At 51.7% G+C, this 70474-nt stretch overlaps 1 protein-coding gene across 1 annotated transcript; it reads right to left on the bottom strand.

Moving 5' to 3' along the window:
• Positions 1–38153: 38153 nt before the first annotated feature.
• Positions 38154–49610, bottom strand: LOC135311340 (E3 ubiquitin-protein ligase RBBP6-like). Its single transcript, XM_064440464.1, has 12 exons — positions 49445–49610; positions 47927–48026; positions 47140–47176; positions 45450–45494; positions 43521–43609; positions 43305–43401; positions 42676–42815; positions 41585–41757; positions 40732–40835; positions 40112–40288; positions 39849–39856; positions 38154–39276 (listed from the first exon to the last, which is right to left on the bottom strand). Exons 1-12 carry the CDS (start codon positions 49608–49610, stop codon positions 38154–38156), a joined length of 2259 nt encoding a protein of 752 aa, XP_064296534.1.
• Positions 49611–70474: the final 20864 nt, after the last annotated feature.

Below are 70474 nucleotides of genomic sequence, written 5' to 3'. Positions count from 1 at the left end.
CTCTCAGCAGTGCCCGGTGTCTTTTCAGGGTAACATGTGAGTGTGATTATTCTCTGTGTCAGAAAGGCACGAGCTCAGGGCAATCGGGAAAAAGGCAGAGGGACAGAAAATGTCCCCTCTCTCTGCGCTAAGCCACAGGCAATCCTCTTGCCTTGCAGGACTCGCTCTGTAAAACACCCCCTCTCTCTCACTTTTGTGAGTGTGGTTTCTTAGCACAGGGAGTGCAGGTACTGACAAGCCCGTTTCCATTAGGAGCGCTTTTATCTGACATATTTGAACACCAGGACTGAACTCTGCCCCCACAGTTCCCATGAACCCACTGCTGCAGTGCAGGGCTGACTCCTTGGGAGCCAGCGGGCTGAGGTCCCGCTCCTCACGGCACACTGAGCCAGCACCAACCAGAGCTCCAGCCGCAGAGCTGGACAGAGGTCGCATAGAAATAGAGAAGGGGTGGGGAGTGTGTAGTATGAGAAATGGCTTGGATTTCACTCGGAGAATTCTGCCCTAACTTGTCCTGTCCTCCTCGTTCAGTGCTCCACACCCAGAGGCAGCAGATGCCCAATGGCAGCTCCATCACTAAATTCCTCCTCCTGGCACTTGCAGACACGTGGGAGCTGCAGCTCCTGCACTTCTGGCTCTTCCTGGCCATCTACCTGGCTGCCCTCCTAGTTGAAGATGCCCGTGCTCGCTGCAGGGGGGTTGGACTAGATGACCATTAAAGGTCCCTTCCAACCCAAACTATTCTATGATTCTACAATACGCACATCTGGCCAGCGGGCATACGCGCGCGCGCACGCACAGAGCGGGCACACACACACAAAACGCACACACAGAGGCAGTGCATGCATGCCCTACAGCACGCCTGCCTGCGGAGTGCACCCACCCCCACACACCGCATGCACGCACGGAGTGTGCACCCACCCGTCTGCCCACACGCACACTCACAGCGTACACCCAGTGATGCAGGCGCACATAGAACGCCCCTCAGATCCGTTCCCTTCTTCCAGCCGCCAGGGGCTTCACCTGACTGCCTTGACTTTTCAGCTATCATGGAGAGTAGCTTGGCAGCTACAGCAGCCAGTTCCTCAGGCCTCTGGGATGCATCTGGCCAGGTCCCTCAGACTTATGGGTGTTCAGGTTCTTCAGGTGGTCGCGAACTCGAGCTTCTCTTCCAGTGGGAGGGACTTTGCTTGCCCAGTCCCTGTCTTGCGGTGCATGCACTCTAGAGGTGTGGGAAGAGAGGTTGCCAGTGAAGAATGAGGCAACAAAGTGGTTGAGTACCTCAGCCTTCTCCTCGCCTGTTGTTGCCCGTTGCCAGCCTTGTTGATCAAGGGGGGTACGCTTTCTTTGACATCCACTGGCTGCAGCGTGTGGTCATCCACAGTGCATGGGGGGCTGCTCTGGGAAAGAAGGGGTCTGATGGTGATTTGGTTAACAAATCATTCAAGGCACACCTTCCCTGAAAGGCCATACGCTGCTGCCGTATGCTGCTGTGGGTGCGCCGGGAACGTTGTCTTAACTAGGGTCTGCCTCTGTCAGGAAGGCTGCGTGTGTGCTCTGCACTGAGACACTCAGCGCCTGCGCCCCTCTGTCCAGGTACGCCAAGCAAGTGTAAAAAAGAGCGTAATTTCAGACAGAACGGACTTGAGGAACTTTTGCTAGCTTAGCCACGTTAGACAGGGACTGCAACTCCTGAATGCAAGAATAGTCGCGTTGGAGAATAACCCTAGGAGGTAGCTGGGTAAAGCGGCTCTAGTGTCAAATGCTGATGCGTGTTGGTCTTGTCTGTTTTTCATGTAAAGGGTAATGAAATCTATGGTGTGCATCAGATACTACATTTAATATCTTCTTTCTGAGACTCCGTGAAGAAAGCAGTGCTATTTGAACAAGGTAATTAAATCTGCCCTGATGAGTGCTCTTGAGTACAAGCATGCTTGGTCTGTTGCTTTCATGTTGCTTCCTATCATTTTGCTGTTCTGAGATGAGTTAGAGCAGCACAGACAGGGCACAGGTATTGCTCGTTGGGCTGTTAACTTCCAAGTGGTGAGTGGGAGTAAGGGTAAGCAAACTCAGGTAGATAAATCTGGCACTTGGCCACTGCCCATATGTTTTGAATTTATTCTGTAACTCCTCCTTCCACATTTATACATTACCTAATATAGGTTTTTAATCTGCCTGAGCGTTTCTCTGATTTTCACACTGATTCTTTTTAAAAGTAAAATGCAGATCGAATCTTAACTCCACTCTGCAGTTTTTGTCACTCCTGTTTTAAGGCTTTAATGAGCACCTTAATTTCTGGACTGTTTTCCATGTGGGTCTGTTGTCTGTGGGCAACTAAGTTGTACAGGTGTCGTGGTTTAGCCGGCAGCTCAACCCCACACAGTCGCTCGCTCCCTCCCCCACCGGTAGATGGGGGAGAGAATCAGAGGGGTAACGCTCGTGGGGCGGGATAAGAACAGTTTAATAATTAAAATTAAAAGAAACAACAACAGAAATGCAATGTAAAGGAGAACAACGAGAGGCGCAAAGCCCCGGGGGAGGGGGGAAGGGAGGGGAGAGGGGGAACGAACCGCCGAAATGAACCGCACGTCCTGCAGCCGCCCGCCGACCCGACGCCGCGCTGCTCCCGCGCTGCCGCTGCCCCCCCTCAATATACTGGTCATGGTGTCACGTGGTATGGAATGAACCTGCCATTGGCCAGTCGGGGTCAGCCGCCCCCACCACGGCCCCGACCCTCCCAGCCCCCCCCCCCCCCCACGTGGCAGAGCGCGGGAAGCTGGAAAGGTAGGCGACCCCCACAGTGAGGAGAATTAACCCCTTCTCAGCCAAAACCAGCACAACAGGTTAGGACTGACTTAGAGGAACTCTGGTGCAAGGTGTCAAGCCGTTGGTGGATTAATACAGGGTATTTATCATGGCTGTCTGACTGCCTTTTAGTGTACAAGTAGATGCGTAGTCATTCAGAGAGTAAAGGAATGAGATTAAAAATGCCAAATTCAGGCTTAGAAAGAATTGGGGGGCCGGGATTTTGTTGTTCTTCTTGGTTTGTGGTTTTTTTTTTTGGTGGAAGCATCTCTGATTGCCCTCTGGATATGCATGTGACACGCAGCAGGAAACTGAAACTGTTAATGGAGTATCATTTGTAATGGATTCTTGTAAAAGCAAATCTGAATTGAAAACATTAATGGTATTAAATTGGTTTATAATGGATGGTTGCATGTTTCAGAACTCTGGAACGGTATTTTCACGGACCTTCCTGGTTTGTATGAGGCAGAAGGGTAGCATTCCGATTCAGTGAGCTGAGACAGGTTTCCTGTGTTCATTCCCAGAATGAGTGGGCAGTGGCCTAGGAGAATACGCAAAGCCAGTGCCGAGCGTCGTGGGAAAATAGGCGGTTTCAGGAGCTTCTACAGGGAAAACTGAAGCATGAAAACCAGGAAACCTTTTTGGAAGATGGTATGCAAAAATGGAAAAGGTTGATTTGGAGCCAGTTGTACAACAAAAAGTAAATCTTAAAAGGAAGTTTGAGCAACACTTGAACTGTGGCTAATTCTGCAGCATGGTATGGGCAGTATTTCTGCTTTCCTCGTAAGGGTCATCCAGACTTGGAGCAGCAAGAATTTGAATAATCAAAACGCTTTTGGTAGCACTTTGAGTAGCAGAGAAGGTTGGAAATTTAATTTGATTTCCAGGCAGTCGGAAACAATATAAAGTTGTCTAGGTTACTGTGGGCACTTCTAAGATGAGAGCTCCTGTAGCCAAGAGGAAAGGTAAATTCTGTAGTAGACTGCCAGGCAGCGCAGTCACAGCAAGTGCTTGATATGGGAGAGGAGAAAACTTTGGGGCTTAGGGGTTTGGGTATTTTCCCCACCTCTGGGGGGAAAAAAACAACGTAGGAAAAAAGGGATACCTTGTGATGCTCCCTTCTCTGTTTTATTGTTGTGTAAAACTTTGTTGTTGCTGTAAAGCTCCCTGTTGTCACTGTGTTGCATTTTGCACGGAGGCTGAAGGACAGCCTGTGTTCTTTTGTTGTAGAGCTTTAGTACAGGCGTCCCCATGTGCCTGTACCTCTGCCCTCGCAGTCGGGGTTGTCCTGGGAGGGGTTGCAGGTGCTGAAAGGTCTGTCTTGCTAAAGACCTTGTAATAAAGCTGCACGCAGACGGCTTTGCGTGTTCCAGAGCAGCGTGCGCTTCTCCTCAGCAGGAGTTAGTTTTTTGTCGAACAGGCTGCTGTTGTTTTCGGGTGGCTTTTAAAATTTGTGTTCGCATTCACGGAAGTGCTGGTGTGCATTTAAAACTTTTTTGCTCTCCCTGGTTGCTATTTTGATTCTAAATGAGGACTGGTGACTTTTACTTTTACTTTTACTAAGCTAGTATCTCCCTTCAACACTTTCTAAAAGCCTGTCCCACTGCTGATGGGCTGTGAGCAGTGGGAGGACAAGACTGAGTTTTGTCTTTTGTACGTAAGTCCAGGAAGTTTCTTGCATATAACTGATTTTCTATGTTTTCTTTGAGTTAATGGCTTCTACATAGGAAATGGCAATTGGTACGCTGGAATATTAGAATGCACCATTGCAGTTGAAGTGAACTCAGGTCAATAACTGTAGGAAATACAATAAACGCAGTGGCTACAGATGTTGGTCATCTACTTCTGGTGGGCCTTTGTTTGGATGACCTACCTTGCAACCAGAGGGAAAATGAAGCATGGGGTAAGCTTGCAGGTTTTAAACTTGAATTGAAAAGTAAAAAAACTTGTGTCTTTTAAACAAACAATATGCATCCCACTTTGAAGATACTAGTGTGCAGAGATTTATGACTAGTGATTACAGATGGTGGTTTGACATCGTATAGTCCTGAAGAGATTAAAAATGGGAGTGGTTTAATACTCCTTCTAATGTCACAAATACCCCCCTCCCACCAGGATCCCTCTGTCACTGTGATTCTTGCTGGGGAGGTGTAGGAATTTTACCCTCTGGGTCAGTGCAGCAGCCTGAAAGGGAGATGTGATCGATGTGCCCTATTTCTTGGGAATGATCTCCTGCTTCCGTCAATTCTCTTGGGGCAAAGTTTAGGCTTGCCTTTTAAAGGAAATCTGACTTATCAATCCCCACATTTTTCCTAATCATTTTTGAGACATCTCTGTGAGCTCATGGTGAGACGCTAGTTAGAAATGTAACACAGACACGCCAGGGAACACGCGAGGCTAAAAGAGTGTTAACTTTATTGATGAACATGCCATTTGTGTTTATACAGGTGCGAGTAAACAAAGAGAACAATAGCCATGCAATTGCCCGTATTCCAGAAATGGCTCTAACTTGGCTGATAAGGCACTCCCCTTCTATCCTCCCCAACTAGCAACTACTCGCTGCAGGACAGCATCAAAACACCCTCATCCTTTCAAGAGGAAGGTGTTTTAACACTGCCTGACTTGGGCTAGTCCTCCTTTGCCTTTTTCGCAGGAGGTTCCAGTCGAGGAGATTTGTCACGACCCGTGTCCACCTTCTCGTTGGAACCTTCAGCTGGTTTTACTGTATTGTCCGTCTTAGGAGGAAGAGCCACTTCTACTTTCCGCTTGGCCTTGTCAGTCTTTGCTTTTGGCTTATCCTTCTCTTCTTCCTCCTTTTCAGACCCCAGTCTGAAAGCACTAGACTCTGTTTCCATAGGCTCATTTCTCACAGGGGTGGCATCGTCTCTGCTTGGGAGCCTGAAGACAGACTCCGCTGTAACACCTTCTGCTGCAGCTGCCTCTCTTGGTTTTCTCGCACCTTCCAACAACTCAGCATTTGGAAATCCTTCATTCCGGTGCTTTTTATCTTTATTGCCTTTCTTGTCTCCCAGTGGTTTTTCCACCTCTTTCTTTTTTGATGTTTCAGGATCTTTGATGCCACGGCTCTCCCTTCCACATGGTTTTTCAGGGCAATTTCCAGCTGTATGATGGTTTCTGTGCCTCTGCCCACCAGGATAATCCTGCCTACGTTCCTGAGCACATGGCAAATTCTCTCGTCTGGTGCCAGGTGGACCAAACCTACCTGGAGAAAAGTCCTCTCTGTTTTGTGGAGGTGGAGGTTGACAGCCAACAGCATAGCCCTTGTAAAACTTCTCACTCCGGTGCCTAGAGTTCCCTCGCCGTTCTCTGTATCTTTCCTTTTCAAATGGATCCCTCCAGTCACGGGATCTGCCCTCGTAAGCTTTCCTATCATATGGTGGAACCTCTCTGGACCTGTTAAAACACTCCCTTTCTCCTTCCCCTTGAGGTAGAGTCCGTTTAGTTGGAGACTGGCCCCTAAACACCGGAGACCTTGACCGTGAATGGTATCTTCTGTGCGGGGGTGACCTTAGCCTTGAATGGTGAGAGCCGCGTGACCTTGACCTGGAGCGATAGTTACGACTCTTCCCTTTGCCTCTTCTTGGATACGGCGGCGATCGCGGGGAGGAACGAGACTGGGAACGATTGAATGATCGAGAGTAGGAGTGAGTGGGGGAAGAACTGGATCTTGACTTGGTGTAGGTATACGAACTTCTACAGTAAGATGAAGCACTGCAGGGAGACTTGGACCTGAACAAAAACCACACAGAAAAAGAAAGAAAAAAGGGTCACACTCCCCAACTTTTTTCCTCTCAAATTTGGTTTGCTTTGTTTGGTTTGGTTTGTTTTTTTTTTATCCTCTCTCCATGTGTTTATGTAATGATGCTACTGCAAATTGAAGAACTTGTTAGCATGTAAAGTTTCTGCTTCCAAGCTTCTAGCCTGGCTTTCCACTTGATCCTATAATTATATTTAATTTTCGTATGTGATTACGGTTTCCCCAGAAAGTGTTGGTTTTTGGCAGTCCCCTTGTCAGTCCTGTGCTGATGTTTTATTTTAAATAATCTTAGTGCAAGCACAGATCCCTTTGTTAAAGGCAATTCAAAGTAAGCCATTTCAAAATTAATTACCGCTAGTGTTCCCCACAACTACCTGTGCGTACTTATTCATTGCAAATCAGCTGTTGCAGGAGTTACGTGTTACGGCCTCCTTTAACCAGGAGTAGTAGTACAGTTACCGGTAGTAATGCATTGAATTTCTGTGGGACACTTACAGTTCGCAGCCTGATCCGCCACCTGCTGAGCGAATTGTAGTGGCTCTCACTGGATGACCTGTTGCAGTGGGGAGGGAAAAAGAAAAAAATCCCATTCAGTTTGTCTGAAGGTAAGACTTTTAAAGGAATTCTAAAGTTAGCGTTACTTACCCGTTGTGGGTATTGATTGTCCTTGGGGGCCCAGACGACTCGGCAGTGCTGCTTGTCTTAGTAGCGGAACCTGACGGCCCTTGGCAAAAAACGGTTGGAAAGAGTTGGAAACGAAGCTCTGCTAAAAGACAAGGATCAGTGCCTATGCTGAAATCAAACTAACCTTCTCCTCCAACAACCCGCCGATTGGCTGAGAGGAAGGTTTAGAAAGGTTAGCGGCCGTCACCAGCGCGGCGGGAGGCCCGACAGTCAGGAGCGGTGGTGGAGGTGGTGGCGGTGGCGGCTGCTGCGGCTGCTGCTGCCGAGGGTAGCCAGTTCCATTTTGGAAGTTGTTCACAGCCTAGAGGCAGAAAAACACGGACAAAAAGGGGATAGGAAACTTCAGGAGGCACACAAACAAAAGGCTCCACAGAGGAACATCACTCGCCTATTCCTGTAAATGCTATCAATCCTAAAATAAATCAGCAGGCAGGGGTAGGAACACATCGCATTAAGCGCCGGCATTAATGACTGGTAACTCAGGGTGTCTGTATTTAAAGCACTTCAGTGTCAACACCGAATTTGAAAGGGAGGCAATCACGTTAAAACTGTGACCTGAATTTGCCAGACTGTCTCTAAGGAGTTGTAAGCTTCTGTAACAAGGGATCATGCACTGGAGGAGTAAATAAATGTAGCCTTGTCCAATTTAGCCCTGCTTCAGGAGCTGCCGATTCATGTTTTCTTCCCTTTCAGCTTTTCAGGAATAGACTTCTCTTACAAGCAGTTCACGGAAAAGCCATCACGTTACCTGGCGTAGGATCTTGTTGGCAGCTAAAGCATCAGGAGAAACATCGCTCTGATGACACGTTGGGCAGGTATGATCCTCAGAATCCAGTAACGCTGTTCTAATACCTGTGTGCAATTAGAGGCATCAAAATAGATTTTAGCCAAACTAAGGACGTTTTTGGGGTTCTCATCAGTTAGAAAACCATGTATATGATTAATGGGTGAAGATGATCTTGAATTGGGAACATGAAGCTCAAGTTCAGTAGCCTAATAATTTTCTAGTATGCAGCCAATAACGGTACAGCCCTGATGTTTCACTCCTGTAACATCTGGAGGTGTGGAGTAGGCGGTGTCTTGATGTCTTGACTCAGCTTTTTTCCACTCTCTAGTACAGTGAGAAGTCACCAACCTCAGGGCTAGTGAACAAAAGAGACCTCAAAAACCCGTTAGCAGGTGTGAGTTCTGAAGGTTTCAGCCAACTCTCCCGTGGAGGAGAATGTGCATTAAATGCCCAAGTACCCGATTGCTGCAGACCACAGGAAGTCACCAGCGTTGGCTCTGTAATTTTGTAGGAGGGAAAGGGCTGTGGACAAACGAAATGCATTCGCTATCTAATAGCGTCATCGCCTGTGCAGTTACGCCCTCTTCTCATACTCGTCCTTCCACGTGCGAAGGGGATTTAACGAGATACATAAAAAGGAGGAAAAAGCTTTCGGCCTTTCTTTTGCCCTTTATAGGAGAAGAGTCCTTTCCTATTCAGGCTGGGCTTAAGTACTACATAGAACCGGTGACACAGTAATTTCCTGATCTCCTGTTTCTGCTTTCAGAGGATCAGAGGTGATGTTTTGAATTAACAGCCATGGGGTCACACTTACATTCGTCACAATAACTGTTTCCACAGCAGGGAATAACAGCTGCGTCGGTCATTATATCTTTACAAAGGGGACACAGGAGCTCATCTGGAATAGGCTCATCGGAGGGGGAGGAGGAGGCCGGCTCTTCCGGTAGAAAGGGAGGCTTTTCCTTCTTTCCTCTGGCATAAGCTTCCCTGGAGCGGGGTGGGGAAGGAGAGAGCAAAAAGTTAAAGGTGGGTCAAGGAGAACTTTTCCAAGCTTTGGCTTTTCTCAGGGGAAGAGAACAGGTGGAATTCTTCTCACTCCACATTAGCCTTCTAAAACGTAGGCCGCTAGTTGAAACTCCTTTTCTACAGCCACAGGATGAGAAGAGGGAGGGGGAACAATTTTCCTGCTGCAGACCTCTCCCATTCATTGGGTCAATGGAGAAATCAGCTCAGACTAGGCAAATAATTTTTTGACAGCTAGAAATCGTGTGAAATGAATCCCACCTCTCCTCTGTTGCCAGAGGGTAAAAGTAAATGGCAGGCTGAGGATCAAGTCAGTCTCCGAGTAATGAAGTTTTGGAAATGGAAGAAGTCTATGTTAGAGCTTCTACAAAAGGAGGTCCATGGCAGAACACCAGAAGTGCCACCGAGTGCATTTTAGAGCAGCCGCTCTTGTCAGCACACAGTAGTATTTTCTTAGTTTATAGCAACAGGAAAACTGCAGCCTCTTTCACACAGGGGAGGTGATAAAAGTCAGAGGGGGAGGAAACCTCACTCCCACAGCAACTTGTTAACTTTTGCAAGGAGCCTTTGCAGCATCAGACAGAAGCAAAACGCGCTTTCAAAGAGAACGACTCCACTGCAAACACCTCGGAAACCTTTTGCAGAAATACTGATTCTTAGCACGCCACAAGTTTAAGCAGCTTCCAGGGGCATGAACAGGAGGAGCGTCCTATTTTAGGGCCTTGGGATTAGAAAGTATCACGGGTGTTAAGGTTAAGATGCAATGCCAGTGCTTCCTCCCCCGTAACTAGAGGTGCTGGCCCACTCGGCTGCATTGCCGCCCAGGCATTGACGCACGGTTCCTCTCCTTCGCTCCTGGGTCAGTCCCGTTAGTCCCATACTTACGCATTAATAATTGGTATGGCATATTTTCCCGTGCTGGTCAGCATAGCACCCTTTGTGTTGGGATCTTTCACCTCCACCATGAAACTCCTTGGAATGCCCGTGCTCCTCCTAATTCTGGGAACAGGCTCAAAACTCTTGTCCTGGTAGGAAAAGAAATGCAGGCGTATCTCAAGACCCACACTTAAAACGACATCTCCGTGATTGTTGTTAAATGGCAGGGACGCTCAGCCAGAGGCTTGTGTCATTACACCAGGCAGATATCCAATAGATGGGGCCAGCAGAAACATCCTGGTTTTGTATGAAATACTAAAAACTGTGAAGTGTCTTTAGAAAGGGTTCAAACCCAAAATAAATTTCCAGTCATATTGAAATACAGAAAAATATGCATGAAAGTTGACAGAGAAAGATCTCTGGCTATGTTTGTTGTGGTGGCCTGGAAAAAAGAAAATTTTGCCTTGATAATTGCAGGTGTCCCTTGAATTTTGAAGGGCTTTGCAACTTTGCCATGTAACCTCTCTATTTCACCCCAAGAGAAACACGTCTTAATATGCGTGTTCATGTGTCTGTTACCTCGCTGCCAAGGTAAAAAACAAAAACGAAGTAACACCAGAAGTCCCCCCCCAACCTTACCCCGTTTGTTGGGCAGTTCTTTATATAGTGGCCAGGTTTTCCACAACGAAAGCAAGTATATGATGGCGGAGGTAGACCCAGGCTGTTCTTCATGTAACTAGAAGGTTTTTGGGAGAAAAAGAAAAAGGGGTGCATGTATCTCTCTTGTTAAAACAACCATCTCTAGCATTCCTCCGTAATCGTTGGGGAACAGATCTGGCGTTATCAACACTTACTTGATTGGATCATATGCACGGCAAGACTGTATCATCATCGCTTTTATTTTGTCTTCTTCGGAAGCGCTGGCTTCAGCCAGACTGGCAGTCTGTGTAACAGGCCGTTAGTCGACACACACGTTAGAAACACTTTAGAGCCCCTGCTAACTTCTTCGTGTTAAGTGAGCTAACTACGGTAAGCAAAACCTGCAGGTTTCTCCAGCTGGCCGTGTCCTTTTACCATGCAAATTGTAATACAAGCCTTACGCAGAACTAGATCTTCATATGAAGGAAACCAGCTGATTTCTTGGTTTTTGAAGTACTATTTGTTCAAACGTTTTAATTACACACTAGTGCAGATACCAGCAGGGTCTAAGGGAGGGACTGTACATTCTTTGGACCGTCCAGCACCAAGCCTTCAGATCAGCCACTCCCGTCTTTGCTTTTAGATGCATTCCTTCGCAAGAGCAACCAACTACTTTCAGCATTTTATTAAATGGTTGTTTCCTATACACAGTTTTTCCTCAACTGTAACATAATGCAGATCGACACCTATGAAATCATTTCCATTAACCGTGACAGGAAACTTCACAGACACTTGACTGATTTGCTTGAACCCAAGAGATGTACAAGACACATCCAAAACCCACAAAACATTTCTAGGGATAGGCAAAAGTTCAAATATGGCATTTCGTACATAGCAGTAATAAACCAGAGGACTTTTTACAACACATTGACTCCCTGCTGAGCCAGTCTGCGCTAAAGAGGGTAGAGTAAGTCACAGTTTTGAGCTGCTCTGAGGTGTTGTTCCTGTATTGTTCTGAAATACTTCAATGTTCTCAAAAGCTTCAATGTGTGCACCTCTTGGACGGCTTCTCACATTTTAGAGTAAAACTTCACCTAAGTTTACAGAACCAAGGACACGTTTAGGGACAGCACTAATGCAGACCAGTTTCTTCTGGTGGCTACCTTCCAAATGAATTATTTTTTCCAATATTTTTGCCACATGTGCACAATTTCATGTCTGTGGTGAGAGAGGGAAGAAGTGGCTAGTGGGGAGAGGTTTCTCTGTCTTGGGAATGAACTCCAGCCTTTCTTTTCAGAAGAAAGAACAAGCTCCTCTGCATTAGGCCCTGCCTTCTCTGATCTTTGTAACTTTAAAGCCCAGGCACTGAATTGGCTAGCACTACGCCTTCTCACAAGGCGCAATGACTAGTGCTTTCCCAGCCAAAGTTACACATTCCCGGGCAAAAACCGCCAGCAGCTCCACAGCAAAACGCGGCGTGGCAGGAGTTCCAGAAGGTCACCTCCGCCAGCATGCCACACACAGGCGTGGGTGTGTTCCTAGACACGGTTAGGGACATAATCACAGCGTACACAGTCTGCGTTCAAGGAAATCAGATTGTGTTGCCCACTGTATCTATACGACAGCTGATGAAATTGTGCAGCGGTCAAAGAATGGATCTGCAGCTCTGAGGACTAGAAATTCAGAAATAGCCCTGCAATTGTCCGTGTTCCAGGCACGCCTCTAATTTGGCTGCTCCACACCCCCTGGAATGTCCGTCCCTTACAGCCAGTGACATGCTTCTGTAAAAATAGCGCTCCTCCCCAAAGCAGAACTAACGGAATGTATGAAAAAGGGCAAACAGCCTCTGAAGTGCTTCTCCTTTGTGTCTTGAAGATGAGCACTAGTGCAACGTGACGTTGGTGCTGGTAAGGTTCTCCCCTTCTATCTCCCCAAAGTGGCAACTGCTCTTTACAGGAGAGGATCAAAGCATACACACATTTTAAGGTTAACATAAATACTTGACATTATTAAGAATTAAAGTAAAGCATTGTTCGCATTACAACAGTTATACAGCTCTGGATCACAGTGCAAGATTTAAAAATATGAAGCAAACACTTTTTTTTTTTTTTTTGAAGTATTTGGTAAGAGTATAGATATACCTGAATAAGCTGGGACAGAGAAGCAGATGCAGAGGAGTCATCCATCTGTTCACAGAAAATTAAACACATATTCAAGTTGTACAGTCCAAACATAGCAATAGTTAACCTCTACCGTAGTCTGAAAGTCTGCACGATGCGCTCCGAGTGTGACTGCAAGAGGCATTTCCGACCTCGTGTCATTTGCATTAGCTCAAGGCAAAGTCCAAAGCTACGCCAGCTTAAGAGTGCCCGTGCGGTTAATGAGAAGAAACTAGACTAACCAGACCCGCTTGAGATCAGCTTGTTGCTCCAGAGTATCTCAGAGAGGGAACCTTGTCAAATGGGTCAGGAAGGGTAACTGATGTACTGTTCAGCACGTTTGCCCAACGGCCACCTTCCACGGCCCTCCAGCCCTGGGTCTTTTTTTGGTTCCTTTATATTTCTACTGAAGTATTTCCTGCCAGTCCCTCCAACCAGTCAGTTAGAACCAACATCTCCATGAAACTTGTTTGCCACCCTAAGGCAATACTGCAGAAGAACTGGGGAGGGGCGGGGACACGACTCGACAACCAACAACCCCCAACCCCAAATAATCCAAAATCCAGAATCGACAGTCAATGTATGAACTGCCATTTCAAACGGAAGACTAATCAGAAACTAAAGAGAACTAAAGAAACTGAACAGAAGACTAAATCAAAATCCAGACTATTACCAGTCAAGCATTTCCTTCTGTTACTTATTTATATTTCAGCAGCAGAAGGACAGTGTTTTCCAACCTGATGAAAAATGCCCCACAAAGGCCCCAGGCTCTAACCTTGCGCCAAAATTTGTACACTGGGTTTCAGGTATTTTCATTTGCAGACAAGCTATTAGATGAAGCTGCTGCATCAGAGAAAGCGGGAAGAGCAAATGCAGAACTTTAGAATACCACTTTGTGTAGCAACGATATTTACATTCAGGGCAATCTGTTAAAGACATTCATGTACTTGGAGGAGCCCAAACAATATCACTGCAATTAAACATTTAACAACAATGGTTTCTCGGTGTTTTTTATGAATGTTTTCAAAAACCGTTGGGCAAAGCAAGTAAAAAACAGAAGCTAAGTGATACAAGGTGAAAATGGCAAAAATACACTCCGGAGCATTTTCATTGCAAGAAACACAAAGCGCACAAGCAGCTACGCCAACAGACACGTTACTAGCTGTAGACAGACAGATGGAGAGCACGGCACCACGTCCAGTTGTGCAAACCTTGAACCTACATCGCCTATAACCAATCGTACCTTATCTGTACAACACAAAGCCATTCAGGAAATAGCCTCGCATATTCAGGATGAAATACAATGCGTGACTGGGCACAAATACCAATAGTCCCATTAGAACTGTGCAAATGATGGCATTACGCAGTTCTTACTATGCTGAATCAAATCCATTGTCTTTGCAGCATAGGCTATGTTTTACTGGAAGAAATTATATGAAGCTACTGTTTGGAAAATTTCATACAAGGCTACGTTGTTCAGAATTCAGTGCAGTGTGCAGAAAAAGGTGTGACCCTGTGCTTTTACATACTGCTTTTGGTGTTCCGCTCACTGGCTCCGTTCGACTTCTGGAAGGAGAAAGAAAGGAAGGTGATCAGAGCTTAAAATAGAGCACTTGTGCCCCACATCAAGCAGTGAAACAGGTTATAAAACCTGCCCATCAGGACATTGTTCGGATAATCTAGTGAATGTGGACATCTATTCATACACATAAACTGTTCTCATTCTCAAATTCTCACATTCAGTGCAACTGAAAAAAAACCCCAAATCCCAAAATGACCACAACAATCCTGTAGGCAGGATCACGTTTGAGTAGCTGTAATCTCAACCAATACACCCCAGATCTGGGGCCTCAGAGTACCTGCCATATCCTGCCTCCTCCCGCAAATGCAGGAAATAGCCAAACACTGACAATCGGGCTCCTCTGGGATGGGAACAAATTCTAAGCGTACACTACGGTGCGTATCTGTCTTTACTCTGAAAGCAATACAAGCAAGCCCATAGCATAAGGCATCTCTCCACCTGGAGGAAACAGCATCTACAGCTCGGGTCTCAGAACAATCAAGCCCAAGAACAAACCCAACAGAATCATCTTAGAAGTTACCGTTGTTGGAGCCTGAAGCCCATGTCCCAGCAGGCCTAAAAAGGTCAGTCTGCTTTGGGACAGGTCCATTGAAACCTACCCCAGGACAACAAAAACTAACAGCCGCTTTAACAAGGGAGATGCAGTTGGAACGCCACTGGTAAACTAATATCCATTAAACCAGTGACCTCACTGAACCCCCTAGCAAAGACTACACCGCTTTACGGATACTCACGTAACAGAGGTTCTGCTGGTAGCTTTAACTCCTCCAGCAGGGATCCTTCTGACAATTACCGAGGAGTTCCTCGGAATCAGGGCGTCATCATCTGTGTATTCTGAAAACAACATCAGTACAGAAAAAAGCAGTAGTCAGTTTGTAAGAACGTATATCAGTATGTCATTACACAGCACTTCAGAGAATCCCTTTACAGAGAGAAAAGCAACCTTTTATAGGTAACACCGACTTTTATCGTCTCAACACACTCAACAAATGCAGATCAAATTAAAAGGAGGCACAGGCTTTTTGAAGGGACTTCTGCCTTTGCAGAACATGACTCCATGGGCAGATATTCCACTGATATTTAAAATCCTGTTTTCTTTTCGCTTAGGTTAGCATTGCTTCTGTTACTAGATCTCCATTATGAAAAGTTACCGTGGGGATGGGAAACCCTCACCGGGATGAGAAATGAGCATTGCGGACAGGAAACCATCAGCAGGATGGGACGTCATTGAGACGGGCAGTTGCTGTGGCATGAGAAATGAAACCCTGGCAGGGCTGGCTGAGGCAGGTGCTGGTGGAATGATCGCCATGGGGACAGAACCCCAGAACACTCTTTGCCCCAGACAAACCCCACACTGACCCGCCGCCATGGCAGGTACAGCAGCAGGCTCCTGCTCCTCGTGGTGCTCCTGCCCTCCGGGTAACCCCCCAAGGGGCTCTGCCCACCAGTAGCTCACCCCACCACCCCTCTTTGCTTCCCCCAACAGAGAGGTTCCCTCTGCAGCTGCCGACGGCATCGGAGGTGTCCGACATGCGCTTCACCACCACGGCCATGCCGCCACCGGTCAGTGCCTGTGTGCTGCCCTCTGCCCCAGGGCTGCCGGTGTCCGGTGAGCCTGCCCGGCTCCACACCGTCACCTACCAGCGGGGCCAGCCCACCGTCTGGCAGGTGGTGCCAGGGCCCCTGGGGGCGCCGGGGCAGGTGGTGCAGGGCCCCTGCGGGTTGTCGCTTTCCGCAGTGGTGCAGGTCCCCGCTGGGGTGCAACTCCCTACTGGGGGGCTGCTCCCCCCTGCAATGCAGCTCCCCGCCGGGGTGCAGCTCCGCACTGGTCCCCGAGGCCCCGCGCCCGCCGCCCCCACGCACCTTCTTTGGTCTGGGCGTTGGAGATCTGCAGGTCGCTCCTGGTCGCCTTCAGCTTCTCGCGGCCCATGATCTGGCGCTTGAGGTCGCGCAGGGTGATGTGGAGGCCGCTGAAGGTGACCGTATCATAGTTCAGCCTGGAGAAGAACTTGTAGTGGACACAGGACATGGTCGGGGCCAGGCGGTGCCTGCTCTGGGATGGCGCCTACTGCAGCACGCGGTGTCATGGTCCTCTTATATGCTCAGCACATTATGAAGAAAGACCTGCATCATGTGGGTGTGGCAGCCCCGCCCTCGTTGCCCTAATGCCGAGTGGCCCTTAGGGGAGGGGGTTCCAGCAGCCTGCTGTCCTGTCACCCCCCAGGTCTGTCGCTGCCCGGTGTCCTGTCACACCCCGAGGTCTGCGCTGTCCCTCCCGCCACCCCCTGGGCCTTCGCCACCCAGCGTCACCTCCCATCAGCCCCGGGGCCCGCGCTGGCTCTCCCAACAGCCCTGGGCCCATCACCGCCCCATGTCCTCTCACCCCCACGCCTCTCACCGCCCGCTCTCCCTCCTGCCACCCCCCCAGGCTGACACCACCCACTGCTCCCTCCTGTCGGCAGAGAGACAGGGCAAGACAGCCTGGGGGAGAGGCAGCGGTTTGAGTGTATCTTGTTGCATTTATGGAAGGTTCCGCCAAAGAAGGCAATGACCATGTACGGTTATTGCCATAACCCAACGTAATTCCCCACAGTGGCACATCCGCACTTGCTTGAACTCTGGAGGGGAGGACAAGGAAGTAAGGAATGAACCCTTAGCCTTAGGAGGTGCCCCAGGACACTATTTCTTGCTTTCTCCACCACCACAGCTGCTGCTGCAACAGCCTCAGTCCATGAAATCAGGCCCTGAGTTACGAGGTCTAGTTCTCCTGAGGAACATGCTGCGCCTTGCTGACCTTTTGGGGCCAACCGGCTGTCCCTCCTGTTCAGGGAAATCTGATAGAAACTGATTGTTGTAGCCTGGCAGGGCTAACGCGGGAGCTTCCACGACTTCTTGCTCTAGATCTTTCAGTGCCTTCTGGGTTTCCAGAGCCAGGAAACCCTTCTGAGTTCAGGGCTGCCCTCTATATCCAAGGGATGGTTATTGTTGCTCTCGGTGTCTCTTTGCTTCTTCTGTTAATGGTGCGTGGGAAGCGTAGGTTTTAATACGGTAGCCTTGCTTATAAGCCTGTGGTGGAATAGGGATTATACATATTCAGCCCATAATCTGGCCATCGCCACAGGGCAAACTACAGCAGCAGGGGCAAACAAGCCCCACTGTTGGCTATGCACTCAAAGCCCACCCGCTACCTGAAACCAACTCTCCCGGGTGTCTGTCGTGTTGAATTCTCAGTGGTACAAGGACAGGCATCTACGTGATGAGTTTTCACTGAAGAAAGGAAGGATACCGCCCTTGCACCAAGAAGGGTTTGTCGCTAGTCTGAAGGGAGAGCCCTGCCTGTGCTTGGAGAGCAAAGCTGTTGACAAGCTTACTCACTCTGTAGGGGCTGGGAACTGGAAATGCCAATAGAGCCTTCAAATTAATAGGATGGATGGACGTGGACCATTCAGCCCTTAGGACCATACAGACAAAAAGGGGAGCCTTATGCCTGGAACGTTCCATAGATCTTTTCCTAGGCCTAAAGGCAGTGGGTATTCCTCCACAGATTCTTCCAAAGCCTTTCTATATACCACATCTGCTGAATGTGGAAGGGAGATTTTCCAGAAGACCTTACATAGGACCTACTCCAATAAGCCATCACGCTGTAGATTTCTTCCTGGATGGAGTCTATTGGGATCAGCAGACTCTGAGGCAATTCACAGATAGATTAACTTGATAGGCTGCAGGAAGGCATAATCAGACTAAAGCTAATGTTAAAAGTTTGGTTGCCACTATGGGCCTAGAACCTGTGTATCTGTTGCTTTAATAAACTGCACTATTCCTTAATCTAGCCGTGATCGTTCTCATTGAATGTGACTGGCCCTAGAACACGACATTGGGCATCTGCCAAATCAGTTACTAACAACAAATACTCTGATGAGCGGTTACTTCTACAACCCTTGGAAAATAAACCATTGACCAAGTTGGAGACTAAGCCTGGATTTAGCCAAACCTATATTCCTCTCGGAGAAGGAGTTTAGAAAGCAAGGGGGTCCTGTCTGAACCACGTGACCCAACGGTAGGATCTCCCCCTAGCCACTCCTCAGACTCTTACCTTTAACCCAATGCAGGGGCACCCCAAATGGGCCTTTACACAGGGTTCTTACACCCTTCAGCTGGTCAGGTGCAAGGTGACGTGACCAGTCACTAGCACCCACGCTACCGATTACTAATCATAGTCAAACTTTGCAGAGCAACCCCGATGTCCCTGCAGTCAGTCTTCCTCGACTTACTGATCTGTGCTGCCAGACAATGCTGGGAGGGTTTCAAAGATGTGTCAGAGGGGCTAGGACGCTGGCATTATCTTGGGTGACCTGGGGTATCCTTATCCTTCATGGACAGCTCTAAGCTGCCCAGATGCAAAGCCCTTCTTCCCAGGGCCAGGCTGTTTAGTTGGTTGGTTTTGGTTTGTTTGTTGTTTGTTGTGTTTTTTAATACTGGGCTCCCTTGATTTACTTCAGCGTCAAGAATAGCAAAGCGTCCAGGGAAACTCCACTCCCTCATCACAGTACAGCGTATCATGTGAACTCATCATATTGACATCTACAAAGCTAATAGACTTTCCTACAATAAAGACTGGTTGATTCACTAGTTACGGAAGGGAATTTTCATAACGTGCCCTATGGGTCCCACCAGCCAGGGCCCCATCAAGCCAGTGACAGGCTGACGGAGAGCCTGCAGGGATGCCATCGGGGGAGGACTGGTCTCCTTTAGTGGTGAGATTTGCTGCTGCAAATCAGAAATCCCCTGCAGCACTCGGGGCATGTCAGCGTCCCTGACACAACCGTCCGTGGCATTTAATTTCATTTGATCCCTGCCATTCCTGAGACTGACACGGCCACCTGGCAGCCCCCAGCCCCAGGACTACAGCCCCTGGCATGCTCTGCGGTGCTCCTGCCCTGCTGTCTGAACCTGCGGGGTCACCGTCCCCCAGCCCCGCTCTGCCCCACTGCCAGGCCCCATGGTCGCCTCTGTGGGGCTGCCCAGATCCTGGAGCCCCCGTGGAGCAGGGGGGAGGAGGAGGAGGAGGAGGAGAGAGGGACAGAGCAGCGGAGAGGGGTGGGACGGGGCAGTGGGGGGGCCAGAGAGGGATCGCAGATGGACAGAGGGATGAGGAGAACGAGGGAGGAGCTGGGCAGGGAGTGGAGAAAGGAAACCCCTGGTAAGGAGCAGGCACAGGGACAGGGAGAAGGGGCTGGAGGGGAAGGGGCAGGGGGCAGCCAGGACCATGGTGGTGAGCAGCGGGACGAGGGACAGAGAGAGCAGAGGAGGGCAGGAGGAAGGGCAGGAGGAAGGGACCAACACAGGCAGGGCGAAGGAGCGGGACAGAGGGTAAAAGGTGAGAGGAAAAAGGAAGGAGAGAGGGAAAGGGAGAGGCAGGGACCGAGAGCAGGACACAGAGAAAAGAAGCAAAACTCTGCAGTCAGTCCTATAATCTAGCAGCTAACTGCCTCTTCTCTGAAAAGATGCAAAAACTGCTTTCAGTGATGGCGCAAGCAGCTGCACAAAGCACTTGCCTTGTCCTGCCCTATCACCTACTCCACAATCCTGCCTCCCTTCTGCTGTTAAATCCTGTTCCTGCAAGAGAAGTGACAACCAGTTGGTGTCCCCTCTGTGGCATCTTACCTGCATCTTCCCGAGCTGGACAGCTGGTGGGAACTGCCACCCTCAGCCCCGGCTGAGCTTGAAGTCTTCTCCTGGCACAGGCACAGCTCTGGGTGTGCATGGTGCGTACCATGCTTCCTGAAGGAGAAGAGCAAGACTCAGACTTATTCCTGGGCAACGTCCAGCTGGGAAGACCCGATATGAAGGCAGGTTTGCCGCAGGTCCTGCGGCTGCTCCAGGGGTCCTCCCTGTCCCCAGCTCAGCCACAGCTCCCACATCTGGCTCTTTTCTAGCAGGATTTTGGAAAGCCCGTTCCCAGCTGTGAGCGCCAGGCCAAGGGCACAGGGCAGAAACAGCCCCCTCCCACGAAGGCCCCAGCCCCCAACTGGCCCCTGCCCCAAACTACTAAAACCTCCAAGCAGGCTCTCCCTGTAACTACACTATCTTCAGTTTTAAGAAAAGAAACCACACGCTGCCAGATCCAGCAGTCCAGCTAAGACTGTTAGAGGGTGATTGGGGATTCAGCTCCACAACAGAAGAATTTCCATAAGAGAGTCTCAGCCACCGTGATGGTCATCACTGACCCACAAAAGCTGCATTGTCAAAAATCTTACAGCTAATTAAAATTACTCTCTCCTCCCCAAGTCTTGCTTCTTCTCGTACCCTCAGACTACCACAATAATAATCATGTAATTATTCTGTAATTACCACCGATCTGAACCCCCTCCAAAGCATTATTCCCTGAACTGATTGACAGCACTGGTGGTAAGGGAGAATCATAGAACCATAGAATTGTTAAGGTTGGAAAAGACCCTTTGGACCGAGGCCAACCGCTAACCTATCACTGCCAAGTCCACCACTAAACCATGTCATCAAGCACCACGTCTACCTTTGTTTTGAATACCTCCAGGGATGGAGACTCAGCCACTTCCCTGGGCAGCCTGTTCCAATGTTTGACAACCCTTTTGGTGAAGAAGTTTTTTCTAATGTCCAACCTAAACTTCCCCTGGTGCAGCTTGAGGCCATTTCCTCTTGTCCTATTGCTTGTTACTAGGTAGAAGAGTCCAACCCCCACCTCGCTACAAGCTCCTTTCAGGTAGTTGTAGAGAGCAATAAGGTCTCCCCTCAGCCTCCTCTTCTCCAGCGTAAACAACCCCAGCTCCTTCACTCCAAATTCTGGCTCTGCCACAGATTACCTGATTACAGGCCCTGAGAGCAGCTTCCACCGACGGTCACCTGCTACGCACCAACAGGAACAGCACTGGCTTCTCCCCTGCCCACCTCCGTGCTCGCGAGGAGGTGTTCACACACGCCTGGCAGCTGGCCTTGCTGCCTGAAAACCCTTGCTGTGCTGCCTAAGGCCATGAAAACTGTCACGCTACAGCTGTACGCACACCACTGTTCCTCATCCCGAGTGACACTGCCCACTCCTGTGTACTCCCACCTGCCCACAGCCGTCTGTCGTTTTCAATCCTGTAAGCATTTTGGAAAAGCACACTTTTGTTTTTGTAATACCTGCTTTGAGCTCGCTACAGGACAGGCCCGGAGTCCATGGCTATGGCTGGTAAAGTCCGTAGCAATACAGAACTGCGCCGGGATGAAGAATACCCAGTAGTTGAGCTCATTTCAGTTGTTTAAGCCAAGGCTTTTGGCTAGAACGCAGTCAAGAATGCTTAAAACCAGAACTACCCTCCACTCCCTCCTTGACTGGCACCTCTCTCTTCGTCAGTTCTTTGCATTTCTTTAGTTCCTGGGCAGCACATATCAAGATTCTCCTGTTTAAAAGAAACAAGAAAGATCGGTCACAAATATGCAGAAAACCTGCCAATCACATACAGGGTACCCACAGAGTAGCGTTATCAAGGCCCTGCATACAGACAAAAGACTAAGTTAAGGCACTGGGGAGGAGAGAGCAGGAACAGCCCTCTGGCACCCACGTGGGGTAACAAGGGTGTCACTTAATCCCAGCTGCCACATACACTGTACCTGCTTCCATCGCCCCCCGCCCATGAATTGCTTTCCAGGCTCTTCCCTCTCAGCGCAGCTTGGATGTCTGCACTCTGGCTCAGGGCTGACTGGGTGACCTTCTCAGTGCTTTCCCTTTGCTTCAGGCTTGGTATGGGCACGAGGCCTCATCCCTTTGGCTTGGCCCCCCAGCAGCAGGTGGGCAAGTGGCAGGTTTGCGAGTGGTTTGATGGAACTGCGCTTGTACACCTAGCAGAGATTAACCACCAGCCAAAGAGAAAGCCCACAGAAACTGCCAGAGAGTAGCAGAAAGAAACATCAGGGCTGGTCACTGTTCGATACACAGGTTTTGGAACTTTGGAGACTGGAGCTCCCAACAGGCTCGGCTCTTTGAATGGAAACGTCCTTCAGCTTTTGATCCTGAAAGAAATAGTACAGACTGCCCCATCCCTCCTTTGCCAGTGCCTGAAGCCTCTGCCTGTCCATGCCCACTTCTCTTCCGTGCTTACAAAGTAGGTTTAAGCTGCAAACCAGTCAGTACTACAAACTGGCAGCCAAATGCCTGCGCTCTCACAGGTGTGGAAACTGCAGTTAAAGACAACTCAGGTACCATGACAAGCCTTCTGGTCTGGCTTAGGTTTTAAAACGCAAGGTCTTCTGACCCCCTCTCCTGCCATTGCGCTGACTGCAGCATTGCACATCCCCTGGCTTCTCAAGCTCTTCCCCAGCAGTCTCCTCCTGGCCACTCTGCTACACGCTGCTATATGGTCTCAGGGAACCAGATTCTCGATCTACTCTAGCATCTCCCAGTAATGAGAAAACAGACATGCTCTCCCAGCACACTGTGCTCCTCTCACCTGTTCTGCTCTCTCTGCATTGCCCTCTCCTCGTCTCCAGACACCAGTTTTGACCTTCAGCCAGATCTCCACTGCTTGTAAAATTCCCCCGTTTCAAGGAAATCAACAAGATGACCACCTCCTCCTGATCCTTGTCTCTCAAGGGAACTTTGCTCTGGCAACCAATACAGAGAACAGCAGAGCGATCACAAAAGCATCAAGGCTTGCCCCAGAGGTAGGTGGGATGAGGTTTGCTGCTCTTCTGCAGGGAAGCACAGCACAAAGAAAACCTTGTGAGGTTTAAGCATTAACAACCTCACTGGGCTTCCACTGCCTTCTGCAGGCCTCTCGCTGTTAACATGGCAAACTTCCCAGCCCCCTGGGTTTCCAGAAGGCTTATTTTGGCTTGGCCTAGACTATCCGCTAACACCTGCACTGCCAAACCCTTGTACACCTGAGTGTGCTCCTCACAGCTCCATCCCGCTGTACCCTGTGGGATGTGAGGCTCAGGGTGAGCAGGGCTGCACAGATACGTGCTGGAAGGCAGCACAACAGGAATATATATATATGAGGCTGGTGGAGGAAATGTTGAGTATCGACACTGGGAAATGTGATTGACGCCAGTTCAGTCTCTGCAGCAGGATCCAGGACGCCTCAGTACTGAGCAGCGACTCTCTTTGGAGACCATGAGGCAACAGGTACCCTCGCTCCCACAACCTGCTCTAGCTGACATCTCATTTCTCGCACCCCTGCCCTCTCCTTCCCCTCCAGCTTTCCAGACTGTGGCAGTCGTCCTCTGAGGGTAAGACAAGAGAAAGTGCCCTGTAGCTGTACGCTTCTACGGGAGAACTTATCTTGGGCCGCATACCTCAGGGACACAGGGCTCTACCCACCCTGGGGACAGTGATGCACAGACATCAACATGATGGATACAAAATGTCCGTTTATTTGGCTGCGTCACACGCTTATATAGCTCTTGCGGTTCCTGTTCCTGCCACTCCTATGGGGAGGAGTCTATCTTTCCGTCACATCCCGTAATCTTCCGGTCGCCGATCCCTGTCTATTCCCCTACATCTCCCCCTCCCCATGCTACTAAAATTCTGCAAAGCTACTTGCGTAAGCGGATACATATTGCGGTCAGGTCGATATTCATGTAACGCTCGCAGGCGCTCTTTGATTTGTCTTATAACACAGCATAACAATGGTAGCCCACAAGTAACCATGGTTACTACACACAACAAGATCCCCCCAGTTATTACTATCCAGTTCCAGTTTATATCTCTCTTTGCTGCCCTTTCCCAGTGTCGCTCTCGTTGCAATATTGCTCGCGATCTTGTCAAGGAGCTCATTTCTTTTCCCAAGGGTACGGCTAGCATGAGGATCCATGTCAGCAGACCCTGCAAAGAGACAACTCAGAAAGGGATTATTCACTGCACATCCTTGCACAGTTCTGCTTTCACACACTTTGCAGGCACCCATTCTATGCGCCCCTCATTCTCAACCGCGGCGTAGCCCCTCCCCAGGCATCTCAGTTTCCATCCTCTCTCCCATTGCTCACTGCCTGGGAACCTTACTCGTACCTGCGGATAGCGCTCGCCTGCTTGAGCTTTGCCAAAGTGCTTCTCCACTGCTGTAACTTGCTCCTGCCCGCGTATAAAATGATTAAGCGAATATAATGCACGCATTAAAATAGTTTGCTGAGCTGCTATGGGTATAGTTCCCTTATACCCCTCCCCCTCCCCAAGCTGTATTATTTTTGCTTTCAAGGTGCGATGAGCGCGTTCTACTATTGCCTGCCCTGTGCTATTGTAAGCAATGCCGTGTTTTAATACAATATTCCAAGCTTTACACCATTCTTGGGTATTTCGAGCCCGAAAGCATGGGCCATTATCTGTTTTTATCTCGGTAGGCTTTCCAAGCCACGCCATCACCGTGGTCCAATGCGTAGTCAAGTGCGTTGCGGTCTGCTTCCGATGTTGAGTAGCCATGATGACTCCACTATAAGTATCAATCGTAACTGCCAGGTGCCTTCCGGGGGCCAACTGTGGGCATTCAGTAAAGTCAGTCTGCCAGATGGAATTTGCTTCCAGTCCTCGAGGGTTGACTCCTGCCTCCCACAATGGCGAGTGCTGACAGTAAGGACAGGTGGCTACTACTTCTCTTGCTGCTCTTATTGAGATGCCACACTCCTTTGCCAAGGCTTTAGCACCCAGGTGCAGTTGTTCATGTAGTTTCTTAGCCTCCGCCAAGGTCCAGACTCCCGCGGCTGCCTCATCAGCCATGCGATTCCCCTCAATCAGTGGTCCAGGCCCTATCTGATGACTGCGAATGTGAATTACTGTCACCGTTGCTCCTCGCTGTGATAAAGCAATCTCTAGCATGAAGGCAATTTCCGTGTGTGGTACACCCTCTCGTTTCATGGACATGACTAACTTATACACATATAAGGAGTCTGTGCACACATTTATATGCCGATCTATATCCTTTCGCAGGGCCATCTCTAGCGCTTTCGCCTCCAGCCACTGCACACTTTTACCTTGCTCCTCATACGTCTGTCGCATCCAACTATTCTCTTCTTTCCACACTACCGCCGCTCTGTTTGTCTTTGAGGAAGCATCTGTGAAATATGTTGGTCCTGGGTGAGGGGTATCCAAAACCCTACTATCCACACTCAAATCTACCACTTTGGCTGTTTCGGCCCACCTCTGTACCGTGCCTGTGACTCTTTTCCCTGGGTATGAGTATACTGCCAATTGGATATCCTCTTCACTCTCTACCACCTTCTGCCATTTCTCCCCATTCCACGGCACTGTCAGCTTATCTGGCTCTTTCCCAAAAATTACCTTGCTTTCCCGTCGCAGCCGCCAAATCATTCCCCCGGCTACCTTAACTTTTGTGGAGAATGCATCCTTGGGAACCTTCTGATATACCCATCGCAGTGGTTTTTCTTCCCCTGCTCGTATTTGATATAGCAATCCTAACCCTCCACTGGCGGTCAGAACCCAACCCGCAATTAATTCCTCCTGGGGGTCCCACCGCCATACTCCTTCCTTTTGCATTCGACGTTCTATCACCTGCAACTGCTGAACTGCCTCAGCGTCTAAACTCCTGGGCTCCCATGGGTTGATCCCTTTCAGCAACGCATAGAAAGGTTGCATCTCCTCACCGGTGACGCGCACGAATGTCCGCAACCACTGCAGTGCTCCTACCAGCTTCTGGACATCGTGTAAATTTTTAACCTTAGGTGTAAGTTTAATAGGCTGAGCTCGTATGGAATCCCCTTCTATTCTAGCACCCAGAAATCCACACACTGGTCCTCGCTGTACTTTTGCCTCAGCTATCTTGAGGCCCTGTTCCGCAAGGCCCCTTTGGGTGTCTGAAAAGACTTGTTCACACAGCGCCTCGGTGGGCGCAGCTATGAGGACGTCATCCATGTAGTGGATCATATAGATTTGCTCCTGATACTGCTGCCTTACTTGCTGCAATGCAGAAGCCACATACCTCTGGCAGATCGCTGGAGAATTTTTCATCCCCTGCGGAAGTACTGTCCACTGCCATCTACTACCTGGTTCTGTGCGGTTCACTGCAGGCAGAGTAAAGGCAAATCTCTTTCTATCATCTGGATGTAGCGGAATGCTGAAGAAGCAGTCTTTGATATCTAAAACAATAACTTGCCATCCTCTTGGGACAGCACTCAGATCTGGTAGGCCAGGTTGGAGAGGCCCCATGTCCTCCATTTGCTGATTTACTGCTCTAAGATCATGCAGCATCCTCCATTGGTTTTTATCTTTCTTTCTTATAGCAAATATAGGGGTGTTCCACGGGCTCATCGAGGGCTCTAAGTGCCCTGCTTCGTGCTCTCATTTTACTATAGCTCTTACAGCCTCTGTTTTCTCTGTTGTCAGGGGCCACTGCTCCACCCAGACGGGCTGTTCGGTTTTCCACACTAACTTGTGCTGATGAAGCCTCTCTGAGGCAGTGGCCCTTATGATAAATTTTTCAACCCGATCCCCATCTGGGCAAGGGCGTCTCGCCCTAACAAGGGGCTTGCTACCCCATCTGCTACTAATATGGTCACTACGGCCGTGAGGAGCTTCCCTGCGTCCTCGTCCATGACTTCGAGTTTCACAGGGCAAATACTTGTTCTCGTCTGTTGTTCTCCTCCTACCCCTATTATACGTTTTCCCATGGCAAGGGGCCAAGTTGATGGCCACCGTTTGAGTGACATTATGGTGACATCTGCCCCGGTATCCACTAACATTCCCAGGCATATTCGTGCCGGGTAACTCGGTTCTTGCGGGGTAATCATCACTGCTGCCATGGGTCTCTCATCACAGCCTATGACCAAGGCCACGCGGGGGCTGTAACCTGCAAATCTTGCCCCCCTGCGTGACGGTTCACTCCCTCTTGGCTCGCTACGGTGGGCCAAGCTCCTGGCGTTGGCACCGTGATGGGGGTCATTTGACTCATAGGAGGCGCGAATCCCCCTCGCTTCGCCCTCCCTTGGCCGTTTCCCGGCCTCGTAGTTGGACAATCTCTTGCCAGGTGTCCTGGCTTCCCACACACCCAGCACCTCCCTACTGGGCGCGCTCCTCCTCCATTACGTCCTCCCCTTTCCGCTAGCGGGCACCCAGCTTTAAAGTGCCCTCGCCGGCCACACAAGTGACATATCGGCCCCACCCCGGCTGCTTGCACCATCACCCTTTCTTCACTTCCACAGTCAGTGTTCTGGCAGACGTGCGCTCCCGCATCGCCATGCTGGTTCAACGCCTCCTGGCGCAAGACATGCCTGATGGTTTGGCCCAATGGCGCCCCTACCGCCAGGGTGCGGAGGATATCTTGTGTTTGCGGATTTGCCTGACTTCGGAGGCAATCCATAAGGACTGCCTCCCTGGCTGCTGATGGCAAGTCTGATTCCATAATAGCTTTTTGCAACCTATCACAAAACGTTGTAAATGGCTCTGCTAGACCTTGCTGTATCTTTTGCCAAGGTTCTGCTTTTTTCTCATACCTGCCCACTTCACTATACACTTTGCGGGAACTCTCCGTTACCGCTTGTAGCTCCCTGCCCCTTAATTCTGCTGCTTGCAACTGCGAGGTTTCCAGCCCACGACTTCTGCCAGTGAGCCGGTCAAGGGTGGTCCCCCGCAGCGGGTGGCTCGGAATTGCCACCGCTTGCTGTACAAGGGCATGGCAAGCACTGTGCATTGCCTCCTTCCAAAGTATGTACATTGTGGGAGCTAATATTGCTTTCGCCAACTGCTTAGCATCAGAGGGGGTCAATGGCGCTGCATGCGCAGCGTCCAGCAGCAATCTTACTCCTTCATCTTTCAGCCCCTTTTCTTTAATTTCTTGCCATAAAGTTCGCACTAGTTTGGCATCTATCGGCGTCCACTCCACTCCTCCTCCTGGAGCTAATCGGACAGGGAAGATCCCGGGCATCTCTATCCTTACTCCATCGAGGCTACAATCTCTAGCTATCAGCCGCCAGTTAGGTAACTCAACTGACTGTCGCTGGGGCGCACCCTTCGTTAAAAGTCCTGTCTGCTGCCGAGCTACTTCCCCTAGTGCGCGCATAACCTGCCGCAGCTGCCGCAGCACTTCTTCCGGAGACCCCTCCGGAGCTGCAGCGCCCCGGACCTCCCCTGTTGACGGTCCCTCTCCTCCCTCCTTCTGACTGGTCCTCCGAGTCCCTGCTGTTTTGTGCGTCTTTTTTGCGCGCCGCAGGCAAGCTGCTCTCTCTTCCCACATATGGGCATCGGTTTCTCCCCCAATTTCTGATTCGCTGCTACTCGAAGTTGTTCGATACTCCCCCTGCCCTCCCCTCCAGGCACCCCAATCCCCCTCCTCGTCCGACTCCCATCTCAAGGGTTGCCCCGGGAGCCAGTCTCGAGGGTCGGGCAGAGGGCTGCGCCGCTGCCGGCGCTGCTTCCGGCGCCGGTCATCTTCCTCCTTCCGCTTCGTCACTCCCGCTGCGTCCTCTGCCACGTCACCCTCCCCGCGCGCGGCCTCCCGCGCCCGTACCAAATCATCCCAGGGGTATACGGGGGGGGGGACTCTAAAGGCCCCGCTGGCTCAACAGGGAACACCGCCGCTTCCCGATCCACCTCCTTGGGAGCCTCAGACTGAGTCGCTGGCCAGGCTACTCCGTCCGAACTCTCCCCTTCTTTCCCATCCCCCGCGATGCTTGCCCCTGTCTGTGTCCCCACCGCCCCTCCTGGGTCTCTTTCCGGGCTACTGTCGCCCGTAACACCGTGCAGGCACCGCCGCGCCTGCCGCCACGTCTCCTGATCATCCCGAGCTTTCAATAGTAATCCGTGTATTTTTCCCCAGACCTGTATGTAGTGGGGTTTCCCCATCATAGCCCTTTCGGCTAACTCCTCTTTAATCCTCACCCACTTATCCGTATCAAATATGTCTGCGGGACATCGTATGAGCCCCTGCGTAATCATCCATTGGATGGCCTTTGAGGTAGGCGTCTTCGATATCGAAGTACCATATTCCTTCCCCAATCCCTTCAGTACCTTTACGACTGAATCCATGGCGCGCCCGCCGACCTGCGGCTCCCCGTCCCGCCCCTGCGTGCCCCAAGCTCTCTTTCCCCCCGGCGAACCTGCCAAGCCTCCCCGCTAATCACGTCGGGGTCACCACTTGTAGCTGTACGCTTCTACGGGAGAACTTATCTTGGGCCGCATACCTCCGGGACACAGGGCTCTGCCCGCCCTGGGGACAGTGATGCACAGACATCAACATGATGGATACAAAATGTCCGTTTATTTGGCTGCGTCACACGCTTATATAGCTCTTGCGGTTCCTGTTCCTGCCACTCCTATGGGGAGGAGTCTATCTTTCCGTCACATCCCGTAATCTTCCGGTCGCCGATCCCTGTCTATTCCCCTACAGTGCCCCTTGCTGAAACAACACCATTTCCTCCACTGCAGCCACCCTAGGCCTGCACACATATGGCAGCGGCAGCACTTCACTCCCATTCTGCTCCCTACCTGCCCCCAGGATGACCTGAAGGAAGCCTGCTCCCAGCATCTTCCTCGTGCCCACAGCAGCCTCCCCAAAGAAGGCGACTATTGGCCGCTTCTGTTTGCGCAGGAGGTTATGCGGCGTGACAAGATCCTGGGGTGCACACAGAAGGGGGTGCCACCCTTCCCCCAGGGCCGGCGGCTCTCTGGTGATGAGCACGGGAAAGCTCAGAAAACACCCCGAGAGCGCCCTTACCCAGAGTCAATGTGCCAGGAGGTGTGACACCATCGGGGGTGAAGCAGCCTAACGCTCCAAAACTGTTCTTCTCTCTCCTCTTCCCTGTCTTCTCAGGGCTTCCCTCAGCAGGGTTTGCTCCTGACTTCTTGCAGATGCAAACAGAAACCCTTCTGTTACGGCCGAGGAACTGACTCACCCATGAGCTATTTTTCAGAAAGGGCTACGGTTACTTGTCTGACATAAGCAATGCCCAAACAGAGTTTCTGATGCACCTCCTGAGCACAGGGTTGCCAACAAGGGATTGCCAAGACTCAGAGTAACTCACATCACTTAACAACCCACAAAAGGCAATTGCATGTGAGAACAAACACAAAGAAAGGAGTCTTTTCAGAATCGCTATCCACTTCTTTTTCATGTCCATATTTTCCTCACCACGGGAAGGAAACACAGACTCTGCAGCCCCTGCAGCCAAACACAGTTCTGCGGGTAGGACAGGGGGAGAAGAAAGTAGACAGATCTGAAGAGGGAATTTTCAACTCTGTGAAGAGTCAAGTAGAAACAGGTGCAAAGCGCAGCATCAATTTACAGAAATTCAAACCTGATGGAGCTGAGGGGTAGAAGTGACTGTTACACAGAACTAGCGGGGAGCACTGCAGTCAAAAGGGGAAGGAAGACAGACAGCTCTAACCACACATTCTCACCTGGTTGCCTTAAACAAAACAGTCTTGAGATCCCGATTGTTCACTTCACCCTGGAATAGTGCCATTCCTCGCCTGAAAGCTATTGTGTGCCTGGCTGAGGACAGATGCAGTCCACACAAGGAGCAATCAGAGCTAAACACTGCGCTTTCCTTGGAGAAGTTTCCTTGGAAGTAATATATTAAAAAGAAAAACCCAAACAACTTGTTATTTCAAGAACCAGGAACAAAACCTCCCTGACAGGTTGACTGGAAGTTGCTGGCTGCGTGAAAACCATCCACCCTCCATCCCCCCATTTCCCAAAAGCCGGCGGCAGAGCTTGGGCAGGGGGAAAGGCACGTATCAGACCTTGGGGCCGAGAGACGAGCTCAAGCATCTGCCGAGGGAGCTGCATCCAACCAGGAGCGCTCCCCGCTTGCTTCTCTGACAACAAAGCCCCGGTGCGTGCTCTCAGCAGGAGGGAGGAACAACTTCCATGTCTGGAAATCCCCATGTCTGAAAGGCTGTCAACAGAGAGGAGCTTGTCCCTGAGCATGAGACCCACCTGAAGGCCTGTGCACAGCCAAGGCACCTGGCCTGTCCCCACCAGAGCATGCCTGCTCCAAAGCCTGGGGCCACCTTTTGGCAAGGAGGCTGCTCAAACTTCCCCTGCCCTGCGGGCATGAAACACTGACCTCCAGCTGTGCGGGCTGGGGCTGGCGACCCTCGGGGCAGCAGCAGGAACCGCTCTGCCCCTGGCTGTGGGGCCGTCCCTGGGGCTGAGCGCTCAGGCCCAGGGCTGGTGGCCTGGGCCACGGCAGGGCCCGTGGGCGAGGAGGTCTCCAGGTCCCTCCCCACAGACCCACCCGCACCCGCAGATCCCTGCTCCTGCAGCTCCCCCGGCACCCCCCTCAGCCCGGCTGCCCCCGGACCCCCTCACCCATTTCTCCTCAGGCCTCTCGGCCTCTGCCCCCTCCGGCCCCGCCCCAGCCCGGCTGGGACTGACTGGCCGCCTCCGGCCCCGCTGATTGGCTCAGCCGTGGCCAATGGTGTGGCTGTTGCCGGGCGGGCACAGGCAGCCGGGGCCTCTCCTCACAGGGCTGCCCTGCGCCCGCTGCCCCCGCAGCTCGCTCCTCAGCCCCCCGGGACACTGGGCTGTGCAGAGACGGCCTTCGGGAAGGGCCATGGCACCGGGCGCTGCTCTCTCAGCGGTATCGCGGTGTGCGCAGCTCTGCATCCCTCGGGCCGCTCGTGGGGGCTGGGCCTGCCAGGGAGGGAGGGCAGGGGGCAGGAGCGTCGGGGAGCTGCCCTGCCGCGAGGGGAGCTGCCCCGGGTGTGCTCTGCATCAGCAAGTCTTTCCCAAGATGCGGGTCGGTCTGTGCTCCAGCCACAGCCCTGGGCGGGAGGAGCCGCGTGACGGGAGCTGCTGGCATCGGCCAGGCCGGCACCTGGCAGGAGACAGGGCCCTGCCCCGGCTCCCAGTGCCCGTGCTGAGCCCAGCGCCCAGGGCCTTCCTCAGGCCTCGCCTTCCCCTGAGCGTGGCGGGGAGAGACGCCCTGTCCTGGCGTGGCCCAGGGCATCCTCCTGTGTCCAGAAGGAAGGATAGGACCCCCATCGCTCTCCCCACGTGGCCTGACTACTGTCCTTTGCGTCTGTCCCCAGGGCTCCCCAGCGCTGGCAGGCCCCGCGGGGCTTCAGGGCCAAGCAAATGCTGGGGCACCAGGGGCTCCTGGGGCTCAGGGCAGCTTCGGGCATCTCCAAAGCCAAGGCGCAGCTACCCCTTTGCTTCTGCAGATGCAATTGTTTGCTACCTGCTTCGTGGTCAAAAAGGTATCTCTTCATGGCACATGGCCTGGACAGAAGCCACTTCCCGGTTAGTCTGGGAGGACTTCAGGGAAACGAGGAAGTCACAGCATGCACACAGGTATGAGGACAGTGAAAAGGAGCCCTATCAAGGCTTTTGCCCTTTTTAGCTCTGAACTCTGACGTTCGTGTGCTTTCCAGCACCCAAGTCAGCTTTTTTTCCTCTGAGCTGCACAGCTTTACCCCAGCAAAATGAGTTGGGCTGAGCTGGCCTTCGAAATAACTTGGTTTCTTTCCAAGTTATTTCCAAAAAGCGGGATCTGCCTTTCCAGGCTAGATAGATATGGGCTATGGGTAGAGTTACTGTTTGCCAGTTATCATTTCTTTTGGGGTCCTGTGACAGTGATGGTCAGGTTGTCAGCCTGCAGCTCTGCAGCAATTAAAGCTACCACTGAAAGAGCTTTGGTGGTGGATGCTGTTCTGTGTGTTTCATTTTCAAGAATAATTTCATGGAGCTAGAATTATTTGTATGCGATTAGGTGATGAGGATCTTATTGCACTGGTCTTCTGTTTCTGGAGCATGTCCTGACAGCCTTTGTCATGCAGAGCTTTCCTGTCTGTTCCCAAGAGGAGTGATGGCTATGGCGTGGAAGGACTGCTGTGAGTAATGGCTTCACCAGTAGGCTTGGACTGAGTGAATCCCCATGGACAAAGAGATGTAGCAGGTGCTCCATTCCATATTTCTGATGTGCTGGGGCTAATGGTTTTAAACTAAACGAGGGTAGATTTAGACCAGATCTAAGGAAGAAATGTTGTACGACGAGGGTGGTGGAACACTGGCAGAGGTTGCCCAGAGAGGTGGTAGATGCCCCATGCCTGGAAACATTCAAGGTCAGGCTGGACGGGGCTCTGAGCAACCTGGTCTAGTTGAAGATGCCCGTGCTCGCTGCAGGGGGGTTGGACTAGATGACCATTAAAGGTCCCTTCCAACCCAAACTATTCTATGATTCTACAATACGCACATCTGGCCAGCGGGCATACGCGCGCGCACACGCACAGAGCGGGCACACACACACAAAACGCACACACAGAGGCAGTGCATGCATGCCCTACAGCACGCCTGCCTGCGGAGTGCACCCACCCCCACACACCGCATGCACGCACGGAGTGTGCACCCACCCGTCTGCCCACACGCACACTCACAGCGTACACCCAGTGATGCAGGCGCACATAGAACGCCCCTCAGATCCGTTCCCTTCTTCCAGCCGCCAGGGGCTTCACCTGACTGCCTTGACTTTTCAGCTATCATGGAGAGTAGCTTGGCAGCTACAGCAGCCAGTTCCTCAGGCCTCTGGGATGCATCTAGTCAGGTCCCTCAGACTTATGGGTGTTCAGGTTCTTCAGGTGGTCGCGAACTCGAGCTTCTCTTCCAGTGGGAGGGACTTTGCTTGCCCAGTCCCTGTCTTGCGGTGCCTGCACTCTAGAGGTGTGGGAAGAGAGGTTGCCAGTGAAGACTGAGGCAACAAAGTGGTTGAGTACCTCAGCCTTCTCCTCGCCTGTTGTTGCCCGTTGCCAGCCTTGTTGATCAAGGGGGGTACGCTTTCTTTGACATCCACTGGCTGCAGCGTGTGGTCATCCACAGTGCATGGGGGGCTGCTCTGGGAAAGAAGGGGTCTGATGGTGATTTGGTTAACAAATCATTCAAGGCACACCTTCCCTGAAAGGCCATACGCTGCTGCCGTATGCTGCTGTGGGTGCGCCGGGAACGTTGTCTTAACTAGGGTCTGCCTCTGTCAGGAAGGCTGCGTGTGTGCTCTGCACTGAGACACTCAGCGCCTGCGCCCCTCTGTCCAGGTACGCCAAGCAAGTGTAAAAAAGAGCGTAATTTCAGACAGAACGGACTTGAGGAACTTTTGCTAGCTTAGCCACGTTAGACAGGGACTGCAACTCCTGAATGCAAGAACAGTCATGTTGGAGAATAACCCTAGGAGGTAGCTGGGTAAAGCGGCTCTAGTGTCAAATGCTGATGCGTGTTGGTTTTGTCTGTTTTTCATGTAAAGGGTAATGAAATCTATGGTGTGCATCAGATACTACATTTAATATCTTCCTTCTGAGACTCCGTGAAGAAAGCAGTGCTATTTGAACAAGGTAATTAACTCTGCCCTGATGAGTGCTCTTGAGTACAAGCATGCTTGGTCTGTTGCTTTCATGTTGCTTCCTATCATTTTGCTGTTCTGAGATGAGTTAGAGCAGCACAGACAAGGCACAGGTATTGCTCGTTGGGCTGTTAACTTCCAAGTGGTGAGTGGGAGTAAGGGTAAGCAAACTCAGGTAGATAAATCTGGCACTTGGCCACTGCCCATATGTTTTGAATTTATTCTGTAACTCCTCCTTCCACATTTATACATTACCTAATATAGGTTTTTAATCTGCCTGAGTGTTTCTCTGATTTTCACACTGATTCTTTTTAAAAGTAAAATGCAGATCGAATCTTAACTCCACTCTGCAGTTTTTGTCACTCCTGTTTTAAGGCTTTAATGAGCACCTTAATTTCTGGACTATTTTCCATGTGGGTCTGTTGTCTGTGGGCAACTAAGTTGTACAGGTGTCGTGGTTTAGCCGGCAGCTCAACCCCACACAGTCGCTCGCTCCCTCCCCCACCGGTAGATGGGGGAGAGAATCAGAGGGGTAACGCTCGTGGGTTGGGATAAGAACAGTTTAATAATTAAAATTCAAAGAAACAACAACAGAAATGCAATGTAAAGGAGAACAACGAGAGGCGCAAAGCCCCGGGGGAGGGGGGAAGGGAGGGGAGAGGGGGAACGAACCGCCGAAATGAACCGCACGTGCTGCAGCCGCCCGCCGACCCGACGCCGCGCTGCTCCCGCGCTGCCGCTGCCCCCCCTCAATATACTGGTCATGGTGTCACGTGGTATGGAATGAACCTGCCATTGGCCAGTCGGGGTCAGCCGCCCCCACCACGGCCCCGACCCTCCCAGCCCCCCCACACACGTGGCAGAGCGCGGGAAGCTGGAAAGGTAGGCGACCCCCACAGTGAGGAGAATTAACCCCTTCTCAGCCAAAACCAGCACAACAGGTTAGGACTGACTTAGAGGAACTCTGGTGCAAGGTGTCAAGCCGTTGGTGGATTAATACAGGGTATTTATCATGGCTGTCTGACTGCCTTTTAGTGTACAAGTAGATGCGTAGTCATTCAGAGAGTAAAGGAATGAGATTAAAAATGCCAAATTCAGGCTTAGAAAGAATTGGGGGGCGGGGATTGTGTTGTTCTTCTTGGTTTGTGGGGTTTTTTTTGGTGGAAGCATCTCTGATTGCCCTCTGGATATGCATGTGACACGCAGCAGGAAACTGAAACTGTTAATGGAGTATCATTTGTAATGGATTCTTGTAAAAGCAAATCTGAATTGAAAACATTAATGGTATTAAATTGGTTTATAATGGATGGTTGCATGTTTCAGAACTCTGGAACGGTATTTTCACGGACCTTCCTGGTTTGTATGAGGCAGAAGGGTAGCATTCCGATTCAGTGAGCTGAGACAGGTTTCCTGTGTTCATTCCCAGAATGAGTGGGCAGTGGTCTAGGAGAATATGCAAAGCCAGTGCCGAGCGTCGTGGGAAAATAGGCGGTTTCAGGAGCTTCTACAGGGAAAACTGAAGCGTGAAAACCAGGAAACCTTTTTGGAAGATGGTATGCAAAAATGGAAAAGGTTGATTTGGAGCCAGTTGTACAACAAAAAGTAAATCTTAAAAGGAAGTTTGAGCAACACTTGAACTGTGGCTAATTCTGCAGCACGGTATGGGCAGTATTTCTGCTTTCCTCGTAAGGGTCATCCAGACTTGGAGCAGCAAGAATTTGAATAATCAAAACGCTTTTGGTAGCACTTTGAGTAGCAGAGAAGGTTGGAAATTTAATTTGATTTCCAGGCAGTCGGAAACAATATAAAGTTGTCTAGGTTACTGTGGGCACTTCTAAGATGAGAGCTCCTGTAGCCAAGAGGAAAGGTAAATTCTGTAGTAGACTGCCAGGCAGCGCAGTCACAGCAAGTGCTTGATATGGGAGAGGAGAAAACTTTGGGGCTTAGGGGTTTGGGTGTTTTCCCCACTTCTGGGGGGAAAAAAACAACATAGGAAAAAAGGGATACCTTGTGATGCTCCCTTCTCTGTTTTATTGTTGTGTAAAACTTTGTTGTTGCTGTAAAGCTCCCTGTTGTCCCTGTGTTGCATTTTGCACGGAGGCTGAAGGACAGCCTGTGTTCTTTTGTTGTAGAGCTTTAGTACAGGCGTCCCCATGTGCCTGTACCTCTGCCCTCGCAGTCAGGGTTGTCCTGGGAGGGGTTGCAGGTGCTGAAAGGTCTGTCTTGCTAAAGACCTTGTAATAAAGCTGCACGCAGACGGCTTTGCGTGTTCCAGAGCAGCGTGCGCTTCTCCTCAGCAGGAGTTAGTTTTTTGTCAAACAGGCTGCTGTTGTTTTCGGGTGGCTTTTAAAATGTGTGTTCGCATTCACGGAAGTGCTGGTGTGCATTTAAAACTTTTTTGCTCTCCCTGGTTGCTATTTTGATTCTAAATGAGGACTGGTGACTTTTACTTTTACTTTTACTAAGCTACTATCTCCCTTCAACACTTTCTAAAAGCCTGTCCCACTGCTGATGGGCTGTGAGCAGTGGGAGGACAAGACTGAGTTTTGTCTTTTGTACGTAAGTCCAGGAAGTTTCTTGCATATAACTGATTTTCTATGTTTTCTTTGAGTTAATGGCTTCTACATAGGAAATGGCAATTGGTACGCTGGAATATTAGAATGCACCATTGCAGTTGAAGTGAACTCAGGTCAATAACTGTAGGAAATACAATAAACGCAGTGGCTACAGGTGTTGGTCATCTACTTCTGGTGGGCCTTTGTTTGGATGACCTACCTTGCAACCAGAGGGAAAATGAAGCATGGGGTAAGCTTGCAGGTTTTAAACTTGAATTGAAAAGTAAAAAAACTTGTGTCTTTTAAACACACAATATGCATCCCACTTTGAAGATACAAGTGTGCAGAGATTTATGACTAGTGATTACAGATGGTGGTTTGACATCGTATAGTCCTGAAGAGATTAAAAATGGGAGTGGTTTAATACTCCTTCTAATGTCACAAATACCCCCCTCCCACCAGGATCCCTCTGTCACTGTGATTCTTGCTGGGGAGGTGTAGGAATTTTACCCTCTGGGTCAGTGCAGCAGCCTGAAAGGGAGATGTGATCGATGTGCCCTATTTCTTGGGAATGATCTCCTGCTTCCGTCAATTCTCTTGGGGCAAAGTTTAGGCTTGCCTTTTAAAGGAAATCTGACTTATCAATCCCCACATTTTTCCTAATCATTTTTGAGACATCTCTGTGAGCTCATGGTGAGACGCTAGTTAGAAATGTAACACAGACATGCCAGGGAACACACGAGGCTAAAAGAGTGTTAACTTTATTGATGACCATGCGATTTGTGTTTATACAGGTGCGAGTAAACAAAGAGAACAATAGCCATGCAATTGCCCGTATTCCAGAAATGGCTCTAACTTGGCTGATAAGGAACTCCCCTTCTATCCTCCCAACTAGCAACTACTCGCTGCAGGACAGCATCAAAACACCCTCATCCTTTCAAGAGGAAGGTGTTTTAACACTGCCTGACTTTGGCTAGTCCTCCTTTGCCTTTTTCGCAGGAGGTTCCAGTCGAGGAGATTTGTCACGACCCGTGTCCACCTTCTCGTTGGAACCTTCAGCTGGTTTTACTGTATTGTCCGTCTTAGGAGGAAGAGCCACTTCTACTTTCCGCTTGGCCTTGTCAGTCTTTGCTTTTGGCTTATCCTTCTCTTCTTCCTCCTTTTCAGACCCCAGTCTGAAAGCACTAGACTCTGTTTCCATAGGCTCATTTCTCACAGGGGTGGCATCGTCTCTGCTTGGGAGCCTGAAGACAGACTCCGCTGTAACACCTTCTGCTGCAGCTGCCTCTCTTGGTTTTCTCGCACCTTCCAACAACTCAGCATTTGGAAATCCTTCATTCCGGTGCTTTTTATCTTTATTGCCTTTCTTGTCTCCCAGTGGTTTTTCCACCTCTTTCTTTTTTGATGTTTCAGGATCTTTGATGCCACGGCTCTCCCTTCCACATGGTTTTTCAGGGCAATTTCCAGCTGTATGATGGTTTCTGTGCCTCTGCCCAGCAGGATAATCCTGCCTACGTCCCTGAGCACATGGCAAATTCTCTTGTGTGGTGCCAGGTGGACCGAACCTACCTGGAGAAAAGTCCTCTCTGTTTTGTGGAGGTGGAGGTTGACAGCCAACAGCATAGCCCTTGTAAAACTTCTCACTCCGGTGTCTAGAGTTCCCTCGCCGTTCTCTGTATCTTTCCTTTTCAAATGGATCCCTCCAGTCACGGGATCTGCCCTCGTAAGCTTTCCTATCATATGGTGGAACCTCTCTGGACCTGTTAAAACACTCCCTTTCTCCTTCCCCTTGAGGTAGAGTCCGTTTAGTTGGAGACTGGCCCCTAAACACCGGAGACCTTGACCGTGAATGGTATCTTCTGTGCGGGGGTGACCTTAGCCTTGAATGGTGAGAGCCGCGTGACCTTGACCTGGAGCGATAGTTACGACTCTTCCCTTTGCCTCTTCTTGGATACGGCGGCGATCGCGGGGAGGAACGAGACTGGGAACGACTGAATGATCGAGAGTAGGAGTGAGTGGGGGAAGAACTGGATCTTGACTTGGTGTAGGTATACGAACTTCTACAGTACGATGAAGCACTGCAGGGAGACTTGGACCTGAAAAAAAACCACACAGAAAAAGAAAGAAAAAAGGGTCACACTCCCCAACTTTTTTCCTCTCAAATTTGGTTTGCTTTGTTTGGTTTGGTTTGGGTTTTTTTATCCTCTCTCCATGTGTTTATGTAATGATGCTACTGCAAATTGAAGAACTTGTTAGCATGTAAAGTTTCTGCTTCCAAGTTTCTAGCCTGGCTTTCCACTTGATCCTAAAATTATATTTAATTTTCGTATGTGATTACGGTTTCCCCAGAAAGTGTTGGTTTTTGGCAGTCCCCTTGTCAGTCCTGTGCTGATGTTTTATTTTAAATAATCTTAGTGCAAGCACAGATCCCTTTGTTAAAGGCAATTCAAAGTAAGCCATTTCAAAATTAATTACCGCTAGTGTTCCCCACAACTACCTGTGCGTACTTATTCATTGCAAATCAGCTGTTGCAGGAGTTACGTGTTACGGCCTCCTTTAACCAGGAGTAGTAGTACAGTTACCGGTAGTAATGCATTGAATTTCTGTGGGACACTTACAGTTCCCAGGCTGATCCGCCACCTGCTGAGCGAATTGTAGTGGCTCTCACTGGATGACCTGTTGCAGTGGGGAGGGAAAAAGAAAAAAATCCCATTCAGTTTGTCTGAAGGTAAGACTTTTAAAGGAATTCTAAAGTTAGCGTTACTTACCCGTTGTGGGTATTGATTGTCCTTGGGGGCCCAGACGACTCGGCAGTGCTGCTTGTCTTAGTAGCGGAACCTGACGGCCCTTGGCAAAAAACGGTTGGAAAGAGTTGGAAACGAAGCTCTGCTAAAAGACAAGGATCAGTGCCTATGCTGAAATCAAACTAACCTTCTCCTCCAACAACCCGCCGATTGGCTGAGAGGAAGGTTTAGAAAGGTTAGCGGCCGTCACCAGCGCGGCGGGAGGCCCGACAGTCAGGAGTGGTGGTGGAGGTGGTGGCGGTGGCGGCTGCTGCGGCTGCTGCTGCCGAGGGTAGCCAGTTCCATTTTGGAAGTTGTTCACAGCCTAGAGGCAGAAAAACACGGACAAAAAGGGGATAGGAAACTTCAGGAGGCACACAAACAAAAGGCTCCACAGAGGAACATCACTCGCCTATTCCTGTAAATGCTATCAATCCTAAAATAAATCAGCAGGCAGGGGTAGGAACACATCGCATTAAGCGCCGGCATTAATGACTGGTAACTCAGGGTGTCTGTATTTAAAGCACTTCAGTGTCAACACCGAATTTGAAAGGGAGGCAATCACGTTAAAACTGTGACCTGAATTTGCCAGACTGTCTCTAAGGAGTTGTAAGCTTCTGTAACAAGGGATCATGCACTGGAGGAGTAAATGTAGCCTTGTCCACTTTAGCCCTGCTTCAGGAGCTGCCGATTCATGTTTTCTTCCCTTTCAGCTTTTCAGGAATAGACTTCTCTTACAAGCAGTTCACGGAAAAGCCATCACGTTACCTGGCGTAGGATCTTGTTGGCAGCTAAAGCATCAGGAGAAACATCGCTCTGATGACACGTTGGGCAGGTATGATCCTCAGAATCCAGTAACGCTGTTCTAATACCTGTGTGCAATTAGAGGCATCAAAATAGATTTTAGCCAAACTAAGGACATTTTTGGGGTTCTCATCAGTTAGAAAACCATGTATATGATTAATGGGTGAAGATGATCTTGAATTGGGAACATGAAGCTCAAGTTCAGTAGCCTAATAATTTTCTAGTGTGCAGCCAATAACGGTACAGCTCTGATGTTTCACTCCTGTAACATCTGGAGGTGTGGAGTAGGCGGTGTCTTGATGTCTTGACTCACCTTTTTTCCACTCTCTAGTACAGTGAGAAGTCACCAACCTCAGGGCTAGTGAATAAAAGAGACCTCAAAAACCCGTTAGCGGGTTTGAGTTCTGAAGGTTTCAGCCAACTCTCCCGTGGAGGAGAATGTGCATTAAATGCCCAAGTACCCGATTGCTGCAGACCACAGGAAGTCACCAGCGTTGGCTCTGTAATTTTGTAGGAGGGAAAGGGCTGTGGACAAACGAAATGCATTCGCTATCTAATAGCGTCATCACCGGCGCAGTTACGCCCTCTTCTCATACTCGTCCTTCCACGTGCGAAGGGGATTTAACGAGATACATAAAAAGGAGGAAAAAGCTTTCGGCCTTTCTTTTGCCCTTTATAGGAGAAGAGTCCTTTCCTATTCAGGCTGGGCTTAAGTACTACATAGAACCGGTGACACAGTAATTTCCTGATCTCCTGTTTCTGCTTTCAGAGGATCAGAGGTGATGTTTTGAATTAACAGCCATGGGGTCACACTTACATTCGTCACAATAACTGTTTCCACAGCAGGGAATAACAGCTGCGTCGGTCATTATATCTTTACAAAGGGGACACAGGAGCTCATCTGGAATAGGCTCATCGGAGGGGGAGGAGGAGGCCGGCTCTTCCGGTAGAAAGGGAGGCTTTTCCTTCTTTCCTCTGGCATAAGCTTCCCTGGAGGGGGGTGGGGAAGGAGAGAGCAAAAAGTTAAAGGTGGGTCAAGGAGAACTTTTCCAAGCTTTGGCTTTTCTCAGGGGAAGAGAACAGGTGGAATTCTTCTCACTCCACATTAGCCTTCTAAAACGTAGGCCGCTAGTTGAAAGTCCTTTTCTACAGCCACAGGATGAGAAGAGGGAGGGGGAACAATTTTCCTGCTGCAGACCTCTCCCATTCATTGGGTCAATGGAGAAATCAGCTCAGACTAGGCAAATAATTTTTTGACAGCTAGAAATTGTGTGAAATGAATCCCACCTCTCCGTTGCCAGAGGGTAAAAGTAAATGGCAGGCTGAGGATCAAGTCAGTCTCCGAGTAATTAAGTTTTGGAAATGGAAGAAGTCTATGTTAGAGCTTCTACAAAAGGAGGTCCATGGCAGAACACCAGAAGTGCCACCGAGTGCATTTTAGAGCAGCCGCTCTTGTCAGCACACAGTAGTATTTTCTTAGTTTATAGCAACAGGAAAACTGCAGCCTCTTTCACACAGGGGAGGTGATAAAAGTCAGAGGGGGAGGAAACCTCACTCCCACAGCAACTTGTTAACTTTTGCAAGGAGCCTTTGCAGCATCAGACAGAAGCAAAACGCGCTTTCAAAGAGAACGACTCCACTGCAAACACCTCAGAAACCTTTTGCAGAAATACTGATTCTTAGCACGCCACAAGTTTAAGCAGCTTCCAGGGGCATGAACAGGAGGAGCGTCCTATTTTAGGGCCTTGGGATTAGAAAGTATCACGGGTGTTAAGGTTAAGATGCAATGCCAGTGCTTCCTCCCCCGTAACTAGAGGTGCTGGCCCACTCGGCTGCATTGCCGCCCAGGCATCGACGCACGGTTCCTCTCCTTCGCTCCTGGGTCAGTCCCGTTAGTCCCATACTTACGCATTAATAATTGGTATGGCATATTTTCCCGTGCTGGTCAGCATAGCACCCTTTGTGTTGGGATCTTTCACCTCCACCATGAAACTCCTTGGAATGCCCGTGCTCCTCCTAATTCTGGGAACAGGCTCAAAAGTCTTGTCCTGGTAGGAAAAGAAATGCAGGCGTATCTCAAGACCCACACTTAAAACGACATCTCCGTGACTGTTGTTAAATGGCAGGGACGCTCAGCCAGAGGCTTGTGTCATTACACCAGGCAGATATCCAATAGATGGGGCCAGCAGAAACATCCTGGTTTTGTACAAAATACTAAAAACTGTGAAGTGTCTTTAGAAAGGGTTCAAACCCAAAATAAATTTCCAGTCATATTGAAATACAGAAAAATATGCATGAAAGTTGACAGAGAAAGATCTCTGGCTATGTTTGTTGTGGTGGCCTGGAAAAAAGAAAATTTTGCCTTGATAATTGCAGGTGTCCCTTGAATTTTGAAGGGCTTTGCAACTTTGCCATGTAACCTCTCTATTTCACCCCAAGAGAAACACGTCTTAATATGCGTGTTCATGTATCTGTTACCTCACTGCCAAGGTAAAAAACAAAAACGAAGTAACACCAGAAGTCCACCCCAACCTTACCCCGTTTGTTGGGCAGTTCTTTATATAGTGGCCAGGTTTTCCACAACGAAAGCAAGTATATGATGGCGGAGGTAGACCCAGGCTGTTCTTCATGTAACTAGAAGGTTTTTTGGGAGAAAAAGAAAAAGGGGTGCATGTATCTCTCTTGTTAAAGCAACCATCTCTAGCATTCCTCCGTAATCGTTGGGGAACAGATCTGGCGTTATCAACACTTACTTGATTGGATCATATGCACGGCAAGACTGTATCATCATCGCTTTTATTTTGTCTTCTTCGGAAGCGCTGGCTTCAGCCAGACTGGCAGTCTGTGTAACAGGCCGTTAGTCGACACACACGTTAGAAACACTTTAGAGCCCCTGCTAACTTCTTCGTGTTAAGTGAGCTAACTACGGTAAGCAAAACCTGCAGGTTTCTCCAGCTGGCCGTGTCCTTTTACCATGCAAATTGTAATATAAGCCTTACGCAGAACTAGATCTTCATATGAAGGAAACCAGCTGATTTCTTGGTTTTTAAAGTACTATTTGTTCAAACGTTTTAATTACACACTAGTGCAGATACCAGCAGGGTCTAAGGGAGGGACTGTACATTCTTTGGACCGTCCAGCACCAAGCCTTCAGATCAGCCACTCGTGTCTTTGCTTTTAGGTGCATTCCTTCGCAAGAGCAACCAACTACTTTCAGCATTTTATTAAATGGTTGTTTCCTATACACAGTTTTTCCTCAACTGTAACATAATGCAGATCGACACCTATGAAATCATTTCCATTAACCGTGACAGAAAACTTCACAGACACTTGACTGATTTGCTTGAACCCAAGAGATGCACAAGACACATCCAAAACCCACAAAACATTTCTAGGGATAGGCGAAAGTTCAAATATGGCATTTCGTACATAGCAGTAATAAACCAGAGGACTTTTTACAACACATTGACTCCCTGCTGAGCCAGTCTGCGCTACAGAGGGTAGAGTAAGTCACAGTTTTGAGCTGCTCTGAGGTGTTGTTCCTGTATCGTTCTGAAATACTTCAATGTTCTCAAAAGCTTCAATGTGTGCACCTCTTGGACGGCTTCTCACATTTTAGAGTAAAACTTCACCTAAGTTTACAGAACCAAGGACACGTTTAGGGACAGCACTAATGCAGACCAGTTTCTTCTGGTGGCTACCTTCCAAATGAATTATTTTTTCCAATATTTTTGCCACGTGTCCACAATTTCATGTCTGTGGTGAGAGAGGGAAGAAGTGGCTAGTGGGGAGAGCTTTCTCTGTCTTGGGAATGAACTCCAGCCTTTCTTTTCAGAAGAAAGAACAAGCTCCTCTGCATTACGCCCTGCCTTCTCTGAGCTTTGTAACTTTAAAGCCCAGGCACTGAATTGGCTAGCACTACGCCTTCTCACAAGGCGCAATGACTAGTGCTTTCCCAGCCAAAGTTACACATTCCCGGGCAAAAACCGCCAGCAGCTCCACAGCAAAACGCGGCGTGGCAGGAGTTCCAGAAGGTCACCTCCGCCAGCATGCCACACACAGGCATGGGTGTGTTCCTAGACACGGTTAGGGACATAATCACAGCGTACACAGTCTGCGTTCAAGGAAATCAGATTGTGTTGCCCACTGTATCTATACGACAGCTGATGAAATTGTGCAGCGGTCAAAGAATGGATCTGCAGCTCTGAGGACTAGAAATTCAGAAACAGCCCTGCAATTGTCCGTGTTCCAGGCACGCCTCTAATTTGGCTGCTCCACACCCCCTGGAATGTCCGTCCCTTACAGCCAGTGACATGCTTCTGTAAAAATAGCGCTCCTCCCCAAAGCAGAACTAACGGAATGTATGAAAAAGGGCAAACAGCCTCTGAAGTGCTTCTCCTTTGTGTCTTGAAGATGAGCACTAGTGCAACGTGACGTTGGTGCTGGTAAGGTTCTCCCCTTCTATCTCCCCAAAGTGGCAACTTCTCTTTACAGGAGAGGATCAAAGCATACACACATTTTAAAGTTAACATAAATACTTGACATTATTAAGAATTAAAGTAAAGCATTGTTCGCATTACAACAGTTATACAGCTCTGGATCACAGTGCAAGATTTAAAAATATGAAGCAAACACTTTTTTTTTTTTTTTTTTTTTGAAGTATTTGGTATTCAGTATTATACCTGAATAAGCTGGGACAGAGAAGCAGATGCAGAGGAGTCATCCATCTGTTCACAAAAAATTAAACACATATTCAAGTTGTACAGTCCAAACATAGCAATAGTTAACCTCTACCGTAGTCTGAAAGTCTGCACGATGCGCTCCGAGTGTGACTGCAAGAGGCATTTCCGACCTCGTGTCATTTGCATTTGCTCAAGGCAAAGTCCAAAGCTACGCCAGCTTAAGAGTGCCCGTGCGGTTAATGAGAAGAAACTAGACTAACCAGACCCGCTTGAGATCAGCTTGTTGCTCCAGAGTATCTCAGAGAGGGAACCTTGTCAAATGGGTCAGGAAGGGTAACTGATGTACTGTTCAGCACGTTTGCCCAACGGCCACCTTCCACGGCCCTCCAGCCCTGGGTCTTTTTTTGTTTCCTTTATATTTCTACTGAAGTATTTCCTGCCAGTCCCTCCAACCAGTCAGTTAGAACCAACATCTCCATGAAACTTGTTTGCCACCCTAAGGCAATACTGCAGAAGAACTGGGGAGGGGCGGGGACACGACTCGACAACCAACAACCAACAACCCCCAAATAATCCAAAATCCAGAATCGACAGTCAATGTATGAACTGCCATTTCAAACGGAAGACTAATCAGAAACTAAAGAGAACTAAAGCAACTGAACAGAAGACTAAATCAAAATCCAGGCTATTACCAGTCAAGCATTTCCTTCTGTTACTTATTTATATTTCAGCAGCAGAAGGACAGTGTTTTCCAGCCTGATGAAAAATGCCCCACAAAGGCCCCAGGCTCTAACCTTGCGCCAAAATTTGTACACTGGGTTTCAGGTATTTTCATTTGCAGACAAGCTATTAGATGAAGCTGCTGCATCAGAGAAAGCGGAAAGAGCAAATGCAGAACTTCTTTAGAATACCACTTTGTGTAGCAACGATATTTACATTCAGGGCAATCTGTTAAAGACATTCAAGTACTTGGAGGAGCCCAAACAATATCACTGCAAATAAACAGTTCCAGGAACAAATACCCAGGTATTCAAAGGCACGGAAAGGACTCGTTTAGCTGCCCAGAACTGTCCTCAGAACGTAGGGCGTATGTCAGTTTTAGTTTTTGTTTGAACCCCCACGTCAAAGTCAGAAACAGTACCAAGTTTAACAACAATGGTTTCTCGGTGTTTTTTATGAATGTTTTCAAAAACCGTTGGGCAAAGCAAGCAAAAACAGAAGCTAAGTGATACAAGGTGAAAATGGCAAAAATACACTCCGGAGCATTTTTACTGCAAGAAACACAAAGCGCAGAAGCAGCTACGCCAACAGACACGTTACTAGCTGTAGACAGACAGATGGAGAGCACGGCACCACGTCCAGTTGTGCAAACCTTGAACCTACATCGCCTATAACCAATCGTACCTTATCTGTACAACACAAAGCCATTCAGGAAATAGCCTCGCATATTCAGGATGAAATACAATGCGTGACTGGGCACAAATACCAATAGTCCCATTAGAACTGTGCAAATGATGGCATTACGCAGTTCTTACTATGCTGAATCAAATCCATTGTCTTTGCAGCATAGGCTATGTTTTACTGGAAGAAATTATATGAAGCTACTGTTTGGAAAATTTCATACAAGGCTACGTTGTTCAGAATTCAGTGCAGTGTGCAGAAAAAGGTGTGACCCTGTGCTTTTACATACTGCTTTTGGTGTTCCGCTCACTGGCTCCGTTCGACTTCTGGAAGGAGAAAGAAAGGAAGGTGATCAGAGCTTAAAATAGAGCACTTGTGCCCCACATCAAGCAGTGAAACAGGTTATAAAACCTGCCCATCAGGACATTGTTCGGATAATCTAGTGAATGTGGACATCTATTCATACACATAAACTGTTCTCATTCTCAAATTCTCACATTCAGTGCAACTAAAAAAAGACCCCAAATCCCAAAATGACCACAACAATCCTGTAGGCAGGATCACGTTTGAGTAGCTGTAATCTCAACCAATACACCCCAGATCTGGGGCCTCAGAGTACCTGCCATATCCTGCCTCCTCCTGCAAATGCAGGAAATAGCCAAACACTGACAATCGGGCTCCTCTGGGATGGGAACAAATTCTAAGCGTACACTACGGTGCGTATCTGTCTTTACTCTGAAAGCAATACAAGCAAGCCCATAGCATAAGGCATCTCTCCACCTGGAGGAAACAGCATCTACAGCTCGGGTCTCAGAACAATCAAGCCCAAGAACAAACCCAACAGAATCATCTTAGAAGTTACCGTTGTTGGAGCCTGAAGCCCATGTCCCAGCAGGCCTAAAAAGGTCAGTCTGCTTTGGGACAGGTCCATTGAAACCTACCCCAGGACAACAAAAACTAACAGCCGCTTTAACAAGGGAGATGCAGTTGGAACGCCACTGGTAAACTAATATCCATTAAACCAGTGACCTCACTGAACCCCCTAGCAAAGACTACACCGCTTTACGGATACTCACGTAACAGAGGTTCTGCTGGTAGCTTTAACTCCTCCAGCAGGGATCCTTCTGACAATTACCGAGGAGTTCCTCGGAATCAGGGCGTCATCATCTGTGTATTCTGAAAACAACATCAGTACAGAAAAAAGCAGTAGTCAGTTTGTAAGAACGTATATCAGTATGTCATTACACAGCACTTCAGAGAATCCCTTTACAGAGAGAAAAGCAACCTTTTATAGGTAACACCGACTTTTATCGTCTCAACACACTCAACAAATGCAGATCAAATTAAAAGGAGGCACAGGCTTTTTGAAGGGACTTCTGCCTTTGCAGAACATGACTCCATGGGCAGATATTCCACTGATATTTAAAATCCTGTTTTCTTTTCGCTTAGGTTAGCATTGCTTCTGTTACTAGATCTCCATTATGGAAAGTTACAGTCCCGGAACTGTAAAAGGTTAGAGTGCTCAGAAAATCTGAGCAAGTCGGCCATCTTCACTCAAGCTCCACTTTGTTCTTTCCAAGATCAGGTCAACATTTAGTCAGGACTCCTGCACGGGCAAGGTTATAAAAGAACAGTACTCTGTGTGCACGTGTAAGGATTCCAGAGACGGGAAGCACAAAAACACCCGCCACAAGTGCCCCATCCCCCCCCACTGGGGCAGGATGGGGCAGCTCACACGCTGGCATCGCAGGGCCACCCGTACTGGCTGCATCCCTTCCCCTTGGGCAGGAAATTCAGCTCCCTGCAAAAACAATGCTTGGGAAGGGAAATGTGGGCATGGGAAACCGTTGGGATAGGAAACCATCACGGGTCTGAGAAATCACCGTGGGGATGGGAAACCCTCACCGGGATGAGAAATGAGCATTGCGGACAGGAAACCATCAGCAGGATGGGACGTCATTGAGACGGGCAGTTGCTGTGGCATGAGAAATGAAACCCTGGCAGGGCTGGCTGAGGCAGGTGCTGGTGGAATGATCGCCGTGGGGACAGAACCCCAGAACACTCTTTGCCCCAGACAAACCCCACACTGACCCGCCGCCATGGCAGGTACAGCAGCAGCTCCTGCTCCTCGTGGTGCTCCTGCCCTCCGGGTAACCCCCCAAGGGGCTCTGCCCACCAGTAGCTCACCCCACCACCCCTCTTTGCTTCCCCCAACAGAGAGGTTCCCTCTGCAGCTGCCGACGGCATCGGAGGTGTCCGACATGCGCTTCACCACCACGGCCATGCCGCCACCGGTCAGTGCCTGTGTGCTGCCCTCTGCCCCAGGGCTGCCGGTGTCCGGTGAGCCTGCCCAGCTCCACACTGTCACCTACCAGCGGGGCCAGCCCACCGTCTGGCAGGTGGTGCCAGGGCCCCTGGGGGCGCCGGGGCAGGTGGTGCAGGGCCCCTGCGGGTTGTCGCTTTCCGCAGTGGTGCAGGTCCCCGCTGGGGTGCAACTCCCTACTGGGGTGCTGCTCCCCCCTGCAATGCAGCTCCCCGCCGGGGTGCAGCTCCGCACTGGTCCCCGAGGCCCCGCGCCCGCCGCCCCCACACACCTTCTTTGGTCTGGGCGTTGGAGATCTGCAGGTCGCTCCTGGTCGCCTTCAGCTTCTCGCGGCCCATGATCTGGCGCTTGAGGTCGCGCAGGGTGATGTGGAGGCCGCTGAAGGTGACCGTATCATAGTTCAGCCTGGAGAAGAACTTGTAGTGGACACAGGACATGGTCGGGGCCAGGCGGTGCCTGCTCTGGGATGGCGCCTACTGCAGCACGCGGTGTCATGGTCCTCTTATATGCTCAGCACATTATGAAGAAAGTCCTGCATCATGTGGGTGTGGCAGCCCCGCCCTCGTTGCCCTAATGCCGAGTGGCCCTTAGGGGAGGGGGTTCCAGCAGCCTGCTGTCCTGTCACCCCCCAGGTCTGTCGCTGCCCGGTGTCCTGTCACACCCCGAGGTCTGCGCTGTCCCTCCCGCCACCCCCTGGGCCTTCGCCACCCAGCGTCACCTCCCATCAGCCCCGGGGCCCGCGCTGGCTCTCCCAACAGCCCTGGGCCCATCACCGCCCCATGTCCTCTCACCCCCACGCCTCTCACCGCCCGCTCTCCCTCCTGTCACCCCCCCAGGCTGACACCACCCACTGCTCCCTCCTGTCGGCAGAGAGCCAGGGCAAGACAGCCTGGGGATGAGGCAGCGGTTTGAGTGTATCTTGTTGCATTTATGGAAGGTTCCGCCAAAGAAGGCAATGACCATGTACGGTTATTGCCATAACCCAACGTAATTCCCCACAGTGGCACATCCGCACTTGCTTGAACTCTGGAGGGGAGGACAAGGAAGTAAGGAATGAACCCTTAGCCTTAGGAGGTGCCCCAGGACACTATTTCTTGCTTTCTCCACCACCACAGCTGCTGCTGCAACAGCCTCAGTCCATGAAATCGGGCCCTGAGTTACGAGGTCTAGTTCTCCTGAGGAACATGCTGCGCCTTGCTGACCTTTTGGGGCCAACCGGCTGTCCCTCCTGTTCAGGGAAATCTGATAGAAACTGATTGTTGTAGCCTGGCAGGGCTAACGCGGGAGCTTCCACGACTTCTTGCTCTAGATCTTTCAGTGCCTTCTGGGTTTCCAGAGCCAGGAAACCCTTCTGAGTTCAGGGCTGTCCTCTATATCCAAGGGATGGTTATTGTTGCTCTCGGTGTCTCTTTGCTTCTCCTGTTAATGGTGTGTGGGAAGCGTAGGTTTTAATACGGTAGCCTTGCTTATAAGCCTGTGGTGGAATAGGGATTATACATATTCAGCCCATAATTTGTCCATCGCCACGGGGCAAACTACAGCAGCAGGGGCAAACAAGCCCCACTGTTGGCTATGCACTCAAAGCCCACCCGCTACCTGAAACCAACTCTCCCGGGTGTCTGTCGTGTTGAATTCTCAGTGGTACAAGGACAGGCATCTACGTGATGAGTTTTCACTGAAGAAAGGAAGGATACCGCCCTTGCACCAAGAAGGGTTTGTCGCTAGTCTGAAGGGAGAGCCCTGCCTGTGCTTGGAGAGCAAAGCTGTTGACAAGCTTACTCACTCTGTAGGGGCTGGGAACTGGAAATGCCAATAGAGCCTTCAAATTAATAGGATGGGTGGACGTGGACCATTCAGCCCTTAGGACCATACAGACAAAAAGGGGAGCCTTATGCCTGGAACGTTCCATAGATCTGTGTGGAATAATTGCTGGAGGTGACTTAGAAATTAAACCAATGTTTTTAGAGATGGTGCAGCATTGAAGAAGCTGCCAGGGTGAAGTGCAGCTGCTATGTGAGGAATCCATTCCATGGCAGTTCCCTTGTAACCATAGATGTCGGCAATGCCAGGAGAACTTGGCGTACTGACTGTAAGAGGAGTTGGCTGGAGGGTGGAGCGGTGCGGGGCCATCGTGGCCAGGCTCAGTGATAAATGGGAACTGGAGGTACCCTGGAGCTGGCACGCTGCATATTTGCCACCCTGGGCCAACAGTCCATCATACTTTTGACAAAATGCTGTCCTTTTGGTGAACTTTGGTCATTCGGTATAATACCAAAACACACCTCCATCCCCAAAGTTACTCCCCTCTAAGGTGCAACCACCCCTCACTGGGCATGCACTTTGAATTTCTTCTAGTCTATCCTTTTAAAAGTAAAGCGAGGAAATTCTACACCAATCATGATAAAGGTATGCATGACTAGAGTCACTCAGCTCCACCTGAAAGGTAAAAAATAGTATAAAATGTGTGAAGAGGAAGAGGGTGTTGGGGAAGATACCATCGCGTACCACTCTGACTTCTGGGACCAGTTGACGGGCTGAGCCTCCTTCCCCCCCTACTGGATCGCCTTTGGGTAAGACCAAAACATCTGGGTATCCCATCTGTTTCCCCGGGAAAACTTAGAAACCTCTCTATAGCTTCACTTTAAATCTCCAATGCTTCATACCTGCTTAAGCTGTCTGTAGCCTAGCAGCGTTACTCATCTTCTTAGTATTTGTGTGTGTCTTGTAACCAGCAATCCTATCACCGGTAACCCAAAGAACCTGTGTATCTGTTGCTTTAATAAATTGTACTGCTCATTAATCTAGCCATGATCGTTCTCATTGAACGCCACCGGCTGGGGCATCTGGCAAACAGGTTACTAACAACAAATACTCTGATGAGCGGTCACTTCCAGAACCCTTAGAAAATAAACCGTTGACCAAGTCTGAGACTAAGACTGGACTTAGCCGCACCTAGACTCCTCTCTGAGCAGGAGTTCAGAAAGCAAGGGGGTCGTGTCCGAACCTCGTGACTCAGCGGTAGGGTCTCCCCCTAGGCACTCCTCAGACTCTTACCATTCACGCACCAGTGAGTTAAATGGAACATATCAGGTTGTATGAGAATGTATTGTCTCACGCCAGTTCATTGTAGAGCTCTGAAAGTTTAGGAGAGTTGGGGAGAAAGAGGTGTTATCAATTTTTGCATTGTAGGGGAGACGATTTGACTGGCTGCTGTATTTGGAAAGACAGTATTTCAGTAAATGTGTACTTAGAAAATGGTGGTCTCGGAGGCTCAACACAATCCTGCTGGAGTCTCTGTAGGTCTCAAAGTAGTTGGCTGACGCTGTAGTAATTTGTGATCCTAAACGCATTGCCCATGTGCATTCCACGTTCGCCGTGCCGTTTTGCTGTTGGCTGCGCTTGGTGAAGGAGCGGAGGGATATTTCACCCCTGAGTCTCTGACAAGATGAGAGCAGGAGCTGGTAGGAGCTTACGCGGTTTCCCTGGAGGTATTTAAAAGACATGCAGACGTGGTACTTTGGGACGTGGTTTAATGGTGGACTTGGCAGTATTAGGTTCACAGTTGGGCTCGATGATCTTAAGGGTCTTTTCCAACCTAAATGATTCTATGAGCCTATGATCTGCCTGTCCATTCTGTCCTCTCTGTAGCTACTAGGTTCCTACACCTGCAAGGTCTCAAGGCAATAACTTTATCTTTCCTTGTCCGTATACACAGTTCAAACTCCTACGGTGTCTTTCATGATCTTGCAAGAATTAGATATGCATCTCTGGCTTTACAGATTCGGTTATGCTCTGCCCATATCTTTGAGCCTGCGGCAGTGATAATTTTCATAGCCTTTTGTTTGGGTGCGTCATTCACCTTCCCTCTCTTCTTGCTGGCCTTAACTTAGGTCTGGTGTTACAAAGAAGACACTTGCGTCACCTTTCTAGGCTCTTTCTGTTTATTAGCTTGACTTAGTCCTGAAGAGGCAACTTCCCCCTCTTTTGTGGTGCCATCCTCTATCAACAGCGTGTCAAAATCTAATAAGAGCACCTTTGGATTTTCTCCACTTGTGTCATGTTTCTGGAGAGCGTGCCTTCTAAAAACTTGTTAAAAACAAACAAACGATACCCTCCCCACCCCCCCAAAAAATAACCGCCCAAAACCAAATTCCAAAAACAACAGCAAAAAAGCCCCTTTCTGTCTCCTTTTCATGAAGTGCGAGGCATGGAGAAATACCTATCATTTTTGTGATGGTTTCTAATTAGCCTTTATTCAGAAACTATTCAAGTGCAAGGCACACGTGAGCTTCTGTTGGATGTGGATTGAGGTTAGCGATGAAGCCAGCTTCAGAATTATGACAAGAATTGATACCCTCAAAGGCAGCTTCAGTGGCTGACACAACCAAAAGGGCACAGACGTTCACAATGAAACATCCTAAAGCGTGGGAGGGTCCCTAAGCAGTAATGAAGAATTCAACAGAGAACAGAGAAACATTTTGCCAAATGAACTGTCTTCTTGTTCCTTCCTCTGTCAGGGTGAATGATGTGCCACGTACTTTGCTTACATCTGGAGAAGGCATCCTCCTCAGAGAGACAGACCGTCCCCACTTCTTGAGAGAACCCGAGTATAACACTGCCAATGGTTTATGTTAACATCTTTATTCCGATTCCCCTGATGTAGACTCCTACATTCAAATTGGATGACCTGATGTCAGCTTCAGTTTTCTGGCAGCTGTTACAGTTCAGTGGCTGAATTTTGACTCTACCATTCAGAGGCTTGTTAGGCATTTGAGCAGGGTTTTCTTTTGAATGTTAGTAAGACAAATTTGAGAATTAGGGACAAGAAGCTTCATTTGGAGTTTGGTTTGCCGATGCTTTTAGCCTTGCAGTACAGCTTTTGTAGCTGCTGGGTGCTCCCACTCCATCAGCATCCTTCTGCGCTTGTAGTCCCGTGGATTCTAGCATTGCTGTAAGCAGAAAGCTTCGCTCCCGTGCAGGAGTGCCTTCAGTCTACAAAAATACCACCCTGATGGCTGAAGGCTGCTTGTGATTTACTCCCGTGATCCTTCCCTTCAGAAAGAGCACTTTGTTTTCCCTAACCAGCCTCCCCAGCTCCGTGCCACCACAAGCCATGCAGGGATGCCACCTGCAAACAGGTTTCTGTTTGCCTTTGACATCAGCCACTGTGCGCCCCTGGAATAAACACAACAGTGAAAACGCATTCCTTCCCATCTCGCTCGCCGTATCAACATGGAAATGCAAAGCCCTCTTTGAAGCCAAGTCACTCCTGTTACAGACAGTTCTTGTTGCTTGGACAGGGGAAAAAATCACAGCATAGACTCATGGGATCAGAATGGTTTGGGTTGGAAGGGTCCTTGAGAGGGCATCTAGTGCACCCCCCCTGCAATGAGCAGGGACATCTTTAACTACTCATATCCTGGCTCTTTACTTTCACTTTTCATTCTTAACCATAGGCTTACTCTAACAGAATAGGTTTCTTTTTGAAGTTAGTGTCCTCTCTGCCGCTCTCTCCCCCACTCCAGGAGCGGGGCTGGGCAGACCCGGGGAGGCGGCCGTGGGGCCTGCGGGGGGCGGCTGGCTGGGGCTGGGGGTACGTTGCCCGCGCAGGGTCAGGCAGCAGGAAGGCGCGGCCCGGGCCATGCTGGGAGCTGGAGCCCTGGGGCAGGGGCTGCCGGGCGGCCACGTCGGCTCCCAGGGCACGTTGGCGGGAGCTGCCATTCCCCACACTCCGCTTCCTGACAGCCACGCGGCGGTGAGGAGGCGCAGTCTCTGCTCCAGCTGCGGCCCCGCTGAGGTGAGGGCTGGGGCTGCCCGGGGGAGGTGGCCTTCTCTGGGGCCGGTGGAGGGCTCTTGGGCACAGGCCAACCGCGGGACTCCTCCCTTTGCCCTGCAGCTGTGTGAGGATTGCGCTAGCCCATTCAGGACCCCTCCTGAGGCCTTCCTTAAGACCCCAGACACCTCTGAGGACCTCTAGCACCCTAAGAAACCCCATGAGCCTGGGGCCTGGCCCCCGAGACTCTACAGTACCGCTTCAGTCCCCTCAGCACTCCTCCATAGGTGTTTGTTATGGCCAGGGCCTCCTATTGCTCGTCCAGCCTTCTTAGGAGCCCTCTGGTCCCCTGAGGACCCCTTTCTTTCTGAGGCCTTCATGGTGACCAAGGACCGCTCTTTCTCCTCTAGCCCCTCCAGGACCCCTGCAGTTGCCCTCTCGCCCCCTTAGCACCTCTGTGCTCTGCTTGGAAACCCTCCGGAGTCCATTGCGGTGCAGGGAAGTGGCGATGCAGCAACAGCAGATGCTGGGGCCTCGCTGGGATGGCTGGAGACCTGCAGGGAGGCTGGAGCTGACCACCCTTGAAAGGGGGAAGGGGCTTTTAGGATGCAAAACCAAAAGTTAACTGTTCTGTTGTTGAACGCTTATCTGGCTGCTGTGTAAAATGATTAGCAAGGAGGCCCGGAATCCCCCAGTGAAGGACAAGGTCTTGATAAGGACAGAAACTTGTCTCAAGAACCAGCTAAAACCGACTTTGCAGTTTGGACAAGAGACAAGAGTAACTGAGTCTGCATCAAAACAAGGGGTTACTAGCGGTGACGAGGAATCGTCAGCCTTCATCCCCAAGACCCCTAGCGACCACCACTAGGAGGCACTGCGCAAGCACCGTTGGGAAAGATTTATGGAAATAACTCTTTCAGGCTAATTTTAATGCAAAGCGGGGAAAGGTCATGCATATCTATAGGCGTGTTGGGAAATCTTATGTGTATGTAATGCTTTACTGTATCAATCCAAGACAAACTATCACGCGGGCGCGCACAGCTTTGGTGGGACTATCCCCCGTGCTGCCCAGCACTGAATAAACATACCTACTTTACAATCTTATAGACTGTGGAGTCTGTTTTCCGCACGTCACCCTTCCTGTGCCCTACCCTCGCTGCGTGTCAGTTACGCACGTGAAAGGCACCAGGGGTTTGGGGTTTGTTGCTCCAGCTTTATTGAAACAAAGCCATTTTCCTGAGGAAGGTTGCGTCTCTGCCTGGCTTAGCAGCACCAGCAGCAGAGCGCTAGCAGGGTGCATCCTGCTCTCGGCTGCGCCCTTGGAGCGCTCAGGATGAAGATGGTTTGAGTTGCCAGGGAACAGATGGAGAGTTTGCTGTCTTCCTTCAAGGACTGAAGGGCTGTGACAGAAACAGAGCCGAGATGAGGGGCTGTGTCTGCAGAGACTTTCAGGCATGCCCTCCAGACCATGGCAGCCCCACCCGCCGCTTTCCCTGGCCAGGAGAAAGTTGCCGCTGCTGCACAGGAATGGCCCAAAAGCCCCTGCCACGCTCCCCTGGCCCTGAAGTGTTTCCCTGGAGCGGGTCAAGGCATGGCAGCACCCTGCCCAGGCTCTGTCCCCTGCCCCTCCAGCCCCGGCCAACACAGCACTGCCCCTACTCACCGCTGCACATCTCGGCCAGCTTATTGCTTTGGTCCCTCAGGTGCCGCGCGGCAAGCCCTAGACACAGAGCTTTGTCAGTCCCCCCTGCTCCCCAGTACGCTCCCAGCAGCACAGCCCCCCGCCCTGCCGGCTGGGCCGCACGCCCTCCTCCCCCTCATCAGGGCTGAGCCCAGGGAAGAGCAGCAGCTCAGCGGGGTTGGACTGAGCAAGGTGGCCACCAAGGCCACCTGCGTGGGCAGGGCTGGGAGAGGGAGGCCAAGGCCCTGCGCGGGGCAGCTGGGGCTCGGGCAGCCGCAGGGCTGTTCCTTGGCACCAGTGCAGCGGCGGGGACTGGGGCCAGGCTGCCCAAAGAGGGACTGTGGGGGCTGTGGCTCACCGATGAATCTCACGGCTGCCTCGCGCAAGGGGGCCTGAGCATTCTTCAGGTATGGCAGGCTCTGATGACAGTATTCTTCGGCCTTGCTCCTGTCCTGCTCCAGCTGGAGAGAGCAGAAGAGTATGGGCATGCCACAGTCCCTCCCCAGTGGGCTGGAGCCGTCCCTCCTGCTAGCACCTCCCCCCACCCCGGCAATTCCTGTCTCCCAGCCAGGAGCCCTGTGGGACGGAGGCTGAGAGAGAGCCACAGGCAGAGGGGTCCCAGCGGCGCTGAGACCCTTCCCTCCTGCAGGGCACGGGGAGGGGGAAGGGGCGTGGAGAAGAGCCCTTGGGCGCTCTGTTCTTGAGGACAGGGAAGAAGGCTGCGGCTCACAGCTGTGGGCTCTGGGCTGCAGCAGGGCAGGTGAGGCACATGTGCAGAGCCCGCAGCCCAGACACGGCGGGCAGCCCTCATCCGGCCTGGGCCCTGGGGCTCAGGGCTTGTCCTCACCAAACACTCTCCAATCCTCCATGTCTGCTCTGTCTGCATCAGGTGTTTGAGCCATTTCCACTTGAGGAGTTCTGCTCCAGCAAGGAGGGCTTCCCTGGAGGCCTGCAGAAAAGCAGAAGCTGGGAGATGGCACTACGGCCTGGGGAAGGAGAGCTGGCATCCCCTTTCCTTGTGGCTTTGTTCCTGGGGTGATCCTGGCCTTGGGAAGCTGGGACATGCTCTGTCCCAAACTCTTGGCACAGTCTCTTGGTCTCTTGGGCACAGTGCTGTGGGAGAGGGACTGAGGCTCAAAGCCCTGGCCTTCCACACCTGCAGGGGCAGCAGGGAAGACCATAGGGATGCACGTATTCATGCCTTGGGCCATGGGCTGCTGCTGAGCCCTGCTGGAGCAAGCAAGGCTCCATGCCTTGGAAATGTCCGCGCCAGCTTCTCTGCCCCTGCTTGCACTGGGTGTGCAGGGACCCTCCCTATGGGCTGTGCTGGAGGAGGGCTGAGCGGTGGGAGCGTGGGTGGGAGGGGATCCCACCTCCCCTTCCAGCTCTGCAGCAAGAGGCACTGGGGGACGAGGAAGATAGTGGTGGGACCAGTGCAGGGACAGATGGGAGCTCTGCCCTGCCTGCAGTGCCTCAGGCAGCTGGACCCCTAGGTGACACACGCTCCCCAGAGTCCAACTGCCAGCAACTCTTGCCCCTGCGCCCAAGGGCTCATCACACCCTTCCCTGTGTCATGGGCCAGCTTTGAAATCTCTACCCTGGCCACGGTGTCTGCCTCATCATGCGTGTGAAAGAAGAGCAGGAGCAGGCATCCTTGCACTTCCTTCTTCATCCTCCGCTTGCCATTCCCCACCACAGTCTGCACCACGTCTCTGAAGAGGCTGATGGAGAGCTCTCTCATCTGGCTGGACTCCTGTTAGGGAGTAGGAGAGGGGGACTTGAGAAAGAGCCACTCCCAGCTTCCTGTGAGCATTAGCCCAAGGGCATGAGCATGGCAGGTGTGATGGGAGATGCTCTGGGGTCAGGCTCTGCACACAAGAGCTATAGGAATCTCTGGTCCTGCCTGGCGGCGCAGCTGGGGAGCCCTCGGGGCTCTGAGAGCAGCTCTTGGCCTGCAGGTGCTTTGCACAGGGGCCGGGCTGGGCCCTAGCACAGGGCGCTCGGGCCGCCCGGCGGCACCAAGCTCTCAGGGGAAGCTGTGCTGGGCTGCAATGCCCAGAAGCCATCCCACGAGAGCCCAGGGGAGCGAGGAGGGCAGAAGGCTCTGCCCGCGGGGCTGCCCGCAGGTCTGGGCTGAAGGGCAGCTCTCATTGCCCAGTGCCCCTCTGCGGGGCTCAGTCCCCCACATCAGCCTTACATTGTCAAAGAGGGGTGGGAGCTTCTCCGCCAGCTCCAGAGCGAAGGTGCTGGCCTGCCTCCTCTTCAGGTGAGGCATCATGTTTCTGAAGACCAGCAGGGCCTTCATCTTGATTTCCGTGTTGCCATCACTGAGCATCTTCATGAGGTGTGGCATGAGGGCCTGCATTTTTCTTGCCTGTATGAAAGACAGAGTGCCCTTTTTGTGAAACGGTCAAAGAGCACCCTGGCAAAAACGCTCTGGTCACTGAGCAGCAGCCTCCTGCCCGGCTTGCAGGCAGGTGGTGGCACAGGCATCTCTGCGGCAGCCCCCTGGTACGCTGGCACGCTGACCCCCGGGGACGTGGGAGAGCAGGGGTAGGGCAGGAAAGCAAAGACTCCTTGTTCCCTGCTGAGCCCCCCCTTTTTGCACAGGCCCGCAGGGGCAGATGGCTCAGTAGCCCTGCGTGCCTGGAAAGCTCCCCAGGCAGCCACCAGGCCCCACTGTGGCAGGGAGGGCATTTGGAGCACTCACCCCACCGCCTGACTCCCAGGCAAGGCCAAGCCACCACCCTACCCAGCGCCCCAGCCCCCGGCTGCCAGCACGGCTCCCCTCGATGACGTCCTGCTCACCATGTCAGGTCCTTGTGACAGCATGATGAGGCCTCCGAGAAACAGGGAGACCGTCACCAGGCTTGGGTGCCTCTGATAGGTCTCGTCATGGGACTGGTCACCAAAATCCTCTGACTGAAACTCGCTGGAGGCCTTTGGCTGAAGGAAACACAGCAGTGAGATACTGGCAGAATCTGCAGGGCTCGCTGGAGGGGATCAAGGCCTTCTCTGGTAACTCACAAGCAGGGTGGAGCTGTAGGCATCCTCTGTGGCCGAGGTGGACAGGCTGTGTAATGTCATGCTCCGGAGATTGCTGAGGAGCTCCTTTAAGATGGTCTCCAAAGCCTGGGGGATGGAATGCATCACCTCCCACAGGGCCATGCCCGTGCTGCAAGCGAGAGCGCTGGGTGAGCAGGGCTGCCGCAGCCTCAGCAGCGTGGCCTGGGAGGGGCCCGGCCCGCAGGAGGCAGAGCCTGCCCCTTGCTTGGGATGCCCCGGGCAGCAGGAGAGGGCTGAGGGGGTGCTCCCCGCGGGGCTGGGAGGAGCGTGGTGGCAGGGCTCGGGGCTGCCTGGGCCAGCTTTGGCTGCTGCAGGCCTGGCGGAGCCAGCAGGGCTGGAAAGCGTGCTGGGGTGGAGGGCCCTGCTCCTCGGGGGTGTCCCTGCAGCATTCCTTGGGTCTGGCAGCCAGAGGGGCTCCGTGTCCCTCCCCCCTCAGAGAACAAGCCCTCATGGCTGTTGGGGCCGGTACCTGTGTCCTGGTGGAGAGAATGTCACCAGGCTGATGGCCACTTGTGCGGGGTAGCGGTTGGTCAGCAGGAGAAGCAGTGACTTCATGCTCTGCTGCTCTGACTCCCGGTTGATGCCTTCCAGGTTTTCCTGGAGGCACTTCATGATCTTTGGCACCTGGAGGGGACACAGGGGAGGATGGTGCTGCCACTGGAGCACAGCCAGTTCCTCAGCTGCCCTTCCCATCCCTCCCTGCTGGCTTAAGGTGGCTTCAGGTGCTGGAGACACCTACACCTGGGTTTGGGAGGGAGGGATGGAGGGAGGAGCAAGGCCTGACAGGGCTGAAGGGCAGGGCAATCTAGCCATGGGCCACCTACATCTGCCAGCCAGAAGTCAGGGTTTCTCATGATGACATTCAGTATGTTTCTTGCCTCCCCCTTGTCAAAGATGCTGGAGTCTCTCATCGCCTCGATGGCCACAAGGACAATATCTGTCCTTTCAGAAGGTAGGAGGTATTTTGCAAAGGCCTGTGGGAGGAAGGAAGGGAGGGAAGCCGTGTCACACCGAGTGCCCTGGGGGTGCTGCTTCGCGGGGCAGTGCGAGCAGCCCTGGCCAGAGATGCCCGGCAGTGGTGGTGGCAGCGCCTGCAGGAGAGCTGGCAGCAGGGGTTGCAGTCACTGCACGGGGGAGGATGAGAAGAGAGGGTCCTCAGGGTGAGGGAGGAGGGCTGGGCTCATGGGCAGAGTGTGCTGTCCCTACAGAGAAGCGGGGCTCGCTGGTGGCCAGGAGGGCTGGAGCTGCTGCTGGGACACTGGAGAGCAGCCCTCGCATCATCCCTGCATGGGGGACAGCAGGAACCCTCTCACCAGGGAGGGTGAGGCCGCACCAGCCCCACTGATTCTGGATGCCTTTTGCTTACACAAGTCCCCTGCTGATGCCACGGGCAAGGGTCCCAGCAAGGGGGGAGCTCATTACCATGGTAAATTCTTCAGCCGATCGAGGTGAGAAAGGTATCTTAGTTCCCCTGAGGAGCTGTTGTGCTTCATCCTTGAGCATTGCCCTGCCTAAGCAGCGGGGGAAACACGAAAGGGTCAATAAGACACAATAGCTTTGCCAGCAAGCTTAACCAAACGGCCCTGAGATCTGCTTGTGAGATGGCAGGACACAAGCAGTCCGGGAGGTTTGTGGAGGGCATCAGGAATAGCTTCTTGCTGCAAGCACTGGAGGGACCATCCAGGGTGATGCACAGATGGATCTGCTCTTCACTAACTGGGAAGACATGGCAGTGGTAGCTTTGGCTGTGGGCTCCACAAAAGAGCGCGGTTCAAGGTTCTGAAAGGAGGGTGGAAGGAGAGCAGCAGAGAACAGATCCTGGACTTCAGGAGAGCATTCAGCTTCTGCAGCAAAATGACAGCATGGGTGCTATGGGGAGCAGCTGTGAGGGGCAAAGGAGGTCAGGGAGAGAAGTAGACCTATCAGGAGATGTGTGTTTGCGGAGCGATGAAGCCCACCACAACTTCTCTTACCTTCTTGCTTCTTGATGAACTGAAGGAGGCAATAAAGAACACCGAAAGCTGTCTCTTGCTTGGAATATTGGAAAAGCAAGACACGTCCCAGCAGCTGTCCCAGGATTGGGATCTGGATGTCTCCATAGTTGTCAGGGGCGTACATGCCTCTTCCAAAGCGGCTCCAGCCCTGGGCGAGGGAGGCAGACCAGCAGAAGGGTAGAGGGCAGGCAGCAGGCGCCAAAGCCCTGAACCCAAGAGTGCGTCCAGGGCTGGATCCCTGGTGCGTCAGGGCTTTGCAGGGCCGTGCCGGCCGTGGCTCCCAGAGCAGCTGTGTGGGCAGCGGCCCCGCGCGGGGAGAGCTGCAGGCTGCTCTGGTGCACAGGGAGGGGGACATGGCCTGGCTGGAGGGTGCCTGGCTCCTTACCTTCAGTGTGTGATGTTTGGCCAGCACACCGCTCAGCACCTTAATCCTCCCCAGGGCTCTCTCCCGCACAACTGCTCTCTCAGACGTGGTGTAGTTGAGCAGCACCTGGGAAGAGAGAAGCTGCTGGTGTGCCCTGGGAGCAGACACCTGCTCCAGCAGAAGCAGCACTGCTGACCTCCGGGGCAGGACTCTGCCCTCGTGCAGTCCATTGAGGCTTCCTGTGATGTCGAGCAAAGCCTGCAGTGGGGTTCCTGCCCTAGGAGTCTCGCAGGCTTGCAGGCTTGGGACAAACACCGCTGGCCAACCTTGTGGCCAGGCAGGAGGGCAAATGCCACCCTCTGCCGCCACTGTGCTCTGGAAGAGCCTGGTGGGCAGCCCCTGGTTACCCTGGGGAGGTGGGCAGCCTCCCTGCAGCGTGCTGTCTCTGCATGGCACTGGGGTGGGGGCCATGCACTCAAGAGTGGACAGTCCCTTCCCCCCAGCGGGAGGAACAGCCCCTGTGAAGCCCCCTCTTTGCACATGCCAGACCTGAAAGATGTTCTGCAGCTCCTCACTGACTCGGGAGGCAGCAAAGCTGAGCACCACCCTCTCTAGCATCTTGTCCATGGCTCTCAGGGTCTGCAATGAGGACAAAGAGTTGTGGCAGCGTTTCCTGCTGTCCCCCTCACCCCCAGGAGCTTGGTCTGAACTCCTGGAGTCAAGGGAGGACTCCCGTGCTGCCTCGTGGTTCCCAGGAGAGACCCCAGGGGCAGACAATGTGCTGCGGGCAGAGCAGCCTGCGCCACTGGATGTGGCCAGGCCCATGGGAAGGGCGCGAAGGGATAAAGGTGGGAGAGCAAAGCTGAGATGCTTCACTGCCTTGGAACTCTGGACATAGCGCAGCACAGGGTGGCCCGGGAGCAGCCCAGAGGGACTGGGGGCTCCTGTAGCTCACCCAGCACTTACCAGAAGATAGTAGTAAAGGTCGTGGAGGGTGCTCCTTTCCTCTTTTGGAGGAAGCAGGAAGACACTTGAAAAGCAGGCTTCTAGAAGGCTTTTCTCTTTGCCTTCCAGCACAGTCTGTACTGAGCTGCAGAGAGAGAGCGCAGGGCCCATCAGAGACTGGTGCTGGGAGCAGAGCCTTGCGGCCTCATGCAGGTGGACATGGACCTCTGGGGCAGAGGTCCCCAGGAGGGATGGGCAGGTACCTCAACTCGGCGATGGCACGCATGGCTTGCAGCTGCACTTCTGTTTGCAGTTGGTCCCTGGGCTCCTCTTGCAGCAGGTCCTGCAGAGCAGAAGCAGGATGGGACCTGGCAGCTGCCAGCACCCAGTGCCACCAGACCCTCGCCCTGCCCAAGACCCTCTTCTCACAGGGAGCCCAGGGAGCCATTGCCGGGCAGACTTGCCCCCTTCCCCAGAGCTGCCAGGTGTCCCCTCACCTTGATATTCTCTACCAGCTCGTAGCTGTGGCAGAAGACATCCAGTCCCTCTGACAAGCCACGGCATCTGGCAGTTCTGCACAGGATGCAGATGCTCTCAAGAAACTTCAGCTTCTGGCCCTTCTCCTGGTAGCCGGGGGAACAGAGAGACAGACAGGGAGCGTGAGAGGGGGACACAAAGCCAGCGGGACTGGACCACTGCGGGTGCAGTGCCGTGCGGGCAACCTGGGAGCAGCACCTCTGCTCAGCCAGCACGCCTCCGGCAGCCCGGCAGCAGAGCCCCTGTCAGCAGACGCCGGCACAGCCGCGTTCAAAATGGTGACAGGTACCTTTTTTGTGCTGCTGACAAACGCCTGGATGAAGTCCACGGTTTCCTTTTTGTCTTGGTACAGAGGTAACCGTGAGGCATCTAATAGAGGAGGAGAGCAGGGAAGGCTGTAGGGGGGGTCCGGTGGCAGGAGAGAGCAGAAGAAGGAGCTCTGTCCTCTGTCCAGCCCTGTGCCTGCTCCCCTGGCGCGTTCGTCCCATGCACGGCAGGGCTGGAGGGTGCCCGGCAGACGGGCTGCCATGCTGGAGCACAGCACAGTGGACAAAGCCCCCAGTGCGTGGGCTGAGGAACTTGCTTGCAGATGGGTGGGAAAGGTCCCCGTCCCACAGCATCGCTGCCTCCTGCCAGCCCAGCTGCCCCTCGCTGCCCGTGCCCCGGAGCAGGAGCTGGGTCCCCTCTGCTCTCTCCCTCCTTGGGGGAGGCTGTGCCGGGGCCAGCTCCCAGCCCTGAGCATGCCCTGCATTCAGGCAGCATCATGGCCACCACCCATGGGCACCCCGCTGCCAGCGTGCCAGGGAACGTGAGCCTGGCGTCGAGCAGGGTGCGCTGGCTGGCCCCAGCCGTGCCCAGACCAACAGGACCCCCCACTCACCAATCTGCAGTGGCTGCACCGTGCACACCTCGTAGGGTTCCGGTGGAGAGCTCCTCTCCTGGGGAGCCCTGTCCTGCCAGGCCACCCTGGGGCGGCTGGGGGGTCTCTCTGCCATCCTGCGGGACGGAGGAAAGGGGTAGGAGTGGGGAAGGGGGAGGCTTTGGCAAAATGCCTTGGTGCCACGGGGCTGCCGGGGGTGGCAGGGAAAGATGTGGGCTGCGCTCGGGGGCTCCTCGCCGTCTCCGTGCTCCTGCCCTGTCCCGTCACTGTCCTGCTGGACACTGCGGGCTGGGGGCCGCAGCCGCATTTATCACATGCAGCGCAGTGGGGTGTCACAAAGGGCCCCACTGTGACCCGCCACCTGGGCGGGGAAGGGGGGGGCAGGGCGTCCCCTGGGGAGGCACGGGACCGGCTCATCCCTGGGCACGGGGGTGCTCTCATGGTGCCTCCAGGCCCCACTTTGCCCTCATGTCTGCGTGGGACCTCGCTGTCACCCTCCGGTGTGTGCCCATGTTCAGACACCCCGGCACGCCCCCAGGACTTCCCTGTCCTTTTGGCACACTGCAGAGCGCTGCCCCTGCCCCTCCATGACATTAAATGTGTAAGATTCACCCAAGCTTTACAGAAAGTCACCTCAACTCTTGTCTACCTCCCAGCAAAGAGGAAGACCTCGTGCAGAAAAGAGGAAAAAGGAAATGAAACGTCTTCCACCCAGATTGCCCTGTTAGGATTTGGAAGCTCCCAGAAATGAAGATTCCGGTCTCCCTGGTTTTCTTCTTCGTCTATTTTGTGACCGTGATGGAGAAGACCTTCTTACACTTACAGCCTTTCCCCCACTCTGAAAATCTCTTCCAGCACCGGCCCACTCGGGACTCCCTGGGAGCCCTTCCTTGCACCACAGACCCCTCCGCGGGACCTTGAGCTGCCCCCAGGGGATGGCTGTGTGGTATCGCCGGGGCACAGGAGCCCTGGGCTGGTGTGGCAGGGCTGGTATAGTGCTCTGTATGGTGCTGTGCTTTGGACTTGGTATGAATATAATGCTGATAACACACCGATGTTTTGGTTGTTGCTGGGTAGTGCTTGTACTAGTCAAGGGCTTGTCTAGCTTCCCATGCTCTGCCGGGTGCACAAGCGGCCGGGAGGGGAGGGGGCACAGCCAAGAGAGCGGATTCAAACTGGCTAAAGGGATATTCCATATCATGTGACGTCATGCCCAGTATGTTAACTGGGGGAGCTGGCCGGGGGAGGGAAGGGGCAATCGCGGCTCGGAGACCAATGGCACTGGCTGGCAGGTGGTGAGCGGTTGCATCACCTGTTGTTTGGCTTTTTGTTTTTTCCTCCTCCCGAGGGTTCATCTCTCTCTTTCTCTCTCTTTCTCTCTGTGTCGTTAGTTTCATTTTCATGCTATTACTACTATTATTATTATTGTTATTACTGTTTTATTGTAATTATTAAACTGTTCTTATCTCAACCCACAAGTTTTCTTACTTTGGCCCTTCTGATTCTCTCCCCCATCTCACAGGGGTGGGGGGAGTGAGCGAGTGGCTGTGTGGTATTTAGTGCTGACAGGGCTAAACCACAAGAGCACCTCTCAAGAGTCCACTTGCTGCTTTCAGTACCAGGGAGATAAAAGCCTGACTATCTCTCCGTAGTCTGTCTAAATCTGTCTTTAGTCAAATCTTTAATTCTGTTTACTTTATCAGCTCCTTTCTGTTTAAAAGATTTCCTGCATGATTATGCCTTGTAGAAAGTGAACCTCATCGGTGGCAGCTTGTACTTGGCATACAGTGGAGGAGAGTGTTTTATTTTAATGGTGAACCTTATCGGTTTTATTTTGTTTGTTCAAAAAAACAAGAAAAATCCCTCTTTGTGTGTGTGCAGCCAGTTCTCAAGGGAAAGCAGGTGGGAGCTGGTACAAAGGAGCTGTAACATCCAGCTGCAGACTGCAGAGGAGAAGTCTCCTCTGATGTAAGGAAGAGGGATGCAAGGGATGAGAGACGTGATGGCTCTGGGGAGGTGCGGTGGGAGGTTGTCCATACTGTGTCAGACCTCAAGGGACACCTTCTCCGACCAGTCCAGATCACCTTAGGAGAGACCCTGGATCAATACCTATTGGAGAATGCTGCCATCACCTCTTCTTTAAAATGAAAAACAATAAAATGCACCCTTGAAAATAAAACCTCATATTTATTAGGAGCTCTTTCAATCTTTTCTCCATAAGTGTAGTAGGAAACTTCTCTAATTAACTCTACACGACTAGAAGAAAATTAGAGGAAGAGACAGAGCTCATTAGGGCTTGCTTTATTTTCATGAGACCCATGGTGTATTTGGCACCGGTTCCTTGAACCTCACGTACTGAGAGGAGATTGAACAAACCTTTCCATAAATCAAAGTCAGAAGAAGAAAACTGACGTACCTTGAAGCATTAGTGTGTCCCACTGAGGAGGGCCGTTACTGAGAAAGGCTCCCCAGGGACTCGTTAGGGCAGATAATTGGAAGCTGTGATTGCAGGGAGGCCAAGGTAATGTGCCGGCAGCTCAGATGCTAAGAAAAGCCTGCGTTTGATTCATGAAGCAGAAGGGCCAAGCCCTGAGCCCCAGCCCGGGGAAGGCAGATCCTGTCCCTCACACAGCGCTCAGGGCCCTTCCTGGGGCAGGGGGCTGTGGGGTGTGTGATGGTGAGTGACAGTGCCCAGCCTTACTGGGGTGTGCAAGGGGACAGGAGGCCCCAGTGCCTCAGGACAGCACGTCTCCTCATAGGCAGAGACGATTGCCAGAGCCACGGGGATAAAGCTTGGGTTCTCTTGGCGACTTCCAGCCTTGCCAGAGCTCTTTGCCAACTCTGCTGTAGGTTGTCCTATGCTGTCCCACAGCTGCTTCTTTTTCCCTGCAAGCTGGAGACACCCACCTCGCTTCCCCACCTTGCTCTCACCTGCCATTGCCATACGGTCACTGACGTCTGCCCATCCTCACGCTCCGTCCCTTGAAACAGAAAGAGACGGGCTGATCTCATCCTCCTTCGGGAGGACTTCATGTACCACAGCGCAAGCCTCTGAGGGACATTTCTTCCTCCTCGTGGCAACTCTCCACCTCCCAAGCTGCACTGCGTGGCAGTGCTTCTCTCTCCAGCTGTTTCCTCCCTCCAAGGAAAGCTCCACCACCTGGGGAATAACCCTTCAAGCAGGTGTCCCAGCGCGTCAGCCTTCCTGTGGCCTTTCACCTGAGCACACAGAAGCAACCTCACCGTCATCCCCGCAGGCTGCAGCCTTTCAGCTTCTCGCATAGACACGGCCAAGCTGCGTGCCTGCTGCTGCCCCATCAGGCCCCCGCGCAGCAGAGTCGTGTCAACCGCAATAGAAGCCCCCCCTTCCTGGCGTGAGCCCGGCTCCTTCGGCAGAGGGGATCTCACAGTCGCTGTGCCAGCCAGGTGCCTCCTGCCGGCCTCTCGGAGACGCTGGCAGGTGTCGGCTTAAAAGCCCGTATCCCAGCCATGAGTCAAGGGCTGGCCCATCAGCTCTTTCAGAAAGACGTGACCTCACCGTCCCGTTCCCAGCCACGGTCCTGCTCTTGGCATGTCACCTCCAGAGGCAGAAGTGACCTCGCAGGTGAGTGCAGAGGCAGTGGGATGGGCTCTGTGAGCGCTGACAGGGAAAAGACATGGGACAAACACCTCTGAGGAAGAAAAGGTCCAGGCAGCAAGGGGTGGTCAGGGAATGAGGGGAAATTAAAACCAGAAAAGCTGTGGTAAAGAGGGCAATGCTGATGTCTGGGAGCTGGCGTGCACAGCTGGGGAAGGCTAACACTTTCATGGGTACTCGGTTGTCTCTGCCGTTGCCTCTCTCAGCCAGACCCTCTCTGCATTTGTCCTTGTTTCTCCACTAGCCTGTGATATTGTTCTTGTTCTCTTGTTCTTGCTGTCAGGCTCTCTGGGGATGGGAGTTGCAGCAGCCAAGTCAGGCACTGATCTCGTGATTCCTCCCATGCAAGTGTCTCCATGGGAATGAAGTGTCCGAGCTCTCCCCTAACTGTGGGGCTGTGGGCAAAGCAGTCTGTGTGGCTGGGGAATGAGCTCTGTGTACCTTACCAAGCTGCCCTCCAGCATGCAAAGCTTTCCTATAGCATCCTGGTGTTGTCTGAATCCCCCACGGAGAAGCAGAGAGCTGCTCCAGCTGAAGAAATGCTTTTGGGGTTTGTGAAATGAACCATGTGTGTCCTTGGTGAGAAGAGGGGTGCTGAGACCTTGCTCAGATAGGTTAAGAAAGGGTGAGACATTTAGTGATCCCTCTGCTCTCAGCAGTGTCTGGTTTATTTTCAGGCTAACATGGGAGTGTAATTCTCCTCTGATACCCAAAGATGTTAGTGCAGGACACTTGGGAACGAGCTCGTCCAGCGACCCTCACTTTACCCTAAGCCACAGTGAATCCCTTTGCCTCTCGGCAGGTCTCGCAGTCACTAACTCCAAGTGCAGCAGAAATGCAGGGGAGTTCTGACGTCAGAGAAACAGGCAGGGTCTGTGGGAAGGAAAAAAATCTCTAAAACTCCTTCCTGCCACTCTCATTCCTTAGCACTGGGAGTGTAGGTGCAAACAATTCTTCTGCAATAGGAGTGCTGACACCTCACAAATTCTGCATATCTAGCCTACTCCCCCTGCCACATTCCCACGTCCCCTCTGCAGCAGGGCAGGGATGACTCCTTGAGAGGCCACACACACAGCCTGGCAGTGCACAGAACACTCAGCCAGCACACAATGAAGGTCAAGTCCAGGATCTGAATGAAGTTTTCCCCCAGAGAGGAAAAAGGGTGGATTTGTCACAGTGGGAAAGCCTACATGAAATGGTGTAGGTTTGGATCAGAGAAGCCTGTCCTAACTTGTCACTGTCTTTTCCGCTCAGACCCATGCCAAGAGACAGCAGATGTCCAACAACAGCTCCATCACCCACTTCCTCCTCCTGGCGTTCACAGAGATGCGGGAGCTGCAGCTCCTGCACTTCTGGCTCTCCCTGGCCACCTACCTGGCTGCCCTCCTGGGCAACGGGCTCATCATCACCGCCGTCGCCTGCAACCACCGCCTCCACACCCCCATGTACTTCTTCCTCCTCAACCTCTCCCTCCTCGACCTGGGCTCCATCTCCACCACTCTCCCCAAATCCATGGCCAGTTCCCTCTGGGACACCAGGGGCATCTCCTACGTGGGATGTGCTGCGCAAGCCTTTCTGCTTGCCTTTCTCATGTTAGCAGATTTTTACCTCCTCACCATCGTGGCCTACGACCGCTACGTGGCCATCTGCAAACCCCTGCACTACGGGACCCTCCTGGGCAGGGTCCTTGCCAGGCAAACCCAACACTCAGGAAGAAGACACAGGACAGGGAAACACATCCCAGGGTGAAAATCTCCAGGCAGTAGGAGCATGAGAGGAAACCAAACCCCGAAATGTGGTGGGAGGGAGAATTCAGAAAACTCCATATTGTCCCCCGCCAAGGCAGAGACTTTCCTCTGAGAAAGCCCACTTGCCTCCTCTGCCACCCAGCAAAGCCTCTGCCCTCAGGGCTGTGGGGTCCAAGGCACGAACGACCTCATCTGCATCCAGAGCTCCAGCAAAGCATTGGTGCAGCTCTCCAGTCACATGCCCATTGCACTCTGGAGGGCACAGGGGCTGACAGCAACTGCTTGGCTATGTGATGCCTGGGCACTGGCGTGCACAGCTGGGTGAGGCTGTCCCGAGCGCTCGGCTGTCTCTCCGCTTGCCTCTTTCACCTACGCCACCACTGCATTTCTCCTGGTTTGTCCACTAGCCTTCGATATTGTTCTTGATATCTTGTTTTTGCTGTCGGGCTCTCTGCAGATGGGAGTTGCAGCTGCAGAGTCAAATGCTGATCTTGTGGGCCCTTTCATGCAGGTGCGTCCATAGGAACAAGGTAACCAGTGTCCCAGCTTCCCTCTAAGCTGTGGAGCTGTGGGCAATGTGGTCTGTGTCATTCCCTGGCAAAGGAGCTGACTCTCCCTTACTGAGAGACCATCATTAGGACACTTGGGGATCTCCTTGCTAAGTCCTTCCAAGCTC

The sequence above is a fragment of the Phalacrocorax carbo genome, unplaced genomic scaffold (assembly GCF_963921805.1).
Source record: "Phalacrocorax carbo unplaced genomic scaffold, bPhaCar2.1 SCAFFOLD_36, whole genome shotgun sequence".
In the NCBI taxonomy this organism is placed as follows: domain Eukaryota; kingdom Metazoa; phylum Chordata; class Aves; order Suliformes; family Phalacrocoracidae; genus Phalacrocorax; species Phalacrocorax carbo.
This window is presented reverse-complemented; position numbering and strand designations above follow the sequence as displayed.

What these genes read in the sequence shown, in the direction of transcription:
- LOC135311340 (XM_064440464.1), bottom strand. Translation starts at nt 49,610, where the DNA reads ATGTCCTGTGTCCACTACAAGTTCTTCTCCAGGCTGAACTATGATACG. An exon ending in GCCATACCAATTATTAATGC is followed by an intron (nt 41,758 to 42,675) that starts GTAAGTATGGGA and finishes ACCCCCCTCCAG; the next exon opens with GGAAGCTTATGCCAGAGGAA. An exon ending in CCAACAAGATCCTACGCCAG is followed by an intron (nt 40,289 to 40,731) that starts GTAACGTGATGG and finishes TTCTGCCTCTAG; the next exon opens with GCTGTGAACAACTTCCAAAA.